The sequence below is a fragment of the Pleurodeles waltl genome, chromosome 4_1 (assembly GCF_031143425.1).
Source record: "Pleurodeles waltl isolate 20211129_DDA chromosome 4_1, aPleWal1.hap1.20221129, whole genome shotgun sequence".
NCBI classification, from domain to species: domain Eukaryota; kingdom Metazoa; phylum Chordata; class Amphibia; order Caudata; family Salamandridae; genus Pleurodeles; species Pleurodeles waltl.
Window position 1 is genome coordinate 563,348,437 of NC_090442.1, and position 72,089 is coordinate 563,420,525.

A 72,089-nucleotide genomic window follows, 5' to 3' on the forward strand; every position below is an offset into this window, starting at 1 on the left:
GTCACACTGTGGGACACACATCTGTGAAATCGTAAGGGAAAGTGACAACTCAGTGACTATACACTGGGTGAAAAGGACAGACAGTAGAGAGGTAGTAGTTTTACAGTACATGTAGCAGGCAGGTTTGTCTTCTTACCTGTGTCTCACTGGAAGTATTGCAGGATCACCAAGTTCCTGTTGTCGATGTCCTCTTCTTCTGCTTCCACATCTTCACTGTCCACAGGCTCCACAGCTGGCACAACACCTCCATCTGGACCATCTGCCTGCAGAAAAGGCACCTGTGGTCGCAAAGCCAAGTTGTGAAGCATACAGCAGGCCATGATGATCTGGCACACCTTCTTTGGTGAGTAGAATAGGGATCCACCTGTCATATGGAGGCACCGGAACCTGGCCTTCAGGAGGCCGAAGGTCCGCTCTATAATCTTCCTAGTTTGCCCATGGGCCTCATTGTAACGTTCCTCTGCCCTTGTCCTGGAATTCCTCACTGGGGTCAGTAGCCATGACAGGTTGGAGTAACCAGGGTCACCTGGAAATGGCGAGGGACAACTGTTAGACACACACTAACTCTTAGGGACATCCCCAGAACCAGACAACTATTCCCATTGATTTGGGTCCAGGTGCTCCCCTAATAGCCACACCTGGTGCCTCTGGAGTTGCCCCATCACATAAGGGATGCTGCTATTCTGCAAGATGTAAGTGTCATACACTGAGCCAGGGAATTTTGCATTAACATGGGAGATGTACTGGTCTGCCAAACACACCATCTGCACATTTATTGAATGGTAAGTCTTCTGGTTTCTGTACACCTGTTCACTCCTGTGGGGGGACCAAGGACACATGTGTCCCATCAATGGCACCTATGATGTTAGGAATATGTCAGAGGGCTTAGAAGTCACCTTTCACTGTAGGCAAATCTTCCACCTGAGGGAAAATGATGTAGCTCTGCATGTGTTTCAGCAGGGAAGACAACACTCTGGACAACACGTTGGAAAACATAGGCTGGGACATCCATGATGCTATGGCCACTGTTGTTTGAAAAGACCAACTTGCTAGGAAATGGAGTACTGACAGCACCTGCACTTGAGGGGGGATTCCTGTGGGATGTTGGATAGCTGACATCAGGTCTGGCTTCAACTGGGCACACAGTTCCTGGATTGTGGCATGATCAAGCCTGTAGGTGATGACAGGTCCACCAGCGGTCTGTACACCGGAGGATGCCGCCATCTCCTCACATACCCCAGCGGACGGTGCCTATGGAGGAGAACAGCGAGCACAGAGTCAACCAACTCTGAGGTACGTAAACACAGCTTACTCCGAAAACTATTCATAAACCGAATTTTGCATGTATGAGTGTTTAGCCAAGGCCTAGGTATGTGTGATACAGTTACAAATAAAGCCATGTCCGCTCCTGAAATGGCGGCTGCCTGACCTGTAAAGTGGGACAATGGGATATGAGGTAACTGCGCTGGTGGTGTACACCGTCGCGGTAGGCGGTTGAAGACCGCGGCGCAATTCTGCATTGGTTAATATTGGACCCTATGGGTCCCAGGAGCCAATGACAATGTACGCAGGTGGTGACGGTACACACCGCCGCGGACGTGACTGCGATTTTCTCACTGTTCAATCACTCGATACCTGATCTTCGACAGGAGAGGACCTACACTGCAAGTGCTGCTGTGACCTCAGTCTGGAAGAGACAATGGCTCGTGCGTCTGGGGAAAGGGCCCTTGCCTTCAGCACGTAGGAGTTGGAGAAACTCATGGATGGGGTCCTCCCCCAGTACACGCTACTCTACTGTCCTCCAGACAAACAGGTAAGTACACCGTTACCATGCTGTATGGGCAATGCCTGTGTGGAATGGGGTGGATGAAAGATGGGAGGGGAGAATGAGGCGTGCATGAAACGACGGAGAGTGCATGTGCCACATGGCAAGGGTAGGGATGCGGACCAATGACTGTGATTGTGCAGTTGGTAATTACTTCTCTTTTTCCCCTGTACAATTCCTGTAGGTCAGCGCCCACCAGAAGAAGGATATTTGGTGTGCCATCGCCAAGGAAGTCCAGACCTTGGGGGTCTACCACAGACGGAGCACACACTGCCGGAAAAGCTGGGAGGACATTCGCCGCTGGAGCAAGAAGACGGCGTAGGCCCAGCTGGGGATGGCCTCCTAAAGTGGGAGGGGTGCCTGTCGCACCATGACCCCCCTAATGTTCAGGATCCTGGTGGTAGCGTACCCGGAGTTGGATGGGCGCTTGAGGGCATCACAGCAGCAACAAGGGGGTGAGTACACTCTCATTCAGCTGATTCAGCGCGCATTGGAGGTGTCTGGGTGGGGGAGGTGGGCTGTGGGTTCCCCTTGGCCAGGGCGAGTTTGCTAGTTAAGTCCCCTTTTTCAGGCAGTCCCTGTGGCACCCCAACCCACCTGGGTACATTGCCAACTACATCTAGTTAGGCTCCTGTGACATCCATGTGTGCAGAAATCGGCCATAGTCTTGTAAGCCATGTCCCAGGGATTGAATAGTGGACCCCAAGTGCGCGGCGTAGTGCAGGTGGCTTCTGTGTCTGTTGTGTCCCCAACGGTAGCGCTATTGCATGCACTCAACATGTCTTTCTTCTGTCTCCCCCCCCTTTTTGTGGTCTCCCTGTACTTGTGTGCATTAGCATCATCAGGCGGAGGAGCAGTGGCACCGGCGCAGGAGGGAGCTGCATCCCACACAGGGCGACACTACGGACTCTGAATTCACTAGTGGGACGGAGGGAGAGGGGAGCTCCATGGCTGGGACAGGAGCTGACACCAGCGATACGGACTCCTCCTTGATGGGAGCTCTCTTCCGGTGGCGGCCCCATCTGTGCCCCCCGCATCTACAGGTACAGCCGCCACCCCCCTACCAGCACTGCCCTCCCAGCAGCCCCTCAGCCTTTGCCCCGTGCCCGCTCACCCAGGAGGGTGGGCATCACCTTCACCCCAGGCACCTCAGCCCCTGCCCCAGTCACCCCTGCTGCCCTCAGTGAGGAGGCCATTGACCTCCTCAGATCCCTCACTGTTGGGCAGTCTACCATTTTGAATGTCATCCAGTGTGTAGAGAGGCAGTTGCAACAAACCAATGCATTCCTGGAGGGCATTCATTCTGGTCAGGCAGCCCTTCAGCGAGCTTTTCAGACTCTGGCCTCAGCACCGATGGCAGCCATTGTCCCTGTCTCTAGGATGAAGCACTCTGGGCACAAGGCCCCCTTCAGAACCAGTGGAGATTGTAATCCACCACTTCAGTCCTTGGCAGGATGAAGCACTCTGGGCACAAGGCCCCCTCCAGAACCAGTGGAGATTGACATCCACTAGCTCAGTCCTTGGCAGGATGAAACACTCTGGGCACAAGGCCCCCTCCAGAACCAGTGGAGATTGACATCCACTTGAGAGACTGGCTTTGCACTCCCCAGGATTGAACAGTGGGCAACCCACTCATTGTAGAGACTTGAGAGACTGTGGCTTTGCACTCCCCAGGATTAAACAGTGGGCAACCCATCCACTGTAGAGACTTGAGAGACTGTGGCTTTGCACTCCCCAGGACTGAACTGTGGGCATGGGGCCCCATCGTGGATTTGGCGTTGTGCACTCAACCGGCTGAGGTGCCCCCCTTTCCCTTCCCCCTGAGGTGCCTGTTTTACTTCTAGCTGATGCCCCTGCAGTGTTCTCTCCGTCTTGTTCGGGTATCTTGTGTTGGCCTCGCCCATGCCTTTTGGGCCCAGTGAGCCACGGACTATGATGGTGGACTCCCTTGGACTTGTGTTCTTGGTGTATATAATTGTATATAGTATAAATGTATATATTTGTAAATATTTTTGATGTATGTAATTGAATATATCACAATTTTTTTACTCTTTTCCTTTTGGCCTTGCATTCTTCCAGGGGGGGATGAGGGGTGTAACTGTGATGTATTAATATGTATTAGTGTGTGTGTTGTAGTGGGTGAGGGTGTTGCGTGTTGCGTGTGTGTGTGTCACTCTCTTTTCCCTCCCCCCTCCCCTGTGTCGTAGGTGCAGTACTCACCATTGTCTTCACCGCCAGCGTTCGTGCTCCTGGTAGAGGAGCAGGAAGCTAAAGGCTGGCAGAATCAGGAGCTCGGGTTCCATGGCGTCCTGGTTCCTCGTGGGGTGTGTAGAGGTGAGCGTTTTCCCTTCGAAGTCCTGTTTCCGCCGTGTTTTTGTTTGCGGTGATTGGCGGATTGGTGGGTTGTAATTCTGTGGGCGGTACATTGTCTCCCGCCTGTCTTTTGGCGGTTACCGCCGTGTTGTTTGTTTATACCGCCGTGGTGGTCGGAGTATTAAAGTGGGTGTCTATGTTGGCGGTTTCCGCCACAGTCATAATTCAATTTTTTTTACCGCCGGCCTGTTGGCGATCTTACCGCCGCTTTCACACCAACCGCCAGGGTTGTAATGACTACCTATGTCTCTTGCAGGTACCAGAAAGAGTCCACCATGGTGCGGAATCTGTGAAAAAACTCTAACAATCATGGATGTCATAGTAGGACTCAGTAGGAGTATAGAGAACATACCTGACCTTACCTGCACCGTACTGAGGGACCCATGGGAAAAATAGCTGTGCCCCCTCTCAAAGCCTGTACTGTGCATGTGTAGAAAGTGTCTGTCAGAAATCATGTATGGAAGCTCAGAGATACTACTGCACCAAATGACATAATCCTACTAATGTGTGATACACACTCTCATACACTTGGTTACTGGCAAAACCATCATCTGTCACTAAGGGTCACAAAGTGTCACACTGCACGCACAGTGCCACATGGTAACATGGATGGCACAGTCTGGTTTTATAAGGCAAGAATGGTGTTTCAACATCCAATCTAACAATAGAACACTGCTTCAAATATGGACTACACAACACATTTACCTAAATCATAACCATCACTATACCACAATCAAGTCTGTGTCACCAGTCCAACTAAAAAGTACACTGCAATTATATGTTCCAAACCACTTTCAACACTTACCAACACATGTACTCTTCATCCTTTGCAGTCGATCAACGGTACAGCAAACAGCTGTGGGTGATGACTCCATTTGCCAATCTCACAACAGTGGAAGAGCAGGCCTACAATGAGGGACACAGAAAAACTCGCAATGTGGTGGAGAGGACTTTGTGCTTCTGAAATCCAGGTTCAGGTGCCTGGCCCTGACAGGAGGAAGCCTTCTTATATGCTCCACCACTTGTTTGCAAGATAATTCTGGCAAGTACATTCCTGCACAACATGTGTGTCAGAACAAATATCCTCTGGGATGAACAGGTTGATGTCCCTAACGAGGAGGATGATGATAGAGTAGATAATGTGGAGGAGGAACAACAGAACACTGCTGGAGGAGTTCGACAGAGACTCCACATTGTTGAGAACCTCTACACATAGTCACTATACTATAAACATCACTTTGTTAATAGCACAAATAAGTAACTTTGCACCTGATTCTCCTTGGTCTACTCATTCTTCACTACATACACCATTTGAATGTGACTCAAACCTCAGTGAGCAGGTAACACTAAGGTGACAAGTATGGTAGCAACATTGTTTGTGATGTAACAGGGTCTCCTGCCACCATCTCACATATCAGTGACACACAGTTTGCGGATATGTGACTCCTGAAGGTCTAGGTCCATGCACCACTACATACATTGTTCCATCAAGTGGGCAAGGTGCTAATACCTTGCCCATTCACCACAACAACACCATGCACAACAGGATGTATGCAAGGGGGCACACATAAGGTAGGGGATGTCAAAAAATGGATATCAAGTTATGCAGGAACAGAACACTGTCACAACTCATGGTGACAGTAGCTTTGCCTGTATTGTACATGTGCGACAAGGGTGGAACATCATTGCTAACTGTGGTCCTTCAATAAATGTCCAGGGATTGTATCCAATGTCCGATGCTGAGCCTGCACAGTGTATCCATGGGATTGTGTCCTGACACTGCCATTGGGCATAACCGTGGCACATGGTGGACTGTACCTCACATAGGGCATCCACGCGTTGGCTGTGGAGCGCGCAATGGGTTGCCTGACTAAATAATCAGCTATTGGTGCAAAATCACTATCCAAACACATTGCCCATAGTCATGATCCATGGATTTATTGAGACTATGCACCACCACATTTTTATCTGGTTCAAATGTAGACAGAGGGCCTGATTACGATTCCGGCGGGCGGCGGAGGCCGCCCGCCAGAATTCCGCCCTCCATAATACCGCTCCGCGGTCAGAAGACCGCGGAGGGTATTATGAGTTTTTCCCTGGGCTGGCGGGCGGTCTCCAAAAGACCGCCCGCCAGCCCAGGGAAAAACTCCCTTCCCACGAGGATGCCGGCTCGTAATAGAGCCGGCGGAGTGGGAAGGTGCGACGGGTGCTGTTGCACCCGTCGCGTATTTCACTGTCTGCAAGGCAGACAGTGAAATACATTTTGGGGCCCTCTTACGGGGGTCCCTGCAGTGCCCATGCCGTTGGCATGGGCACTGCAGGGGCCCCCAGGGGCCCCGCGACTCCCGCGGGAGAACCGCCAGGAACTGGATGGCGGGAGGGGGAGTCGGAATCCCCAAGTCGGCGCAGCAAGCTGCGCCGGCTTCGAGGATTCCTTGGGGGCAGCGGGAAACCGGCGGGAGACCGCCGGTTTCCCTTCTCTGACCGCGGCTAAGCCGCCGCGGTCAGAATAAGTAATCCGCCAGGGTCGTAATGACCACCAGAGTGTCTAATATTCACTATGTACATGAGGTGCACACTTGTCACACAAATTTACTGTCTTGACACATGCCTAGAGCAAATCCAAGCAAACATGTGAAGGCTGATGTATGGGTGTATGTCCTAGGTAGCAACAGGTTTGCCAGTATCAACAATTTGTGACATGTCAGCATGTATACCTAGTATGCTGTGTATAACTACAACACACAGCAAAAAACAATACACACCACGCATTGTCACTCACATGACAGAACAAGTGCATGATTGCAACGGTAACAAATTGTCCCATACATTGTGGACTCCAACATCACAATTAGGTGTGGGATGTGCTACTATGTTCAGCATTGTTGAAAAGTGTCTGACACAAAACCAAACTGAGTGGGAGTAGACCTAGCCATATATGTTGGAATTGGCAAATGAACTGTAAAGCAATAAGATACTTGCAAATACAACACAGGAGGTGAAATGGAGACAACACAAGTGATGTGGCAGGAGTAATGTCATGTGTGTGTGGAACTCATGACATCTCACAAATACCATCAATGGAACTGTAAGCATCAAGAAGCCAGTCGAAGGAGATGTGTACATCTTCCAGTTACACAAGTCACATGTTGCATCCTGTCCATGTATGACCAGACAATGTTACTGTAGAAGATGTGTTCAAAGTGGAAGCAGTCTGGAGAATGGGAGCAATGTAGGTTATAATACATGCCTTACCGGTAGTGCAGGAATAAATAGAGAAGGGGCATACATACACCACCACTAACTGTACAACACATCAATGTCTACATGTCAACATTTAACATATGTACAGAGGGAATGGCCAAGTCAGTACATAACCCAGTCATTTGCCCATTGCATTCCCCCATGACAGGAGGCTGTGATAGACAGCACCATCTGTACCCTGGCACGTTTCCAATATTGAAGTCACAAAAGATATACAAGCCAAACAAGCTGCCCATGGAAACAACTAAGGACATCAAATAATGCCACATGTCCCTCATGTGCAAGCACCCGAGCTCTGTACATGAGAGGGGAAAGCTGACATCAAGTACTGCAGAGGAAAGTGTGATATCCTGGTATGTATGACCACAATTGTGCATGTGTCTACCTGCTGGGGCGTGTGCATAGCTCTGCTGAGTAGCAATCATGAAGAGTCTAGGTCCCTGCTCAATAAACCCACACACCACTGCTCTCACTACATTTACATATGACATTCTCAGGGGCCTGATGCCTGTGCACAGGGGGCTGAGTAAACTGGAGCTCCATTAACTTGCCCCTTCATATGCAACCATGGGTTTGTTTTCCCATACAAACTCACACAGTTATGATGATGAGTAGGCTGCCATCCATGCCAGACTGCAACACTGTTACATAGTGGTATGCCATTGTTTGTGACAGTTATAACAAACATGGTGTGGGCAAAAGTGAATGCCTAGTTGATGACATGCATACATATGGCACACATCTCAGCACACATGTACCACTGTAATGACTCAGGCATGGTAACATGTATGGATTCTGAAAAAAGGCAACCTAGCACAATACTAAGGGTATAGGTATCACAAGATCAGTGGCTGTAAGAAATGACTTTCACATGTGTTCCAACATAAGGAAACATAGGTGGCACTGATGTGACAACTCATGCATTTGTCAAAGGCCAACATGTGTTGATGCAGGAAGATAGTAATTTGAGGTTTCACATCCCATGAACACACCGCTGGTGTTATATGTTACAGAAATTACATAACACATGTCTATACACACACACATGGCATATACCAATCTTCATCAACATATATGTACATAACATCTCCTGCAACTAAGATGCATGGGGGACAAAATGGTACACATGTAGCAGAGCGACATGAAGTAAAATCCAACAACACACAACAGAGTGGACACACATGCACATTCAAATTGGCAGGGTTTAGGTGATGTCAATGCAGTCCAAGTCCACTGAGTACTGTGAAAAGAGACTGTCATAGTTGTCACATGCTTTAACATGTGTTGGACATAGGCCACCATATATATTGTGTTGTAGGTATTTGCACATTTGTATCTCAGAAATAACAATGTAGCCCACCCACAAATTAGTATACATACACATGTGAACACACATAGCACACATGTTCCAGCAGGTATGTGGACACAGTGTAGCTACACATATTCCTAAGGTATGAGTAATCTCATGCAGCAGACTCATAAACAAACCTATAGGTTAAACAGACCATTGCCACCGTAATGACAATACTAGACATTCACATACATGTTGCCATACCACATATACAACATTGTTGCACAGCCCATGTTACATGTTAAGTTCATCAGGGTGCACTAAAGGCCTACAAAGCAAAAATCAACACAATTTCCTCATGTGTCAAAAAAGAATGACGTAAATGCATCCACTACACATTGCAATGTCACTAAAATGACGCCTGGGCCCTGAGCGGCAATTCCACATATATACACCTCTGAACCACCATGATGTATAATCCACGCATGACCGTCATGTGTCAACATTTTTCACGCATACTCATATACCATGCAATATCTCTAAGCTAAAAGACTCCTATCTCCTGAGCGTCTTTTGTACGTCCACAGGCCTTTTCCCGCTAATGGTGAGAAAAATGACATGTGACCCTAATGCATTAAAAAAAACGATGCATGACTGGAAACATGACGCACACACCCAGGAAATGATGAATCAGGACACCCTGCCGGCAAAAATGGTACAGTGAGTTCACTTTCACTTCACAGTCTTATTTATCTGTGACTGTGTGAAGATGTGTGGAGCTGGTGTTGTAAGTGTTTTGATGTTTTTGGAGTGTTTATAGTATTTCATGTGCTCTGTCTTGTAGGTGTTGTCCCTAGTTGTCTTTAAACTTGTCTTTTGTAGTGTCATTGTACTGTTTTTGTCACTGTATTGTGGATTATTTGTCTGGGGTAGAATAGTTGTTGGGGTAGTTGGGTTAGGTGTTAGGTTTTATTTTTGTTTTGTTTTAGGTGAACTGCATTTGCAGTATGTCTGAGAAAGGGAGGATGTGGTGGATGTCTGCTGATGAGCTGGGGGTTCATCTGGCTTGTTTAGCACTACCTCCCTTTGATGCTGCAACTGGATGGCTGTGTAATCCTTGGCTACCCCCACAGAGGCAAGGCATCTGCAGTGGGACAAGGTGCTCCACCACTTCATATGGATCTTTGGCAGCGAAAGGAATGACCACCAATTAAAACATAGATGAGCAGATCTGGTGACAAGGGAGCAGAATCTGTTGGATTGTCTGGGAATTGATATTGGTGGAGCACATTTCCATACAAAGTCCTTAGTTTTGCATGTGCATGACAGTTGCAGATACAGTGGAGTGCTGCATGTAATACTTGTGGATGAGGACATTTTTATGCTACCTATATGATGTATCCCAGCACCACCTTAGGCTTGCATGTCAGATGTACAGTAATTTTCACTGCACAACCGTTACAAAGTGTTATGATGCATGCATAGGGTAACTCAGTAATGAGCAGCACCAAATGAGGCCTGCGCCATGCATTACATATTGAAGGGGGGCCCAAAACCTGCTTAGGTGGCATATGTATAAGCCACTGAGTAAGATAAGAAATCCCTTAAATAAATTATACCTGCACTCTAAAGGACTGCTAAGAGCAGGTGTGATATGGGGGGGGGGTGAAAATGTGTGAGATGGGCCCCCATTGTACTCAGCCGAAGTTCTGAGGATCTGTTGCAACTCCTGTTGAACATTTAATTTACCTACACATAAATAGATGCATTTGGACCCTATCTGCATCATGCTGTGCCTTAACTCTCATTAGGGGCACACATGGCGGAGGTAAGAGGTACACTGAGGGCCACAAGGACTGTGTTGATGCAATTTGTGCTGCACCCTTTTTGTTCTATTGGCCCCTTTGTGTCATTGGCCAAGGCCTTGTAAGGGAGCGTGAACATGCACTGAATCCAGACTACTAGCACTTCCCTGTTCCAGTTCCTCGTGTATCACATGCACATACGCCCTATACTATGTCGATTACCACACACATGTGCAGAGTCACTGACAGTATGGGGCTGCCCTGAATATGCTCCTTCACTGGCACATCACTCAGTAACCTGCACCAACAAATGCATCCTTGGACCACAGAGCAAGTGTTGGACTTTTTTTCTAATGCAGGATCATCTCCAATCTTTTTGCCTCCTGCCTCCTATTTTTTCTGACCTGTTTTTGTTGACTTTAGAACTCTGAGCACTTTACCACTGCTAACCAGTACTAAAATGAATATGCTCTCTTTTTAAATTATAGTGTTGATTGGTTTATCCATGATTGGCATATTTGATTTACTGGTAAGTCCCTGCTACAGTGCACTAGAGGTGCCCAGGGTCTGTAAATCAAATGCTACCAGTGGGCCTGCATTACTGGTTGTGCCACGCACATTAGTAGCCCTGTAATCATGTCTCAGACTTGCCACTACAGTGTCTCTGTGTGCAGTTTTAAACTGCCAAATCGACTTGGCAAGTGTACCCACTTGCCAAGCCTAAACCTTCCCTTTTCTTACATGTAAGACACCCCTAAAGTAGGCCCTAGGTAGCCCCATGGTAATGGTGAAGTGTATGTTTAAGGTAGGACATATACTAATGTGTTTTATATGTCCTAACAGTGAAATACTGCCAAATTCGGTTTTCACTGTTGCAAGGCCTACCCCTCTCATAGGTGAACATGGGCACTGCCTCTAAATATGATTAAAGTGAAGATTCCCTTTAAGAGCGGATAGACATGTGGAGTTTGGGGTCTTTGAGCTCAGACTTCAAAAATTCATCTATTAGTAACGTTAATTTTACGATTGTGTTTTTAAAAATGCCACTTTCAGAAAGTGGGCATTTTCTTGCTTAAACCATTCAGTGACTCTGCCTGTTTGTGGATTCCCTGTCTGGGTCAGTTTGACATTTGAGTTGTTTGCACCTTTCTCTAGACAGTGACACAAAGGGAGCTGGGGTGTAGCCTGCATATCCTGATGAGCCATCTGTGCTAGGAGGGAGGTGAGAAGTGGTCACTCACATATGAAAGGGCTGTGCCTGCCCTCACACAATGCAATCTCCAACCCCCTGGTGTGTGCCTGGGGCCTGCCCTGGGCAAGGCAGGATTTCACAAACAGGAGAGACTTTTCTTTGAAGTAAGCCTACTTCAAAGGCCAAAATGGGTATAAAAAGGACACCCAAAACCACAGACTTTAGATCACTTCTGGACATCTAGAGGAACCTCTGCCTGGAGAAGAGCTGAGGAGCTGAGGAGAAGTGCTGCCCTGCCAGTGACTGTGCTTTGTGGAGCTATCCTGCAGTTGCTGCTTCTGCCTGTGCAAGGGGACAAAGACTAGACTTTGTTGTGCATTCCTGCTTGTGAACACATCTCCAAGGGTTTGTCCTGAGCTTGCCTCCTTTTATTGAAGTCTCAGGGCCATCAAAGACTTCTCCTGCCAGGACCTGGAGTCTCTGCTGAGACGCCTGCCAAGTGGTGCCCTATCCAGTACATGGGGCCTTGGAAGGTGAAGCTGGCAGACCAAGACTGAAAATCCACGCACAGACCGCCGTGTGGGGAAAATATTGACGCACCTTCTGAGATGCGGCTGAAAAATGACACTCCGCTGGCTTCCTGGCAGAAATCGACACTCCACTGGCATCGCGGCTGGAAGATCGACGCACGCAGCTGAAGAAATGACGCGCAACACTCGCTAACGGAGGGTGATAACGTCGCAACCCACATTGCGCGGTTTTGCTGATACCGTGGGGCAGGATTTTTGATGTAAACCTTGCTGGGTGCGGAAATACAGCGCAGCGCCTGCCTGGACCCAAGTGCTTGCCCGGATTGACGCATCGCTCTCCTGCGAAGAGGAAAAATTACGCACGGCGACCCAACTGGAGAAGGAGAAACGACACACGGTCTGGCTTGCAGGTAAGAAATTGGTGCTTTGATAACCTTTTTTGACTCACACTCGTCTATGTGTGTTATTTTGATGCTACCCAGGTACTTTTCAATGGTAACAGTGTTTTTACTGTTTACAAAAGGATTTAAGACTTTTTGGTTTTAAAATTATTAACTTGACTTGTATATGTTGGATTTTTGTCGTTTTGGTCCTGTTTTGTTTAGATAAATATTTCTTATTTTTCTAAACCTGTGTTGTGTCATTTTGTAGTGCTTTCACTGAATTACTCTGTGTGTTGGTACAAATACTTTACACCTAGACTCTGAAGTTAAGCCTGCCTGCTTGTGCCAAGTTACCAATGGCGGAGCGGGTTTAGCAGAGGGTGATTCTCCTTTACCCTTACTAGAGTGAGGGACCTTGCTTGGACAGGGGGTAACGTGACTGCCAACCAAAGACCCCATTTCTAACAGCAAGTGTTTCTGTGTTGAGGCATTTCTATGCCCATGTTCTTATCCCCCCCCTGGACAAATAACGGTAAACCAAGGCAACAATGCCTTGCCACACACTATTGGTAATACATCCCTGATTTCAATCAGTCAATGTGCAGGTAGATACAACTATCTTCACATTAGTATAGTCCCATAACATTATTACTCATGTGTGTGCCAAGAGATGGGACACACACACATAACTTACTTCACAGAAAGATGTATCATGTCATTCCTCAACACCATGGAATACCCACAGAACCCCAGGGCAGCAGTTTGTCAGTTTGCTGCAATAATGAGGTCGATGTTTACAAAATATGAGGCAGCCCCAAATGCTATGGGTGTCACAATGGGACAGCCACTGCAACGACCATTGCATGCCCCATCAGATGCAATACACAGTATCAAACAGTCCCATATGGCCATGGTGGTGTAGGGCTAACAGACACTTGCATGACAATGCCATGTATTAATGGTGCAGCGAGAAGCACCACAGGAGTGTCAGGGACAGTGATGGTTTGTAGGTGTGTGGGTCTACATTATATGAGAATATGTGTAATTGACTGACCACAGATGTTTGTTAGTTGCTCAGCTCTACCACTAAGATGATGTGCTCACTCAGACTAACAGGTTAATAGTATACAATGTCACCCATTAACTGAAATGTATGAATTACACTAACCAATATTTTCCATCCATGTCTTGCAGGTGGACATGCACCCTACCCCATAGGTGAGGTTGTGCGATTTGGTGCGACCCTGGTGCATCCAGTAAGTGTCATCTCGTGCATAATGAGTGCTAATCCAGGGTTTGGTGTGAGTCAGTCTGAAGTGTGGAATGTTACAAAAGATAGTTTTGACTGACCAATGATCTGATATCTGAGAATGGATGGTGACATCATGTATGTTGGATTGTTGTGCAATGAGAATGGCTTGCATGTAGTTCAAGGGGCTACATGTGTTGACATGGAATTGTGTGAATTGGGAATTGTTATGGCTGGCCAGTTATTCATTAGTGTCTACCATGATAGGTCTCAGGGCACCTAGTTATGTACATAGCATGCCTGTTTACAACCACTTTGTCACAGCACCATTGTCAGCACAGTGTGCCACACATAGCTTACACTTACTGACAAGATGGTACAGATGTGGGTGACATCTGCAGACGTCTCTATGAGTCTTCTGTAGGAGACACATACACCACAGAGGCCTCAATACCCTTCAGATATAATAGGTCTGTAGTACTGTAAGGAGGCATATTGTGCTGCACAACAATCAGTAGTGTACACATTTAGTAGACAACTAAAGTCCAGATAGTTTTGTGAAATGTCTATGATTCTTCCCACACCAGATCTCAAGCAGTTTTCACAACATTGTCCTGCCACCATGATATTTATGAGTGATGTAGGTCACATCACATATGTACTTGATGTGAATGCTGTGTGAGTACCTGGTACTTTGATTATGTCTGACATGCATGTACAGTTGTTGGACAATGTTTCTGGATACTGTTGCAGCACCCATTGCAGTGCCAAACTCACCGTGGGCCAAAGGTCACCCATACAGCCAACATGTGTGTGCCGTTTAACAGTACGTAGACCAGGATGGGGGGCTTCAGTTCTGTAACGTGTTGACAACTCTGATGTGCAGCGCAGGCATAAAGCCAAACTTTCTGGGAAGTTTTAATCAGTAGTATATGTGGGCACATCATGGGCAATGGCGTGCCCCCTTGTTAAATATGCTCAGGCCAGGTCTTACAACAAGACACATTAATGTTGATTTACCAAACCTTAGAATAGCAGGTGGGAAGTTACGTAACCCCTATCATAAGGTCCACACCTTGCCTCCATGATGACTGGGCAAACCTTGATGTTTCAGCAGATTTGTAAAGGTGATGGATTGCATTCACAGCCCCCCTTATGCACAAAGACACAGGAAATCCAGACTTGTTTGGGCATGTGATCCTCACAAGTTAGAAGACTCAAATGTTGATCATGGATAATTTTGTCCACTCTGCTCTGGGCCCTGTTGTTTCTATATAGAGTTCCATCATCCCAGTGACATGTACATGATACTGATCATGGCTGGTAGGAAATAGTCATAGATGAGGAGTAAGTCATTTTTTAGGACTGTGTGTTGGACTGTATGTGTTATCTGCAGTTGCAGTATACATTATGGCCCTCATTACAACATTGGCGGTAAGTGTCGCTTACCGCCATGCTGACTGCCGGCAACATACCCTGACCGCGGCGTTATAACACTATGGATATTATGACCCACACATAGAAATCCGCCACTATACAGATACCCACACAAGTCTGCCAGCCCAAAAGGTCAGTGATTAAATTGGCAGAACCAAAATCCACACCGTTACGCCAACAGAACTACGCCCACAGCATCATGACCCACGAATCACCGCGGCAGTCATTCAACCTCGGTAAACCATTGGCGGTACAGACCGCCGCGCTCAAAATACACAGAACCTAACAAAACAAAACCACATTGGACAATTCAAACTACACACACCTGACACACATACACACACCACACCACTATAAAACACACACCAACATTATCCACAACACTTTACGACCCAAAGATTTTGGCAAGTGAGAAAGAGACAAGCCAGGAGCACCCACTGAATCTGAGCCACAATACACCATCACCCATACACCATACACGCACCTCACAGCACGCACCCCAACACATCATCCCCACACACTCACGCATACCACTCACACTACACCCATGGCACCACAAAGACACCCCAGGTTCTCAGAGGAGGAGCTAAGGGTCATGGTGGAGGAAATTATCTGGGTAGAGCCACAGCTATTTGGATCACAGGTGTAGCAAACATCTATCGCAAGGAAGATGGAGCTATGGCGGACAGTCGTGGACAGGGTCAAAGCTGTGGGACAGCACCCAAGAACAAGGGAGGACATCAGGAACAAGTGGAACAATCTACGGGGGAAGGTACGTTCCGTGGTAGCAAGACACCAGATAGCAGTACAGAGGACTGGCGGTGGACCCCCACCCCCTCCTCCACAACTAACAACATGGGAGGAGCAAGTCTTGTCAATCATGCATCCTGAGGGCCTCGCAGGAGTAGCAGGATGACTGGACTCTGGTAAGTCAAATCTTTACTAATTTATCCCCCACCCTACCTGCATGCCATCACAAACAACAACCCCTACCCTCACCCCCATCACCTCACATATACCCCACCATCACAACCCACCCATCACAAAACCAAGCCCTGCATGCAACACCAATGCATGGACCCCCATCACAGACCTGCATTGGCACCCATCACCACAGCATGCACACTAGTGACAATCACTTAGCCAAACCAAGCACATCTCACACAACCCAAAGCTGCCTTGCTAATAACAACCATGGAGGGAAACATATCCATGCCCAAGATGGCACACGCAGATACAGTAACACTGCATTTACATCCCCACAGGACCCCCACTCAACGTCACCAGAGAGGAGGTACCAGCCACATCCAATCCCTCCCTGAAGAGGCCCACAGTGATGACAGCAGCTCTGCACGCCTGGATCACGATGACCAACCTGGCCCATCAGGGACCTCTGGACAGCCAGTGACCCAGCCACAGTCCCAACCCACCACAGAGCCTCCCCCTCAGGAAACACCACCACAGTACCTATCCAGCAGGCCCATCCTTCTGTCCCCAGGACATGTCAATCAGCAGTGTGTTCACCACTACAGGGGCCCCAGGCAACCCCACAAAAACAGGACAATCAGGGACCTGGGGTCAGTGGCAGTGGGCACACAGTTCAGGGGACAGAGGCACAGGACAACAAGGAAGCTGGGAGGACTGCTGTGCAACAGGGGGAGGACAGGCCCAGGGAACCGACTCTCCACAAGGCATACACCAACATCCTGGGAGCATATCACCATTCCCAGGAGACAATGGGCCAAATACTGGCCAAATTGCAGGAGACCCAGTGGCTGCAGGAGGGACAATACCTGGGGATCAAGGAGGACCTGAGGGACATCCACACCACTCTGGTCACCATTGCAGGTGTGCTGGCAGACATGGCCAACACCATGAGGGAGGCAGTGGCACACCAACTGGCCCCTAACACTAGCCAAACCAAAGAACAGCCCTCTACCTCCACCGACGCTAGTGGACAGGATTCCCCGCCACAGGAACAACAGGCCACCAGCACCCAACCCCCTGCAGAAGGAGAACCACCCTGCAAATTGTCCCCGCGATCCAGGGAGAAGCCAGAGAACATTGCCAAGACCCCTGCCAGAAAATAAGACTCGCCTGATTGTCACCCTTCTATTCCATTCTGTCACCCTGTCCACCTTGAACTGCCATTGCTCCCCTTCCTATGGCCCCTTGGACAATGCACCTGTGATACAAAGAGAATTGGCTCTACCCTGGACTTTCCTCCATCATTAACCCAGCTCATTGCAATACCCCCTACACTTATTATCACAGAAATAAACACCCTTGGAACAAAATCAGATATGGAGTCTGTCAATTGTTTGACAAATGTATCAGTTTCACAAACTGCAAACATTGCAATTCAAATGTACTGTAATATTCACATAGGTATGACCTTTAGTGGGCAGCAGTAAACACACCAGGAGCTAGAGTGGGGCACAGAGATCTGAAAATAGAGATGCCAAAGGATACAGTAAGTGGCCATAGAAATAGGGAAATCAGGCTGCCATGTTCAATGTTAAACAAAAAACTGCAATGGAAGGTGAAGTTACAGTGTCTTACCTGTGTGTCACTGGAAGTACTGTTGAAATAGCGTACTTCTGTCCACATCTTCTTACTCTGCCTCCTCTTCGTCACTGTCCACAGGCTCCACTGCTGCCACACAACCATCCCAAGACTCATTCTCCTACAGAAAAGGCACCTGACGTCTCAAGGCCAGGTTGTGCAACATGCAACATGCACAGATGATCTGGCACACCTTCTTGGGTGAGTAGTACAGGGATCCACCTTTCAGATGGAGGCACCAGAATCTGGCCTTCAGGAGGCCAAAGGTTCTCTCACTAATCCTCCTTGTTCGCCCATGTGCCTCATTGTAACGTTCCTCTGCCCTTGTCCTGACATTCCTCACTGGGGTCAGTAGTCATGAGAGGTTGGGTTAACCAGAGTCACCTGCAAATATTCAAGGGATACCTGTTAGCCAAACACTCACCCTTAGGGCCAAACCCACACCCATATCCCTACATCAACTGGGTTGGGACCATGGGCTCACCTATTAGCCACACCCGGTGCCTCTGGAGTTGAGACATCACATATGGATGCTGCTATTCCTCAAGATAAAGGGATCATGCAGAGGGCCATGATACTTGGCATTGACATGGAAGATGTACTGGTCCGCCAAACACACCATCTGCACATTCAGAGAGTGAAAGCTTTTCCTATTTCTGAACGCTTGTTCAGGGGACAAATGCAATATGTGTGCCATCAATGGCACCAATGATGTTGGGGTATGTCCCAGTGCATAGACGTCAGCCTTCACTGTGGCCAAATCCTCCACCTGAGGGAATACGATGTAGCTGCGCATGTGTATCAGCAGGGCAGACAACACTCGGGCAGCACGTTTGGGAACATAGGCTGTGACATCCTTGATGCCATGGCCACTGTCGCTTGGAAGGAACCACTTGCCAGGAAATGGAGCACTGACAAGACCTGCACTAGAGGTGGGATACCTGTGGGGTGGCGGATAGCTGGAATCAGGTCTGGCTCCAATTGGGCACACAGTTCTTGGATTGAGACCCTATCAAGTCTATGGGGGTCATTACAACATTGGCGGTAAAAGCCGCTTACTGCCGTGCAGAAAACCGCCAATACACCGCCGTGGCTGCGGAATTCCGCCACAGCTATTATGACCCACATCTCGGAATCCGCCGTACTTCAGACACCCACACAAGTCCGCCACACCAAAGGTCAGTGATAAACTGGCGAAAACAAAACCTCCACCGTCACGCCAACAGAAACACGCCCATGCTATTACGACCCACGAATCCACGCGGCGGTCTTTCAACCGCGGTATTCCATTGGCGGTACACACTGCGCGCTCAAAATACACACACATCTCCAAAACACCGCCACATTGGACAATTCCAAATACACACACCTGATACACATACAAACACCACTCCCACACACCCATTACAATATAAAACACCCACCCACATCACCCACAAACCCCTACTACCAAAAATTATAGACGAAGGCGAGAGAGAGAGCACAGCATAGACAACCCCACCACACAGAGGCACACAACACCATCACCCACACAACATCCACGCACAAAACACCCCACAACACTACACATCACCACACTCATCACCACATACACCACCCCACACATAACCCACACCACCCCATGGCACGGCAAAGACACCCCAGGTTTTCGGAGGAGGAGCTCAGGGTCATGGTGGAGGAAATCGTACGGGTAGAGCCACAGCTATTTGGATCCCAGGAGCAGCACACCCCCATTGCAAGGAAGAGGGAGCTATGGCGAAGAATCGGGAGGACATCAGGAAGAGGTGGAATGACCTACGGGGGAAGGTGCGTTCCGTGGTCTCCAGGCACAACATCGCGGTTCAGCGGACTGGTGGCGGACCCCCACCTCTTCCCCCACAACTAACAACATGGGAGGAGCAGGTCTTGACCATTATGCATCCAGAGGGCCTCGGAGGAGTCGGTGGAGGAATGGACACTGGTAAGTCAAATCTTAACTATCATATCCCCCACCCTACCTGCATGCTTTCATACACCCCCTCCCCTATCACTCCAACTCCTCACTAATGTACTAATAACACAAACCACCCATCCCAACACCAAGCCCTGCATGACACAACAAAGCATGGTCACCCCTCACTAAAGCATGCCACTGAACATACCCATAACACCCCCCCCACCCATCATCACACAAGCCCCCAGACAGGAATGATAGTACTGGGGTATACGTTCACCCACCCATTGCACACCATGACACACACAGATGCAATAATCATGCTTTTACACCTCTGCAGGACCACTACCTAACGTCACCAGACAGGAGGGTCCAGACATCTCTACCCCACCCACAGAAGAGGCCCACAGTGATGACAGCAGCTCTGGCCAACTGGATCCAGATGACCAGCCCGGACCATCGTGGGCCTCGGGACAGTCGGTTCCCATCGCACAGGTACAGCCCAACACTGACCTTCCAGCCTCTGGAAACACCAGTACAGCACCCACCCAGCGGGCCCATACCTCCGTCCCCAGGACACGTCAATCAGCTGTGTGTCCACCACTACAGGGAATCCAGGATAACCCACCACCCCAACAACAACAGGGACCTGGGGGCAGTGGAAGTGGGCACACGGTCCAGGGGACGGAAGCACAGAAACACAGGGGAACTGGGAGGGCTGCTGTGCGACGGGGGCGGACAGGCCAAGGGAACCTACTCTCCATGAGGCCCTCTCCTCCATCATGGGAGCATACCCCCACTCCCAGGAGATGATGGCTACGGTCCTGGCCAAGTTTCAGGAGACATAGCGCCTGCAGGAGGAACAGTATTTGGGGTTCAGGGAGGAACTCAGAACCATCAGCTCCACCCTGGGCACCATCGTAAGGGTGCTGAAGGACATACAGAACACCCTGAGGGACACCGTGGCACTCCAAGGGGCCCCTGACACTAGCCTGGACGATGAACTGCCCACCAACTCCGCCGGCGCTAGTGGACAGGACGCCCTGCCACAGGACCACCACACCAGCACCCCTGCAGATGGAGAACCACCCCGCAAGCAGTCCCTGAGATCCAGGAATAGGACAGAGCACGATGGCAAGACCCCTGCCAAGAAATGAGACCACCCTGATTGTCATCCCACTGTCCCACTTTGTAACCCTGTCCATATTGCAACTGCCCCAGCTCCACTTCCTATGCCCATAAGGGCAATGCACCTGTGAGACTAATAGACTGGACTCTGCCATGGACATTCCTCCACCATCACCCATCACCATTTGACCACCCCCTCCAATAATTAGGACCTCAATAAACACCCTTGAAGCACAAAAATATCTGGAGTCAGTCTGTGATTTTGAAAATGTGTAATTAGCTATGACAATGACAAAATCCGTTTGAAAACTGTAATGTCAACATACCTATGTCACACATCACAAGTCCATGAAGGATGCAAGCAGATGACACACGTTGGTAACCACACCTGTGAAACCGTAATGGAAATGTACAACTCAGTTACCAAATACTGCTTGAAATTGACAGACAGGATAAAGGCAGAAGTGTGAAAGTAAATGTAGTAGTCAAGAAAGTGTTCTCAACTGTGTGTCACTGGAAATATTGCTGTATGACTGGATGCCTGTTGTCAATGTCTTCTTCCTCTGCTTCCTCCTCATCACTGTCCACAGGCTCCACAGCTGCCCCAACACCGTCATCTGGATCATCCTCCTGCAGAAAAGGCACCTGGCATCGCAAAGCAAGATTGTGAAGCATAGAACAGGCGATGATGATCTGGCACACCTTCCTTGGTGAGTAGAATAGGGAACCACCTGTCATATGGAGGCACCTGAACCTAGCCTTCAGGAGGCCGAAGGTGAATTCGATCACCCTCCCAGTCCGCCCATGGGCCTCATTGTAGCGTTCCTCTGCCCTGGTCCTGGGATTCCTCACTGGGGTCAATAGCCATGACAGGTTGGGGTAACCAGAGTCCCCTAATAGCCACACCCGGTGCCTCTGGAGTTGGCCCATCACATAAGGGATGCTGCTATTCCGCAGGATGTAGGCGTCATGCACTGAGCCAGGGAACATAGCATTTACCTGCGAGATGTACTGGTCTGCCACACATACCATCTGTACATTCATAGAATGATAACTCTTCCAGTTCCTGTACACCTGTTCACTCTTGTGGGGTGGGACCAGAGCTACATGGGTCCCATAAATGGCACGTATGATGTTAGGGATATGTCCAAGGGCATAGAAGTCACCTTTAACAGTAGCCAAATCCTCCACCTGAGGGAAAACGATGTAGCTCCTCATGTGTTTCAGCAGGGCAGACAACACTCTGGACAACATGTTGGAAAACATAGGCTGGGACATCCCTGATGCCATGGCCACTGTTGTTTGAAATGACCCACTTGCTAGGAAATGGAGCACTGATAGCACCTGCACTTGAGGGGGGATTCCTGTGGGATGTCGGATTGGTGACATAAGGTCTGGCTCCAACTGGGTACACAGTTCCTGGATTGTGGCACAGTCAAACCTGTAGGTGATGATTAAATGTCGTTCCTCCATTGTCAACAGGTCCACCAGCAGTCGGTACACCGGAGGATTCCGCCATCTCCTCACATGTCCCAGCTGACGGTGCCTAGGAAGGACAACAGCGGCCACAGAGTCAAGCAAATCAGAGGTATGTACCCACAGCTACACAGAACACAAAACAAAATCCAAAAAGTTGTCTGTATGTGTGTTGAGTCCAGGCCTAGGTATGTGTGACGCAGTTGAAAATGAAGCCATGTGGGCCCATGAAATGGCGGTTGCCTGACTTCTAAAGTGGGACAATGGGATGTGAGGTAACTGCGCTGGCGTTGTACACCCTAGCGGTAGGCGGTCGAAGACCGTTGCGCAATGCTGCATTGGTTAACATTGGGCCCTATGGGTCCCAGGAACCAATGATGAAGTGCGCCGGCGGTGATGATACGCACCGCCGCGGACGTCACCGCCGCGGATGTGACTGCCATTTTCTATCTGCTGAATCACTCGATACCTGATCTTCGACGGGAGAGGACCTATACTGCAAGTGCTGCTGTGACCTCAGTCTGGAAGAGACAATGGCACGTGCGTCTGGGGAAAGGGCCCCTGCCTTCACTGCACAGGAGTTGGAGAAGCTCGTGGACGGGGTCCTCCGCCAGTACACGCTACTCTACGGTCCTCCAGACCTACAGGTGAGTACATAGGGTGCAAGTTGTATGGGCTATGCCTGGGTGGAGAGGGCTGGATGTAAGAAGGAAGGAGGCAGAGTTCTGCGAGCATGAAGGACTATGAATGCATGTGCCACATGGCAAGGGTAGGGATGTGGGCCACTCACTTAGACAGTGCAGTTGGTAATGACTTCTCTTCTTCGCCTATACATGTCATGTAGGTCAGCGCCCACCAGAAGAAGGAGATTTGGTGTGCCATCGCCAAGGACGTCCGGACCCTGGGGGTCCAACAGAGACGGAGCACCCACTGCCGTAAAAGATGGGAGGACATTCGCCGCTGGAGCAAGAAGACGGCGGAGGCTCAGCTGGGGATGGCCTCCCAACGTGGGAGGGGTGCCTGTTGCATCTTGACCCCCCTGATGTTCCAGATCCTGGCGGTGGCCTACCCTGAGTTGGATGGGCGCTTGAGGGCATCACAGCAGACACAAGGGGGTGAGTACACTATCATTCAGCAGACTTTGTGCGCAGTGAAGGTGTCTGGGTGGGGGAGGAGGGCTGTGGGTTTCCCTAGGCCAGGGCGAGTTCCGTAGGCTAGGCCCCTCCATAATGCAGACCATGTGCCACTCCACCCCACCTCTGTAGAGTACCAAGTATAGGTATACATGCCCCTGTGTCATATATGTATGCAGATGTCCACCATAGCCATGTAGGCCATATCCCAGGAAATGCATTTGTAGAGCACAACAGCGCGGCGTAGTGCAGGGGGCTGCTGTGTCTGTATTGTCCGCCAACGGTAGCGGTAAACCATGCACTCAACCTGTCTTTCTTCTGTCGCCCCCCCCCTTTTTGTACTCGCCCTGTTCTTTTGTGCATCAGCATCATCAGGCGGAGGTACAGTGGCACCAGAGCACAAGGGGGCTGCATCCCACATGGCCATGGAGGGCCACACCACGGACTCAGAATACAACAGTGGGACGAAGGGTGAGGGGAGCTTCACGGCGGTCACCGGATCAGCAACCAGCAACACGGACTCATCCTCCGATGGGAGCTCCCTTGTGGTGGTGGCAACATCTGTGCCCCCGCATCTAAAGCTACATCCGCCACCCCCCCTACCAGCACCGCCCTCCCAGCAGCCCCTCAGCCTTCGCCCCGTGCCAACTCACCCAGGAGGGTGAGCATCACCTTCGCCCCAGGCACCTCAGCCCCTGCCCCTGTCACCTCTGCTGCCCTCAGTGAGGAGGCCATTGACCTCCTCAGGTCACTCACTGTTGGGCAGTCTACCATTGTGAATGCCATCCAGGGTGTAGAAAGGGAGTTGCACCACACTAATGCATTCCTTGAGGGCATTCATTCTGGTCAGGCTGCCCATCATCAAACCCTGCAATCTCTGGCCTCAGCACTGATGGCAGCCATTGTCCCTGTGTTTAGCCTCCCCCTCCAACTTCCTCCACCCAGACCCAATCCCCTGTACCTCTGCCTATCCCAAGCACACCATCAGACCAGCCTGCACACACCTCAACACACAAGGGCAGCTCAGGCAAACATATGCACCACACATCCCACAGGCACTCACATAAGCATCACCCACATACAGACACAGCAACATCCACTGCCTCCACTGTGTCCCCCTCCTCGTCGTCTCCCTCCTCCCTCCCAGTGTCGTCTACACTCTCACCGGCATGCACTACCACTACAGCCACCAGGACTCGCACCAGCATACCCACCATCACACCCCGCTCACCTGCACTCACCCCCCCACTACCATTTACACGTCCCCTGTGTCCTCTCCCAGTGTGTCTGTGATGCCCCCTCCCAAAGTGCACCAATGCGGGCACACACACACCCAACATCCATTCAACTCACGACAGCCTCCAGAACATGCACCTGCACCCAAATCATCAAAAGTTACACCTCCTAAAACCACCTCCTCTCCCTCCACTCCCAGACCCCCTCCAGCTACCCATCCCAGTGTTCGTCAGAAACTTTTCCTGAGCAAGTTGACCTCTTTCCCACCACCCCCCCCTCAAATTCATAGGTCCCGTACTAGCACCTCAGTCAAAAAATCTCCGGTACCAGTGGTGCCTGTTAGAGGTATGTGGAGTGCACTGGGCACCAGGGCAGCCAGTGTGACATGGAGCCAAAGCACAGCCAGTCCCCCCCGTGAAGCACCAGAAGTTGGAAAGTGCCCGACGGGAGAGGGGGAAGACTCCTGCCGGCAAAGCCGCTCACAAGGGTCCCGGGGGGAGTGTCAAGTAAGCTGTGACTCCTCCCAAGGTGGGGAAGGGGCAGAAGAAAGCGTCAAAGTCTGGGAAGAGCAGCACGGCGGAGAAGGCCGCCATCATCCCTGCTGCCCAGGACGCCACCACCAGCCCGATCGTCACTGGTCAGGAGACCACCGCCAGAGTCAGTGCCCAGGAGGGCAGCCCGATCGTCACTGGTCAGGAGACCACCGCCAGAGTCAGTGCCCAGGAGGGCAGTCCAATCATCAGTGGTCAGGAGACCACTGCCGGACTCAGTGCCCAGGAGGTCAGTCCAATCGTCACTGGTCAGGAGACCACCGCCAGAGTTAGTGCCCATGAGGGCCCCGGCAGCCACAGCCCCACTGGGCAATGAGGGATGGCCATGGCAAACACCGCTGCACAGGTCAGAGACAGCAAAGTCAAGCACCGCTGAACAGGGCAAAGACCGCTGAACAGGGCAAAGACCGCCGTGGCAAGCACCGCTGAACAGGTCAGAAACTACAAAGTAAAGCACCGCTGAACAGGGCAAAGACCACTGAACAGGGCAAAGACCGCCATGGCAAGCACCACTGAACAGGTCAGAAACTGCAAAGTCAAGCACCACTGAACAGGGCAAAGACCGCCATGGCAAACACCGCTGCACAGGTCAGAGACAGCAAAGTCAAGCACCGCTGAACAGGGCAAAGACCGCCATGGCAAGCACCGCTGGACAGGGCAAAGACCGCCATGGCAAGCACCGCTGAACAGGGCAAAGACCGCCATGGCACGCACCGCTGTACAGGTCAGAGACAGCAAAGTCAAGCACCGCTGAACAGGGCAAAGACTGCTGAACAGGGCAAAGACCGCCATGGCAAGCACCGCTGAACAGGTCAGAAACTGCAAAGTCAAGCACCGCTGAACAGGGCAAAGACCGCCATGGCAAGCACCGCTGAACAGGGCAAGCACCGCAAAATCAAGCCCCGGTAGCCCAATGTGCGGCAGGGGCAGTGACGGAACTGGGACCGTCACGGGGAGAGTGATGCACTCTGTGCCCCAGACCCCTCCAGAACTAGTGGAGAACAGCATCTACTACCTCAGTAAATGCCAGGATGAAGCACTCTGGGCACCAGTCCCCCTCCAGAACCAGTGGAGATCAGCATCCACTACCTCAGTCCTTGGCAGGATGAAGCACCCTGGGCACCAGTCCCCCTCCAGAACCAGTGGAGAACAGCATCCACTACCTCAGTCCTTGGCAGGATGAAGCACTCTGGGCACCAGTCCCCCTCCAGAACCAGTGGAGAACAGCATCCACTACCTCAGTCCTTAACAGGATGAAGCACTCTGGGCACCATTCCCCCTCCAGAACCAGTGGAGAACAGCATCCAATACCTCAGTCCTTAACAGGATGAAGCACTCTGGGCACCAGTGCCCCTCCAGAACCAGTGGAGAACAGCATCCACTACCTCTGTCCTTAACAGGAAGAAGCACTCTGGGCACCAGTGCCCCTCCAGAACCAGTGGAGACTGTTATCCACTTGTGAGACTGTGGCTTTGCACTCCCCAGGATGGTACAGTGGGCAAACCACCCACTGAAAAGACTTGTGAGACTGTGGCTTTGCACTCCCCAGGATGGTACAGTGGGCAAACCACCCACTGAAAAGACTTGTGGGACTGTGGCTCTGCACTCCCCAGGATAAAGCAGTGGGCAAACCACCCACTGAAAAGACTTGTGAGACTGTGGCTTTGCACTCCCCAGGATGGTACAGTGGGCAAACCACCCACTGAAAAGACTTGTGAGACTGTGGCTTTGCACTCCCCATGATAAAGCTGTGGGCAAACCACCCACTGAATAGACTTGTGAGACTGTGGCTTTGCACTCCCCAGGATAAAGCAGTGGGCAAACCACCCACTGAAACGACTTGTGAGACTGTGGCTTTGCACTCCCCAGGATACATCAATGGGCATGGAGCCCCGTCGTCGATCTGGTGTGGTGCTGTCATCCGGCTGAGGTGCCCCCCCTTCCCTTCCCCCTGAGGTGCCTGTTGTATTTCGATCTGATGCCCAAGCAGTGTTCTCTCCGTTTCTGGTCAGGTATCTGATGTGGGCCTCGCCCATGCATTTAGGGCCCAGTGGTCCACGGACATTGAATGGTGCATACCTGCACTACTAATTGTGATGTATAAATTTTGGAATGTGTATATATATCTGTATATATTAGCTTACTGTATTTTGTAACATTACAATGGTTGAACTAATTTCCTTTTGTCTTTGCATTCTTCCGGGGGGGTCGTTACTGTGATGTTTGGAAATGCATTGGTGTGTGTGTTGTAGTGTGCGAGGGTCGGGGTGGGGGTGGGGGTGTTGCATGTGTGTGTCCCTGACTTTTGCCTCCCCCCTCCCCTATGTCGTAGGCGCAGTACTCACCGTTGTCTTCGGCGCCAGCGTTGCTGATGATCGTAGAGGAGCAGGAAGACTATCCCAGGCAGTATTTGGAGTTCCGGCTCCATGGTGCCCTCCTTCCTCGTGGAGTGTGTTAAGGTGAGCATTTTCCCATTGAAATGGCTGTTTCCGCCGTGTTTTTATCCACGGTGAATCCGCCCCGGAAAAGGTGGCGGATTGGCCTGTTGTAATACTGTGGGCGATACTTTGTCTCCCGCCTGTCTGTTGGCGGTGACCGCCACGCTGCTTGTCTGTACCACCATGGCAGTCGGAGTGTTAAAGTGGCTGACTTTGTTGGCGGTTTGCGCCACGGTCATAATTCCCTTTTTTATTCTGCAGGCCTGTTTGCGCTCTTACCGCCCCTTTAGCACCGTCCGCCAGGGTTGTAATGACCCCCTATAAGTGAGGATAATGTGCCTGTCCTCTATTGTCACCAGGTCCACCAGGGGTCTGTGCATGGGGGATGTCTCCATCTCCTATTCATGCTCAGCGTTTGAACTCTAGGGTGAAAAACGGTGAGCAGAAGGTCATATTCAGACATATGTCAAAATTAATATGCTATTTTTCCTTTACAGAAACAGTATGTGAACTTATTTGTCAGTTGATGTGCCAATGTCTCCTGTGACGTAGTTAGGTGCCATGTCCCATGCCCCCCTGAAATGGTGGCTGCCTGACCTGTGAGTAGAGAAAAGTGGAAATGAGGTAATTCCACTGCCGTTGTGCGCCATTGCGGTCGGAGCCAATGGCGATGTACGCCGACGGTCACGGGTCCTGGACAGAGTGCTGCATATATGGTGGGCAATGTATGTGCGTAAGTGGATGGGGGGATGTGGTGGGCCATGAGTATAACAGTCCGGACGGTATGACTAATACCTTTTCTGCTGTATTTTTTCTGCAGGTCAGTGCCCATCAGAAAAAAGGTATTTGGCGTGCCATCGCCAAGGAGGTGCGGAACCTGGTGGACTTTGTCAGGCGGCGCACCCACTGCCGCAAATGGTGGGAGGGCCTGCGCCGCTGGGCAAGGAAGACGGTGGAGGCGCAGCTGAGGCTGGCCTCCCAAAGAGGAAGGGGTACCTGTCGTACCCTGACTCCCCTGATGTTCCGCATCCTGGCGGTGGACTATCTGGAGTTGGATGGGTGCTTGAAGGTATCACAGCAGCCACAAGGGGGTGAGAACAGATTCCGAATCATGACTTTGCGAGCGTTACGGTATTACCTGGGTGGAGGGTGTGGGCTGTGGGTGCCCCTAGCCTAGGGCGAACATGGCAGGGTATGTTCAATGATGGGAAAGATCAGATGCACTCCAACCCCAATATTGTTAGTTGGCAGGGTCCTGTGGGTTTCAGGTGTGCAGCTAATGGCATTAGGCATTGTACCCCATGGATTGGTGACTAGCAATGTAACTGGTAGTGCATGGCCTAGTGCATAGGGCTGTTGCCAACGGTAGTGTTGTTTCTGGCATTGACCAAGTGTATCCTCTGTCTCTCCCCCACCTTTATGTTTTGCAACCTTATCCTTTTGTGCATTAGCATCATCTGGCAGAGGAGCAGAGGCACCGGTGACAGAGGGAGCTGCATCCCACATGGGCCTGGAGGCTGAATCCACCAACGGTGAGGGCACCAGTGGGATGGAGGACAAGGGGAGCACCACGACGGAGACAGGAGAGGACACTACCAACAGCGACTCCTTCTCCGATAGAAGCTCCCTGGCGGTGGCGGACACCTCTACTACAGGTACAGCTGCCACCTCTGTACCAGCACTGGTCTCCCAGCAGCCGCTCAGTGTGTTTCCAGTGCCCGCTCACCCAGGAGGCTGGGCATCTCCTTCGTCCCAGGCACCTCAGGCCCTGCACAAGTCAGCCCTGCTGCCCTCAGTGAGGAGGCTTTTGACCACCTGAGATCCCTCTCTGTTGGGCAGTCAACCATACTGAATGCCATCCAGGGTGTATCAGGGCATTTGCAACAAACAAATGCATACCTGGAGGACATTCACTCTGGCGTTGCGGCCCAACAGAGAGCATTCCAGGCTCTGGCCAATGCACTGAAGGCAGCCATTGTTCCTGTCTCCAGCCTCCCCCCCTCCAACTTCCTCTAATCAGTCCCAGTCCCCTCAACCCCAGCCTATCCCAAACACACCTTCAGACTGGCAATCACCCAAATCAACACACAGAAGTGGCTCAGGCAAACACAAGCACCACACTTCATCTCACAGGCACTCACACAAGCATCAGCCACATGCAGACACATCAACATCCACTGCCTCCACTGTGTCCCCCTCCTCCTCGTCGTCCACCTTCCTCCCAGTAGCATCTCTACTTACACCTGCCTGCACTACATCCTCATCCACTTCCTCCATCACCATCACGGCTATCACTACACGCCCCTCACTGGCAGTCACCACCCCCACATCCATGCACACGTCCCCTGTGACCTCTCCCACTGTGTCTGTGTCCCCTCCTCCCAAAGTACACAAACACAATCACACTGACACCCAACAGCCATCCACATCACAACAGCATCCAGCCCATGAACCTGCACCCAAACACAGCAGACTGACACCTCCTACAACCAATCCCTCTTCCTCCACTCCCAAACCTTTACCCTCTTCCTGCCCCAGTGTCCCTAAGAAGCTTTTCCTCGCCAACCTTGACCTATTCCCTCCCCCCGTACTTCACCTCGGGCCAGGGTGGTTAGAACCCAGCCCTGCACCTCAGCCACCCACTCCACAGCCACTGTGGTTTCTGCAACACTACAGGTGAGAGAGGCTCCAAGGAGACACCCGTCAGCCCAGCCAGTGTGCCAGCACCACCTGCCAAGGCCAAGAAGGGTCCGCCACCGAGCAAGGGCAAGAAGGGGACACCAGCCAGCAAGGGGAACGAGGCACAACCAGCCAGCAAGGGCAAGACAAAGACACCAGCTGGCAGAAGCAAGGAGGCACCACCATCTGCAAGGGCAGGAAGGGGCACACAACACCAGCCATGGCACTTCAGCCATCCGAGGCTGCAGGTGAAGGCCTGGAGGCTACCACCACCACTGCCAGCAACGTCACCTGCACCACGGTCAGCACCGCCACCTGCACCGCAGCCAGCACTGCCACTTGCTCCGCGGCCAACACCGCCACATGCCCAACCGCCAGCAGCATCACGGCCAGCAGCAGCTGCCCCAGAGGGCAGCCTTCCGAGGCTGCAGGTGAAGGCCTGGAGGCTACCACCACCACTGCCAGCACCGCCACCTGCACCATGGCCAGCACCGCCACATGCTCCGCGGCCAGCACCGCCACATGCCCCGCCGCCAGCAGCATCACTGCCAGCAGCAACAGCCCCAGTGGGCAGCTGTCCGAGACTGCAGGTGAAGGCCTGGAGGCTACCACCACCACTGTCAGCACTGCCACCTGCACTGCCCCCAGCACTGCCACCTGCTCTGCGGCCAGCAGCACCACTGCCAGCAGCAGCCCCAATGGACAGCCATCCGAGGCTTCAGTTGAAGGCCTGGAGGCTACCACCACCACTGCCAGCACCTCCACCTGCAGTGCAACTGGCATCCACTGAGCAGCCATCACCGCCGGCGTGCAGTGTGTAGTGGTGACTACATGGGCTGCAGTGTCCTGGTCCCTACAACACCTGTCGGTATGACATACAGGTGAGAGACTGTGACCTTGCCTCATCCAGGATGAAGAACACTAGGTTCAAGGCCCCCTTCAGAGCCAGTGGAAGAAGCCATCCACTCAGCCCCTCCTTGCCACGATGAAGCACACTGGGCACAATGCCCCCCTCCAGAACTAGTGGAAGTAGCCATCCACTCACCCCCTCCTTGCCAGGATGAAGCACACTGGGCACAAGTCCCCCTCCAGAACCAGTGGAGAAGTCATCTACTTGAGAGGCTGTGGCTTTGCACTCCCCAGAACCAAGCAGTGGGCAAACCACCCACTTGAGAGACTGTGGCATTGCATTCCCCAGGACCAAGCAGTGGGCAAAAAACCCACTTGAGAGACTGTGGCTTTGCACTCCCCAGGACCAAGCAGTGGGCAAACCACCCACTTGAGAGACTGTGGCCTTGCACTCCCCAGGACCAAGCAGTGGGCAAACCACCCACTTGAGAGACTGTGACTTTGCACTCGCCAAGACCAAGCAGTTGGCATGGAGCCCCCTCCAGGCCAGTGGCATTGTACCATCTTCCGGCTGAGGTGCCCCCCATTCCCCATCCCTCCAGAAATAACGTTGTAGCCCACCCACAAATTAGTATACATACACATGTGAACGCACATAGCACACATGTTCCAGCATGTATGTGGACACAGTGTAGCTACACATATGCACAAGGTATGAGTAAGCTCATGCAGCAGACTCATAAACAAACCTATAGGTTTAACAGACCATTGCCACCGTAATGACAATACTAGACATTCACATACATGTTGCCATACCACATATACAACATTGTTGCACAGCCGATGTTACATGTTAAGTTCTTCAGGGTGCACTAAAGGCCTACAAAGCAAAAATCAACACAATTTCATAATATGTAAAAAAAGAATGACGTAAATGCATCAACTACACATTGCAATGTCACTAAAATGACGCCTGGGCCCTGAGCGGCAATTACACATATATGCACCTCTGAACCACCATGATGTATAATCCACGCATGACCATCATGCGTCAACATTTTTCACGCATACTCATATACCATGCAATATCCCTAAGCTAAAAGACGCCTATCCCCTGAGCGTCTATTGTACGTCCACAGGCCTTTTCCCGCTAATGGTGAGAAAAGTGACATGTGACCCTAATGCATTAAAAAACCGATGAATGACTGGAAACATGACGCACACACCCAGGAAGTGATGAAACAGGACACCCTGTCGGCAAAAACGGTACAGTGAGTTCACTTTCACTTCACAGTCTTATTTATCTGTGACTGTGTGAAGATGTGTGGAGCTGGTGTTGTAAGTGTTTTGGTGTTTTTGGAGTGTTTATAGTATTTCATGTGCTCTGTCTTGTAGGTGTTGTCCCTAGTTGTCTTTAAACTTGTCTTTTGTAGTGTCATTGTACTGTTTTTGTCACTGTATTGTGGATTATTTGTCTGGGGTAGAATAGTTGTTGGGGTAGTTGGGTTAAGTGTTAGGTTTTTTGTTTTTTGTTTTTTGTTTTAAGTGAACTGCATTTGCAGTATGTGTGGGAAAGGGAGGATGCAGTGGATGTCTGCTGGGGGTTCATCTGACTTGTTCAGCACTATCTCCCTTTGATGCTGCAGCTGGATGGCTGTGTAATCCTTGGCTACCCCACAGAGGCAAGGCAGCTGCAGTGGGACAAGGTGCTCCACCACCTCATATGGATCTTTGGCAGTGAAAGGAATGACCACCAATTAAAACATAGATGATCAGATCTGGTGACAAGGGAGCAGAATGTTTTGGATTGTCTGGGAATTGATATTGGTGGAGCACATTTCCATACAAAGTCCTTAGTTTTGCATGTGCATGACAGTTGCAGATACAGTTGAGTGCTGCATGTAATACTTGTGGATGAGGACATGTCGTATGCTACCTATATGATGTATCCCAGCACCACCTTAGGCTTGCATGCCAGATGTACAATAATGAAGCTGATGCTGCGCAGATGTATCATTTTCCCTGCACAACCATTACAAAGTGTTATGATGCATGCATAGGGTAACTCGGTAATGAGCAGCACCAAATGAGGCCTGCGCCATGCATTACATATGGAAGGGGGCCCAAAACCTGCTTGGGTGGCATATGTATAAGCCACTGAGTAAGATAAGAAATCCCTTAATTAAATTATACCTGCACTCTAAATGACTGCTAAGAGCAGGTGTGATATGGGGGTGTGTGTGAAAATGTATGAGATGTGTCCCCCATGAACTCAGCAGAAGTTCTGAGGATCGGTTGCAACTCCTGCTGAACATTTAATTTACCTACACATAAATAGATGCATTTGGACCCTATCTGAATCATGCTGTGCCTTAACTCTCATTAGGGGCACACATGGCGGAGGTAAGAGGTACACTGAGGGCCACAAGGACTGTATTGATGCAATTTGTGCTGCACCCTTTTTGTTCTATTGGCCCCTTTGTGTTGTTGGCCAAGGCCTTGTAAGGGAGCGTAAACATGCACTGAATCCAGACTACTAGCACTTCCCTGTTCCAGTTCCTCGTGTATCACATACACATACACCCTATACTATGTCTATTACCACACACATGTGCAGAGTCACTGACAGTATGGGGCTGCCCTGAATGTGCTCCTTCACTGGCACATCACTCAGTAACCTGCACCAACAAATGCAACCTTGGACGACAGAGCAAGTGTTGGACTTTTTTTCTAATGCAGGATCATCCCCAATCTTTTTGCCTCCTGCCTCCTATTTTTTCTGACCTGTTTTTGTTGACTTTAGAACTCTGAGCGCTTTACCACTGCTAACCAGTACTAAAATGCATATGCTCTCTCTGTAAATTATACTGTTGATTGGTTTATCCATGATTGGCATATTTGATTTACTGGTAAGTCCCTGCTACAGTGTACTAGAGGTGCCCAGGGTCTGTAAATCAAATGCTACCAGTGGGCCTGCATTACTGGTTGTGCCACGCACATTAGTAGCCCTGTAATCATGTATCAGACTTGCCACTGCAGTGTCTGGGTGTGCAATTTTAAACTGCCAATTCGACTTGGCAAGTGTACCCACTTGCCAAGCCTAAACCTTCCCTTTTCTTAAATTTAAGACACCCCTAAAGTAGGCCCTAGGTAGCCCCATGGTAATGGTGAAGTGTATGTTTAAGGTAGGACATATACTAATGTGTTTTATATGTCCTAACAGTGAAATACTGCCAACTTCGGTTTTCACTGTTGCAAGGCCTATCCCTCTCATAGGCGAACATGGGGGCTGCCTCTAAATATGATTAAAGCGTAAATTCCCTTTAGGAGCGGTTAGACATGTGGAGTTTGGGGTCTTTGAGCTCACAATTAAAAAAAACATCTATTAGTAACGTTGCTTTTACGATTGTGTTTTTAAACATGCCACTTTCAGAAAGTGGGCATTTTCTTGCTTAAACCATTCTGTGACTCTGCCTGTTTGTGGATTCCCTGTCTGGGTCAGTTTGACATTTGGGCTGTTTGCACCTCTCTCTAGACAGTGACACAATGGGAGCTGGGGTGTAGCCTGCATATCCTGATGAGCCATCTGTGCTAGGAGGGAGGTGAGGAGTGGTTACTCACATACGAAAGGGCTGTGCCTGCCCTCACACAATGCAATCTCCAACCCCCTGTTGTGTGTCTGGGGCCTGCCCTGGGCAAGGCAGGATTTCACAAACAGGATAGTAAGCCTACTTCAAAGACCAAAATGGGTATAAAAAGGACACCCAAAACCACAGACTTTAGATCACTTCTGGACATCAAGAGGAACCTCTGCCTGGAGAAGAGCTGAAGAGCTGAGGAGAAGTGCTGCCCTGCCTGTGACTGTGCTTTGTGGAGCTATCCTGCAGTTGCTGCTTCTGCCTGTGCAAGGCGACAAAGACTAGACTTTGTTGTGCATTCCTGCTTGTGATGAAATCTCCAAGGGTTTTTCCTGAGCTTGCCTCCTTTTATTGAAGTCTCAGGGCCATCAAAGACTTCTCCTGCCAGGACCTGGACTCTCTTCTGAGACGCCTGCCCTGCCAAGTGGTGCCCTATCCAGTACATGGGGCCTTGGAAGGTGCAGCTGGCAGACCAATACTGAAAATCCACGCACAGACTGCCGTGTGGGGAAAATATTGACACATATTCTGAGATGCAGCTGAAAAATGACACTCCACTGGCTTCCTGGCAGAAATCAACACTCCACTGCCATCGCGGCTGGAAGATCGACGCACGCAGCTGGAGAAATGACGCGCAACACCCGCTAACGGAGGGTGATAACGTCGCAACCCACATTGCGCGGTTTTGCTGATTCCGTGGAGCAGGATTTTTGATGTAAACCTTGCTGGGTGCGGAAATACAGCACAGCGCCTGCCTGGACCCAAGTGCTTGCCCGGATTGACGCATCGCTCTCATGTGAAGAGGAAAAATGACGCACAGTGACCCGACCGGAGAAGGAGAAACGACACACGGTCTGGCTTGCAGGTAAGAAATTGACGCATGCTAACCTTTTTTGACACACACTCGTCTATGTGTGTTATTTTGATGCTACCCAGGTACTTTTCAATTTTAACAGTGTTTTTATTGTTTACAAAAGGATTTAAGACTTTTTGGTTTTAAAATTAATAACTTGACTTGTATATGTTGGATTTTTGTTGTTTTGGTCCTGTTTTGTTTAGATAAATATTTATTATTTTTCTAAACCTGTGTTGAGTCATTTTGTAGTGCTTTCACTGAATTACTCTGTGTGTTGGTACAAATACTTTACACCTAGACTCTGAAGTTAAGCCTGCCTGCTTGTGCCAAGTTACCAATGGCGGAGCGGGTTTAGCAGAGGGTGATTCTCCTTTAACCTTACTAGAGTGAGGGACCTTGCTTGGACAGGGGGTAACGTAACTGCCAACCAAAGACCCCATTTCTAACAGCAAGTGTTTCTGTGTTGAGGGATTTCTATGCCCAAGTTCTTATCCTCCCCTGGACAAATAATGGTAAACCAAGGCAACAATGCCTGGCCACACACTATTGGTAATACATCCCTGATTTCAATCAGTCAATGTGCAGATAGGTACAACTATCTTCACATTAGTATAGTCCCATAACATTATTGCTCATCTGTGTGCCTTGTGATGGCGCACACACACACATAACTTACTTCACAGAAAGATGTATCATGTCATTCCTCAACACCATGGAATACCCACAGAACCCATGGGCAGCAGTTCGTCAGTTTGCTGCGATAATGAGGTAGATGTTTACAAAATATGAGGCAGCCCCAAATGCTATGGGTGTCACGATGGGACAGTATCAATCAGTCCCATATGGCCATGGTGGTGTAGGGCTAACAGACACCTACATGACAATGCCATGTATTAGTGATGTAGCGAGAAGCACCACAGGAGTGTCAGGAGTGATGGTTTGCAGGTGTGTGTGTCTACATTATCTGAGACTATGTGTAATTGACTGACCACAGATGTTTGTTAGTTGCTCAGCCCTACCACTAAGATGATGTGCTCACTCAGCCTAACAGGTTAACAGTATACAATGTCACCCATTAACTGAAATGTATGAATTACACTAACCAATATTTTCCATCCATGTCTTGCAGGTGGACATGCACCCTACCCCGCAGGTGAGGTTGTGCGATTTGGTGCGACCCTGGTGCATCCAGTAAGTGTCATCTCGTGCGTAATGAGTGCTAATCCAGGGTTTGGTGTGAGTCAGTCTGAAGTGTGGAATGTTACAAAAGATAGTTTTGACTGACCAATGATCTGATATCTGAGAATGGATGATGACATCATGTATGTTGGATTGTTGTGCAATGATAATGGCGTGCATGTAGTTCAAGGGGCTACGTGTGTTCACATGGAATTGTGTGAAATGGGAATTGTTATGGCTGGCCAGTTATTCATTAGTGTCTACCATGATAGGTCTCAGGGCACCTATTTATGTACATAGCATGCCTGTTTACAACCACTTTGTCACAGCACCATTGGCAGCACAGTGTGCCACACATAGCTTACACTTACTGACAAGACGGTACATATGTGGGTGACATCTGCAGACGTCTCTATGAGGCTTCTGTAGGAGACACATACACCACAGGGGCCTCAATACCCTTCAGATATAATAGGTCTGTAGTACTGCAAGGAGGCATATTGTGCTGCACAACAATCAATAGTGTACACATTTAGTAGACAACTAAAGTCCAGATAGTTTTGTGAAATGTCTATGATTCTTCCCACACCAGATCTCAAGCAGTTTTCACAACATTGTACTGCCACCATGATATTTATGAGTAATGTAGGTCACATCACATATGTACATGATGTGAATGCTGTGTGAGTACCCGGTAATTTGATTATGTCTGACATGCATGTACAGTTGATGGACAATGTTTCTGGATATTGTTGCAGCACCCACTGCAGTGCCAAACTCACCTTGGGCCTAAGGGCACCCATACAGCCAACACGTGTGTGCCGTTTAACAGTACGTACCGCAGGATAGGGTCTTCAGTTCTGTAATGTGTTTACAACTATGATGTGCAGCGCAGGCGTAAAGCCTAACTTTCTGGGATGTTTTAATCAGTTGTACATGTGGGCACATCATGGGCAAGGGCGTGCCCCCTTGTTAAATATGTCAGGCCAGGTATTACAACAGGACACATTAATGTTGATTTACCAAACCTTAGAATAGCAGGTGGGAAGTTACCTAACCCCTATAATAAGATATCAGGTATGTAAAGGTGATGGATTGCATTCACAGCCCCCCTTATGCACAAAGACACAGGAAATCCAGACTTGTTTGGGCACGTGATCCTCACAAGCTAGAAGACTCAAATGTTGATCATGGATAATTTTGTCCACTCTGCTCTGGGCCCTGTTGTTTCTATATAGAGTTCCATCATCCCAGTGACATGTACATGATACTGATGATGGCTGGTAGGAAACAGTCATAGATGAGGAGTAAGTCATTTTTGAGGACTGTATGTTGGACTGTATGTGTTATCTGCAGTATACATTATGGCCCTCATTACAACATTGGCGGTAAGTGAAGCTTACCGCCATGCTGACTGCCGCCAACATACTGTGACCGCGGCGTTATAACACTATGGATATTCTGACCCACACATAACAATCCGCCACTATACAGATACCCACACAAGTCTGTCAGCCCAAAAGGTCAGTGATAAAATGGTAGTACCAAAACCCACACCGTTACGCCAACAGAACTACGCCCACAGCATCATGACCCACGAATCACTGCGGCAGTCATTGAACCGCGGTAAACCATTGGCGGTACAGACCGCCGCGCTCAAAATACACACAACCTAACAAAACAAAACCACATTGGACAATTCAAACTACACACACCTGACACACATACACACACCACACCCACACCACTATAAAACACACACCAACATTACCCACAACACTTTACGACCCAAAGATTTTGGCAAGTGAGAGAGAGACACGCCAGGAGCACCCACTGAATCTGAGCCACAATACACCATCACCCATACACCATACACGCACCTCACAGCACACACCCCAACACATCATCCCACACACACTCACACATACCACTCACACTACACCCATGGCACCACAAAGGCACCCCAGGTTCTCAGAGGAGGAGCTAAGGGTCATGGTGGAGGAAATTATCTGGGTAGAGCCACAGCTATTTGGATCACAGGTGTAGCAGACATCTATTGCAAGGAAGATGGAGCTATGGCGGACAGTCGTGGACAGGTTTAATGCTGTGGGACAGCACCCAAGAACAAGGGATGACATCAGGAAGAGGTGGAACAATCTACGGGGGAAGGTAGGTTCCGTGGTAGCAAGACACCAGATAGCAGTACAGAGGACTAGCGGTGGACCCCCACCCACTCCCCCACAACTAACAACATGGGAGGAGCAAGTCTTGTCAATCACGCATCCTGAGGGCCTCGCAGGAGTAGCAGGATGACTGGACTCTGGTAAGTCAAATCTTTACTAATTTATCCCCCACCTTACCTGCATTCCATCACAAACAACAACCCCTACCCTCACCCCCATCACCTCACATATAACCCACCATCATAACCCACCCATCCCAAAACCAAGCCCTGCATGGAACACCAATGCATGGACCCCCATCACAGACCTGCATTGGCACCCATCACCACAGCATGCACACTAGTGACAATCACTTAGCCAAACCAAGCACATCTCACACAACCCAAAGCTGCCTTGCTAATAACAACCATAACGGGAAACATATCCATGCCCAAGATGGCACACGCAGATACAGTAACACTGCATTTACATCCCCACAGGACCCCCACTCAACGTCACCAGAGAGGAGGTGCCATCCACATCCAGTCCCTCCCTGAAGAGGCCCACAGTGATGACAGCAGCTCTGCACGCCTGGATCACGATGACCACCCTGGCCCATCAGGGACCTCTGGACAGTCAGTGACCCAGCCACAGTGCCACCCCACCACAGAGCCTCCCCCTCAGGAAACACCACCACAGTACCCATCCAGCAGGCCCATCCTTCTGTCCCCAGGACACGTCAATCAGCAGTGTGTTCACCACTGCAGGGACCCCAGGCAACCCCACAAACTAAGTGTATCCTCTGTCTCTCCCCCACCTTTTTGTTTTGCAACCTTATCCTTGTGTGCATTAGCATCATCTGGCAGAGGAGCGGATGCACCGGCGACAGAGGGAACTGCATCCCACATGGGCCTGGAGGCCGAATCCACCGACGGTGAGGGCACCAGTGGGATGGAGGACAAGGGGAGCACCACGACGGAGACAGGAGGGGCCACTACCAACAGTGACTCCTTCTCCGATGGAAGCTCCCTGGCGGTGGTGGCGGACACCTCTACTACAGGTACAGCTGCCACCCCTGTACCAGCACCGGTCTCCCAGCAGCTCCTCAGTGTGTTCCCCGTGCCCGCTCACCCAGGAGGGTGGGCATCTCCTTCATCCCAGGCACCTCAGGCCCTACACAAGTCAGCCCTGCTGCCCTCAGTGAGGAGGCTTTTGACCTCCTGAGATCCCTCTCTGTTGGGCAGTCAACCATACTGAATGCCATCCAGGGTGTAGCAGGGCATTTGCAACAAACAAATGCATAACTGCAGGGCATTCACTCTGGCGTTGCGGCCCAACAGAGAGCATTCCAGGCTCTGGCCAATGCACTGAAGGCAGCCATTGTCCCTGTCTCCAGCCTCCCCCCTCCAACTTCCTCTACTCAGTCCCAATCCCCTCAACCCCAGCCTATCCCAAACACACCTTCAGACCAGCGATCACCCAAATTAACACACAGAAGTGGCTCAGGCAAACACAAGCACCACACTTCATCTCACAGGCACTCACACAAGCATCAGCCACATGCAGACACATCAACATCCACTGCCTCCACTGTGTCCCCCTCCTCCTCGTCGTCCACCTTCCTCCCAGTAGCATCTCTACTTACACCTGCCTGCACTACAGCTTCATCCACTTCCTCCATCACCATCACGCCTATCACTACACGCCCCTCACTGGCAGTCACCACCCCCCACATCCATGCACATGTCCCCTGTGACCTCTCCCACTGTGTCTGTGACCCCTCCTCCCAAAGTACACAAACACAAGCACACTGACACCCAACAGCCATCCACATCACAACAGCATCCAGCCCATGAACCTGCACCCAAACACAGCAGACTGACACGTCCTACAACCAATCCCTCTTCCTCCACTCCCAAACCTTTACCCTCTTCCTGCCCCAGTGTCCCTAAGAAGCTTTTCCTCGCCAACATTGACCTATTCCCTCGCCCCATCCTTCACCTCGGGCCAGGGTGGTCAGAACCCAGGCCTGCACCTCAGCCACCCACTCCACAGCCACTGTGGTTTCTGCATCACTACAGATGTGGGAGGCTCCAAGGAGGCACCCGTCAGCCCAGCCAGTGTGCCAGCACCACCTGCCAAGGCCAAGAAGGGTCCGCCACCTAGCAAGGGCAAGAAGGGGACACCAGCCAGCAAGGGGAATGAGGCACAACCAGCCAGCAAGGGCAAGACAAAGACACCAGCTGGCAGAAGCAAGGAGGCACCACCATCTGCCAAGAGCAGGAAGGGGCACCCAACACCAGCCATGGCACTTCAGCCATCCAAGGCTGCAGGTGAAGGCCTGGAGGCTACCACCACCACTGCCAGCAACGCCACCTGCACCACAGCCAGCACCGCCACCTGCTCCGCGGCCAGCACCGCCACATGCCCAACTGCCAGCAGCATCACTGCCAGCAGCAGCTGCCCCACTGGGCAGCCTTCCGAGGCTGCAGGTGAAGGCCTGGAGGCTACCACCACCACTGCCAGCACCGCCACCTGCACCACGGCCAGCACCGCCACATGCTCCGTGGCTAGCACCGCCACATGCCCTGCCACCAGCAGCATCACTGCCAGCAGCACCAGCCCCAGTGGGCAGCTGTCGAGGCTGCAGGTGAAGGCCTGGAGGCTACCACCACCACTGCCAGCACTGCCACCTGCACTGCCGCCAGCACTGCCACCTGCTCTGCGGCCAGTAGCACCACTGCCAGCAGCAGCCCCAATGGACAGCCAACCGAGGCTGCAGGTGAAGGCTTGGAAGCTACCACCACCACTGCCAGCACCGCTACCTACAGTGCAACTGGCATCCACTGAGCAGCCGTCAGCGCTGGCGTGCAGTGTGTAGTGGTGACTACATGGGCTGCAGTATCCTGGCCCCTACAACACCTGTTGGTATGACATACAGGTGAGAGACTGTGACCTTGCCCCATCTAGGATGAAGAACACTGGGCACAAGGCCCCCTTCAGAACCAGTGGAAGAAGCCATCCATTCAGCCCCTTCTTGCCGCGATGAAGCACACTGGCACAAGGCCCCCTTCAGAACAGGGCACATATGTTACCCAAATTTCATGAATATGAGAGACACGAAAGAAGAGTAATCATCAGACAAAATTTCAGATGTTCACCATATGTTCCTCCAACCAAACTTTAAAAGGTGACCAAAATGTCCTTGACTTGGTAATCTCCATTACCGTGTCCATTTTAAATACATATCTCACTTGATCCAACCACTCTCCATAGGAGGGAGTGACCTTACCTAACCATCTTCTACAAATTTCTCATCTGGCTGATAATATAGCATAAAATAACCACTTCTGCGAATCACCCCTTAGATTTCCTATCTGATCTAATCTACCAAAAATGACTAATAGTAAGGTAATCTTAACCTCAACCCCCAATACCTTGGATATCGTATGCCTCACTGCCTCCCAAAAAGATTGAATCGCCGAACATTCCATAAACATGTGCACATCCATAGCCTTTTCCATACCACATGTTCCACATTTGGCCACCTCTCCCGTTCCCATTTTTGAAAGTCTGTAAGGTGACAAGTATGCCCTGTGTAATACAAATATATGATTTCTTCTCAACGGGGCAGGTTTGACCACTTGGTATAAGGTACGCATAGACGCCTGCCAAACCTCACCGAGCTGCGTTTCTGGGAAAAAGTTACCCCATAGATCTTTGGCTAATTCAAATTCCCCATCTCCTACTTCCACCATCTCCCAATACCAAGTTGCCACTACTTTTTTTGGGAGGGGATCTTCCATAATCTTTTCTTCTATCTGATACTGCCCACCACATTTCTTATTACCCTTCCGAATCCACCCTTTCAGTTGGAGGTACTTTAGCCTTGACAGAACCCCACCTATTTTCAGCCAAATTTCCTCCCAAGATAATAGACCCCCTTCCCTAACTAACTCGCCCCAGTATTTAAACCATGCCTTCTTGATTGGAATAGCCAAGACATCCTTAAGGCACTCTGGTGTGCCAGGGTGAATCCCAAATGGGTGACTGACTACTGTAATAATCCATCTTGAACAAAGACCTTACGTTATACCATAGTTTTGCAGCATCCCTCAAAACTCTTAGCTTGATTTTTCTGAAAAATGTGTGATCTCCAAATTTAAACAAATAATGGTTTAAGCCCTCCTTTACATCCGCTAGCATAGCCTTAAACATACACCCCACCTCTGTGGTATCTAGGGAGGAGGCAAGGATCCTAACATTTTTAAGTTGAAACACCAAACCATATAACTGCAGATCAGGCAATGCTAATCCACTTTTTTCCCTTTTTCTCCACAGCTTTTTCCAAGAGGTTCTTACTCCCTTCTGTGCCTATATAAATGAATTTATATCTTGCTGAAATTTGGCTATCAAAGTTATATCAAATTGCAAAGGGATTGAGTTAAATAGAAAACTAACCTTGGACAAGACTATCATCTTCACTAAATGTATTCTACCCAAGATTGACAAAGGTAAATACATCCAGCTTTTCATCAAATTGCAACAATCCCTGCGCACTGTTCTAAGATTGGTGTCTGCAATTTGCTCAATATCTTGTACTGTCTTGATACCGTGGCACCTCATTTCACTTTGTATTGATACATTTTTCGGGCTCTGATTCCATATCAAAATAACTGTCTAATCTGCATTTATCTGATAACCCGAAAATTCTCAACGATATCCAAGGCAGCTGGTAGTGCTACATGTATATCAGATGTACACACTAACAGATCATCAGCATAAAGGGAGACTTTTTTCTCCCATTCACCATATGCAAAAGATGGAATTTTCCGCTCTTGCCTAATTCTTCTGGCCAGAGGTTCAATATATAAATTAAACAGTAACGGTGAAAGTGGGCATTCCCTGTCTCGTACCCCTAACAATTTGGATAGAAGAAATCAAACTCCCATTTACTAAGACCCTAGCTGTCAGTTTCGAATAACTTTGGCGCATCACCCGACAGAATTTATCCCAAAAACCATATTCTTTTAAAATAGTAGATAGGAAGACCCAATTCACCCTGTCAAAAGCCTTGGGGGCATCCAACATTACTGCTGCTAAGGGGAGACTCAATGTTGTAGCAATATCGATGGCCCCTTTTAAACTAACTGTCAATCCATGCAGATGCCTACCCTTCATAAACCCTTTCTGATCTTTGTGAAGAAGACCACCCACCACTTTATTCAATCTTTCTGCCAGTACCTTAACAGAAACCTTATAATCAGCATTTAGTAGTGAAATTGGTCTGTAAGACTCACATCTAAATGGGCTTTTGCCTGACTTCAGAACCACTGTGATTGTAGTGTTATTCCAAGATTCAGGGAGTTCCTCCCCTTTATCATAAATCTCTTCAAACAGAACCAACATTATTGGGACAATCGCATCCCCCAATATTTTATATAGTTCAATTGGAATACCATCCAGCCCTGCCGCTTTCCCTCCACTGCTTGACATGATAGCAGACTTAGGGCCAGATGTAGCAACGTTTTTTCCCCATTCTGTGTCTATGGGAAAAAGTGTTTGTACATATGGCCCTTAATCTCTTCCATCGTAATTTTCTGATTCATTGTCTCCTTCTCTATAGCTGTAATTTTAGGGAGTGTATCCGCATCCAACCATCTTCGTACCTCTTCATTCGTTACCACAGTGTCCTCCTTATATAAGTCTGAAAAAAACAATTGAAAAGCCTCCCTTATTTCATGAGAGCTGGTTCGTCTCTGCCCCATTTGATTAAAAATCTCTCTAATTTCATTTTTTGTCATGTCTGTCTTGGCTTTCCAAGCCAAAAATTTACTTGGGTTCTTTCCATATTCAAAATGGGCCAATTTACTGGCCTCCCATCTTTTTTTTAAAGTAGTCTGTAATAACGCCTCCAACTGCAATTTCAGATGGGACCTCACGACTTCCAGCTTTTCTAAAGATTCTGAGCCACCCATCTCTAGACGATCACACTTGTTCAGTTTATTTTCCAATACACTCATTTCCATCCTAGACTTCTTGTTCCTGGCAATGGTGAGACTTGTTATTTTGCCTCTTAAAAATGCCTTAAGCATGTCCCACACCATACTTATCGAGGCTGATCCGATATTAAGCTTAAAGAACTCTTCTGTCTCTATAAACAATTGAGACATAACTTTGTTCTCCAACAATAAAGTTCAATCTAATGTCCAACTTCTCACCTCTCTTTTGGTGATGAGATTTATTGTTAAAATCACCGCCGAATGATCTGACAGATGGGCATCCTTATATTCTAAATTGTCGACCATTTCCACTAATCCCTGATCTATCAAAAAGTAATCTATCCTGGATGCGTGGCTCTATTTCTTATTCTTAAAAGAGAGAACCTGTTGACAACCAGCTCTTACTCTCCAAATACCACGCAAACCCAGTTCTCTCATCCTAGACCTCAAGAAACTCTGGGATTTTGACATAACTGTGGACCTAGCACTTTGTGATCTATCCAAGTCATTATCCAACAACGCATTAAATTCTCCCACTATAATTACTGGATTAGGAAAGTCCAAGAGGTGGAAAAACATCTTCCTCATTGGTTCTACATCATCAGAGTTTGGGCCATAAAACCTAACCACTGTTATCACTATGGGGGTCATTCTGACCCTGGCGGTCACCGACCGCCAGGGCCAACGACCGCGGAAGCACCGCCAACAGGCTGGCGGTGCTTCCATGGGCATTCTGACCGCGGCGGTACAGCTGCGGTCAGAAACGGGAAACCGGCGGTGTCCCGCCGGTTTCCCGCTGCCCCAGGGAATCCTCCACGGCGGCGCTGCTTGCAGCGCCGCCATGGGGATTCCGACCCCCTTACCGCCATCCTGTTCCTGGTGGTTTTCACCGCCAGGAACAGAATGGCGGTAACGGGTGTCATGGGGCCCTTGGGGGCCCCTGCAGTGCCCATGTGTTAGACCTGACAGCCTTAGGGTAGTCACCCCTAACTTTTTGCCTGCCTCCCTCCACTTTGTGGACACTGTTTTTGCTGGTTTTTAGACTCTGCGCACTTTACCACTGCTAACCAGTGCTAAAGTGCATATGCTCTCTCCCTTAAAACATGGTAACCTTGAATCATACCTGATTGGACTATTAATTTACTTATAAGTCCCTAGTAAGGTGCACTTTATGTGCATAGGGCGGGTAAATTAAATGCTACTAGTGGGCCAGCAGCACTGGTTGTGCCACCCACTTAAGCAGCCCCTTTTCCTTGTCTCAGGCCTACCATTGCAAGGCCTGTGTGGGCAGTTTCACTGCCACCTTGACTTGGCATTTAAAAGTACTTGCCAAGCCTAGAACTCCCCTTTTTCTACATATAAGTCACCCTTAATGTGTGCCCTAGGTAACCCCTAGAGCAGGGTGCTGTGTGGGTAAAAGGCAGGACATGTACCTGTGTAGTTATATGTCCTGATAGTGTAAAACTCCTAAATTCGTTTTTACACTACTGTGAGGCCTGCTCCCTTCATAGGCTAACATTGGGGCTGCCCTCATACACTGTTGAAGTGGCAGCTGCTGATCTGAAAGGAGCAGGAAAGTCATATTTAGTATGGCCAGAATGGTAATACAAAATCCTGCTGACTGGTGAAGTCGGATTTAATATTACTATTCTAGAAATGCCACTTTTAGAAAGTGAGCATTTCTTTGCACTTAAATCCTTCTGTGCCTTACAATCCACGTCTGGCTGGGCTTGGTTGACAGCTCCTTGTGCATTCACTCAGACACACCCCAAACACAGGGTACTCAGCCTCACTTGCATACATCTGCATTTTGAATGGGTCTTCCTGGGCTGGGAGGGTGGAGGGCCTGCTCTCACACAAAGGACTGCCACACCCCCTACTGGGACCCTGGCAGACAGGATTGAACTGAAAGGGGACCTGGTGCACTTCTTAGCCACCCTTTGAAGTCTCCCCCACTTCAAAGGCACATTTGGGTATGAAACAGGGCCTCTGCCCTACCTCAGCAGACACTTGCTGGAGAAGAAACCTGAACCAGAAACGACATCCTGCCAAGAAGAACTGCCTTGCTGCTCAAAGGACTCACCTGTCTGCTTTCTACAAAGGACTGCTGCCTTGCTGTTGGCCTGCTGCCTTGCTGAACTCTTGTCTGGCTGTGAAAGTGCTCTCCAAGGGCTTGGATAGAGCTTGCCTCCTGTTCCCTGAAGTCTCAGTACCAAAAAGACTTCCCTCTTTCGCTTGGACGCTCCGTGCGCCGAAAATTTCGACGCACAGCTTGTGCCGCGGCGAGAAAAGCGCCGCACACTGACGCTTATCGACGCAACGCTCTTGGGACGACCGAAAATCCGACGCACGGCTTCGCAAGGACAACGCCGCCCGACCTCTAGAGGAGAAATCGACGCGACGCCTGCCGTGAGATCGTAATTTCGACGCGCAGCCCCGCAGAATGACGCGCAGCCGTAAAACAAGCAGGAAAATCCACGCACAGACCCGGGACATCTGGTAATCCCCGCGATCCACGAAAAGAGACTGTCCGCGCGCCGGAAAACGACGCACGACTTCCCTGCGTGGAAAATAACGACGCAAGTCTGTGTGTGCTGAGGAGAAATCGACGCACACACCCTTTTTCCACGCACCTCTTCTTTTGTGGCCCTCTGAGGAGATTTTTCCACTCTAAACCAGGTACTTGTGCTTGAAAGAGACTTTGTTTATATTCTAAAGACTTAAGACACTTTATATCACTTTTCAGTGATATCTCTACAATTTCCCATTGCAACTTTATTCTTTTTGACCTACAATTACCCTGTTAAATATTATATATTTTTCTAAACACTGTGTGGTGTATTTTTGTGGTGCTATATGGTGGTATTGTATGATTTATTGCACAAATACTTTACACATTGCCTTCTAAGTTAAGCCTGACTGCTCGTGCCAAGCTACCAGAGGGTGGGCACAGGCTAATTTTGGATTGTGTGTGACTTACCCTGACTAGAATGAGGGTTCTTTATTGGACAGAGGGTAACCTGACTGCCAACCAAAAACCCCATTTCTAACACCATGCCAATGGCATGGGCACTGCAGGGGCCCCCTAACAGGGCCCCACATTGATTGTCAGTGTCTGCCAAGCAGACACTGAAAATCGTGACGGGTGCCACTGCACCCATCGCACGCCTTCAACTCCGCCGGCTCCATTCGGAGCCGGCTTCCTCGTTGAAGGTGCTTTCCCGCTGGGCTGGTGGGCGGCCTTCTGGAGGTCGCCCGCCAGCCCAGCGGGAAAGCCAGAATGGCTGCCGCGGTCATTTGACCGCGGTGCGGTCATTCGGTGGCTCCCGCCGGGCGTGCGGTTACCGCCGCCGGCGGGATTCGGAATGACCCCCTATGTCATAAATCTGAAGTTTAACAATAGCCCAGCGACCCATATTATCTGCTACGGCTTTTAACACTACTACATTGCGTTGCTGATTTATAATTATTGCCTAATATTAGAAGTATTCTCCGTGGCCACAACATGCCTAACCCACTGCTGGGCTTTTAATAACTTGGAGCATTCACTCACCGTCAGATGTGTCTCCTGCAGAATAAAGATGTGCGCTGGATTATCCCTCAAATATTGCAGAATTCTATTTCTCCTACCACTTATTCTTAACCCATTTACATTCCATGTCATAACTTGCAGGAGGCTACTATCTCTACTCGGAATCTCATCACCTTCACCCATCGTTTCTTCTCCTTATTTCCAACTGTAGTGTATCTGGGTGTTTCTGGGGTTAAAGAGGATTTTCTTTTATTATTTTTTGCTTCTTTTCCTCCCTAATGCTCCCCACCCTGTGCTCCCCCCTACCTTGCCATGTGCCCCCAACCCTCCGCCGAGAAACATATCCCTGACTCAAACTGGGCTGGATGATAAACCCCAGATTAGGAGCGCTTCAAGAAAGCCTGACCAGAGGGTCGTGGAGAGGAGGACCCAACCCCCATATCTTAAGATGGTCCATTTCAGATCATGTCTAGCAAATCATCTGCTGTTTTTGTATCTCTTAGATTGTACATCTTATTGTTATGCATCACTCGCAAGGTGGTTCAGAATTTGAGTTGCTCTGAAACACCCAACTTCTTGAAATCCTCGAGGCGATTTCCCAGTTCCCACTGCTTATTGAGGGTACTTCTCGCAAGATCCGATCATACTTCAAAGGAGAAATCATTCCCCCTTAAGGTTTTCTGTTTTAATGTTTTTAACAGCATCTTCTCCTTTAAAGCATAGGTCAAAAAATTAATCAAAGACCTTCCGAGGTTTTTTCCTGCCAGGATCTCTCCTAAACGGGTCCCTATGTATCCTCTGGATAGCCGCAGCAATATCCTGTTCCGTTTCTTCCAACTGGAGGGTATTCTTGATAAGTGAGGCAAAATATGACTTAATATCATTCCCTTCCACCCCCTCCGGTATATTGAGACTTCTCAAATTATTACTCCTTGCTGCATTCTCCAACCGTTCCAACTTATCCTGTAGGTCTTGTTCGCAAGCTCTTGATTCCTGCAAATCATGCTTAATCTGTACTACATCTTCTTTCAGGGACTCCACTGTCTCTTCCAAGAACTGTGTTCTTTTAGCCAATAAATCGAATTTAGTTTCTAGTATTTCACCCGCCTCTTTTATACTTGCCTGATTTGCCTCGGACACCGAGAAACCCTTTTTAATCTCCTCTGCTAACTTTGTTATCATCTCTTCCATAGGAGAGAACCTGGCAGTCCCCTCCCCGTCCTCCATCCTTAATAACTGTGATATACCTGGCACATGATTATTATTTACCATCGTTACTGGGGGAGTCTCGCCAGACTGTTCTTCTTGTGATTCAGAGTTTACCGCTAAAACAGGGCACTGGTCTTTTATTTTCTTGCCCTTATTCAGTACTACCATCTCTTCCACTCTCACTTCCCCCCACCTTCTCCATCGCCATAATTACAGAGGGATGGGCCCCTTCCTCTGCTTCCTTAAGCCTGCTGAAATCATCTGACGACACTAAGGGGAGGATTTTGAAATGAGAGCGCAATGAGGGAGTTATTTTTGGCCTTGCAATCACAGGGGAGTCTACCTTCCCCTTTTTAACCAAATTAGCACCAAAAAACTTTTTCCACTGCGAGCTCACTGATGGAACCTCCTTTGGGTACTCTCCAGTTACTACCACAAAGCCCCTGCTCTTACCTTTAGTGTTCACCTCCCCAATGGGACCAGTTTCTTTACTACTGCCGAGGCTTTTCTCCCCACGTTTCCTCCTGCCTCTGCCTCTGCCTCTGACCAAACCAAATGTCTCCTCCGTGGTTTGGGCTGTAGAGTTTCCTCCCTTTGCTCCGGCCGCATATGCACCATATGCACCATTATCCACTCTCTGTTCCAGGGTCAGCAAGGTGCTTGTGCTGACTCTGCCACTGCTGCTGTTGCTGCCACTGCTTCGCCCTTGGAGAGGGAAACGTGCCACAGCTGAACGAGTCTTCTGCAGCTCCAGCGTGCACACGACCAAAGCACCGCACCGGCGGCACCGACTGTGCCCTCCACCACACCCCCGGTAAGCCGGCACATGAGAGCGTTAGCCCTCCTTCCCTCTCCTTGAGTCAGGCTCCTATATTCCGACGCTCCATGGCCCGAGTCTCTTCCTGGCCGCCATGTTCCCCGATTTCCAAGTGGCTGTTTGTATTGGTGATTTCCACTGTGGTCATGATTCCAATTTTTTTACCGCCTGCCTGTTGGTGGTATTACCGCAGCTTTATCAACAACTGCCAGGGTTGTAATGAGGGCCTATATGTCTGTAGAAACCTCCACCCAATGCTGATACTGATGCTTGCTTCTCCTCATATTTCAACTGCCAACATGACTGAAGTGCAGAGGCGGAACTTTCATCAGAGGGCCAAATGATACTGCCACATAATGGAGGTTGATGATGCACACCGCCGAATGGCCAGGAGATTCAGAAGAGAAAAAGCATCAGGAGAAGGCCATGCCTTTCACCAGGGGGACCTCTAAGACAGCCACGAAAGGACACTGGAGACAAGCAATCAGTGGTGCAGGGGGCCACAGCTGCAGCACGGTCCTCAACTTAAGCTGCACCAGTGATCACACAGCAACCAGTGCAGCCACCTTCAGCAGTAGTTCCAAGTCTGTTTGAGCAGGACATGAGAAGGAACATTGGGCAGATTTTAGCCAGACTGACTAAATTGGAGGAGGATGCAGCAGAGGAACACAAGTTGTTGCGATACATTAAGAAAAAGTTGAAGAAAAGTAGGAAGTGAATGTTTATTGTATTGTACAACCTCCCAGTTCATTCGCCTCTGTTTTACTTTTTTGTATAGTTTTATATGGGATTTTAGATGTGTATTCTTAGGTTAGTGTAGGGTAGGCAAGGGTTAGGTTAACTATAGTGGGGTGGGTTTTTTCTACTTTACTTCAATGTTGGGGGGTCTGGTGGGGGGGTCAAATTGGGGTATTTGTGTATAAAAAATATTTTAAAAAATACATTTGAAAAAATACCCCCAAAAATATTTGTTTAGGCCATAGGTTAGGTTATTACATGTGTAGTCATAGTTTATGTTGTCCTACTTGTAGTTTGTCTCTTAAGGGGGTGGGGGAGCAATGTTTAGAGTGTGGTGTTACAAGTGTAAGATAACTTTAGAATAGGTTAGAGAAGTGTAGTTTTAATTTAGGATAGTTAGTATAGATTGGTTTAGAAGAGGGTAGGTTTTAGATTTTCATTTGCTTCATGGTTTTAAAATAAATAGTGTTCATCTTAACCTAATTAGTATTATAATGAATTGTGTCTGGGGCTTGTTATGAGCGCACCGACTAAGTTGGGGGAATGGCCTAGGGTATGCTCTCTGTCTTGATTTCCCAGGTTTCCCATATGCATCCCCATGACCAAGGAGCTGCCAGAATGGCTGCTACATACTGTCTATCAGTGAATACATTTGCCATCCTGTGTTCCAGCCATTCACAATCTGTTTGTAATCTTTATCTTGGACAGGTAAATATGGGACTTCACCTGTCATTGGTGGAGTCCTGTTAATTCGTTGTAATTGATTGGGTAATTCATTGTTGGTAAGTGTGGTACATATGACAATTCCCAAATTTGGAAATGTATTCTGCAACACTGACAGGTGGCCATCACTGGTAAGGTTAGATGTTCCTGTTCCACACAAATCAGTCATTCTGGTACTCCCATCTGGGTACATTGTAATTGATTGGGTAATGAGCCATACTACTTCAAAGGATAATGGTCCCAAAGCATTTCATATACACAATAAGTTGGTTGTAGCCCACAACACCATCATTCAGCTTCCTCTTGTTTGGATCCTAGTGTGTGGCTTAGTGTCTGACAGTCATGTACTCATGTACTGATATTCTGTACACATTGACATGGATTGACACAGTGCTAACTTTTAGCTGAGTAGATGGATCACTGTAAACGTAGAAATGGTACATGCGTACATGGTGCTTTCTTTACGCGTGCAATCGTTATTGTGATTTCTATACAATATCCATTTCACAGATCCCATTAATGAACATTTACCATATGTAGCAGAATTGGAGTCGAGGGTTGAGGAACATGTCATGAGACATGGTTAGGAGTAGTGTGCATTAGTGAGGAGTGCATCACATTGGTATGGTAGAGAGAATGACAGCACATAGCAGACATTTCTACAGTGGTTAGGTGAAGAAGGCAAATTACATGCTGTCACAACACTGGCATGATATTAAGCCCAGAACTAAGGAGAGACTGTCCATGTGGCGCAGACTGGTGCTACCAGGTGCTTTTCCTTGTGAATGTTATTCCTTCCACATCTTCATCCTCTGATGTGTGTGGTACCTCCTGTGCCACGGCTGATGTAGAGGTCAAGGGGCCCACACACACTTCAGGGGAGAGAGATGAGGAGTCAAAATACCCAGCAGCTGCCATTTGTGGTAACATATAAGGCATCACTGCTGCAAAGAGGAACTGCTGATTCTTCAAGACGGCAACAACATCACAGTGGTAGGTAGCCAGGTTTTCCCTGAGGGAGGCCACTTCCTGCTGAATGAACTCCAGGGTATTCTGTATGCTGCTGGCATTTTGGGAGGGCATTTGTTGTAGACTCTTCTTCATGACAGCAGCTATGTCTGCCAGAGACTCCTGGACTCCATGTAGCGGGAAGTGGGTGCCTCTGATGGCAGCTGAGTTGTACTTATATGGAGTGAGGCACACCACACTCCCACAAGGCTGCCTGCCATGGTCTCCATCCCCACCTAAACCTGCTTTGCCAGCTCCTGGTAGACTCCTACCACTGTCCTCTGAAACCTGTTCTATGAATCTTGGGAGCACAGGGCTATGTGAGTACTGGCTGGTGGCAAGTGTTGGTGGCTGGGTGGTTCATGTGTGTTCCTCCCTGCAACTGGAGGTGGTCTATGGAGTGCTCCTAGGACATCCTGGAGGGTTTGCTCATTTAGGGTTAGCAGCTGGTCATCCATGTCATCAGGGAAAGCCAGGACAGGCAGGTTGGCAGGAGGTAAGCCATCATCCTCTGCAATGAGATAGTGGAAAATCAATATTGGATTGCATTGGCTGTTGACATGAGATATCATGAATTTGCCTCTGGAGCTCACTGACATGTCAGTGACCCAAGGTTGTGGTTGTATTATATGTAGCATTGTGCATCACACATGGGTCAAGCTCAATTAGGGAGGTATATGAGGGAGCGCATCACTGCGCTAAGAGTGGCAGCGTCCCGCTGCATCAATTGCACAAAGCAGGGATGCGCCATATTAGTTTGCATACTGTGCACCTCTGTATTGTCCCCTGCGCTGTCATAACATAGAGCTGCCTTGCGCGACCGCAGGCATCCTTGAACAGGATGTCTGCATTGAAAGGTTTGATTGTTCATGTGTGGGAAGGTGTCTGTCCCTGCACATACACAATCACTCATGGCAATTTGGCTCCTCTGGGTGTCAGGCAGAATGCAGGACACTTAGAAACAAATCAACAAGGGGGAATACATGTATACCTCCTCGTTGGGCCTTGCTGACACCACCCCTGGGAAGGCCTTAGATTTTTGTGCTGCCTCAGGTGTACTGATACTTGCGAATCTGAGGCAGTGTCAAAATGCAGTGGGTGTTGGTGTGGAACACCCAGAGCAACGTCCATTGCACGCCCCTTCCACACAAAGTGATAATTGTGAAGGGGCAGTATTTACAGGGTGAAAATAATGTAATTATTAGTATTATTATTATTTTTGGGCATATGTAGGTACCCCAAATGCCACCTGAGTGTAACTTTTGGTGAGGGTCAGGTGGCACAATGCCCTGCCTCGTATGTACCATGTTGCATGAAGCCACTTTATGTGCCTTGATGCCATCTTATATATATGGCCCCTTCACACCTGACACTTTGGGGGTCATTCTGACCCTGGCGGCCGGTGACCGCCAGGGTCACCGACCACGGGAGCACCGCCAACAGGCTGGCGGTGCTCCCAAGGGCATTCTGACCGCGGCGGTTCAGCCGCGGTCAGAAAGGGTAAACCGGCGGTCTCCCTCCGGTTTACCGCTGCCCCATTGAATCCTCCATGGCGGCGGAGCGCGCTCCACTGCCATGGGGATTCAGACACCCCCTACCGCCATCCTGTTCATGGCGGGAAACCCGCCATGAACAGGATGGCGGTAGGGGGTGCCGCGGGGCCCCCGTAAGAGGGCCCACAAAGTATTTCAGTGTCTGCTTTGCAGACACTGAAATACGTAACGGGTGCAACTGCATCCGTCGCACCCCTGCAACTACGCCGGCTCAATTCTGAGCCGGCGTCCTCGTTGCAGGGGCATTTCCGCTGGGCCGGCGGGCGCTCTTTTGGAGAGCGCCCGCCGGCCCAGCGGAAATGTAAGAATGGCCGCCGCGGTCTTTTGACCGCGGTGCGGTCATTTGTCGGCGGTACCTTGGCGGACGGCCTCCGCCGTCCGCCAAGGTCAGAATCAGGGCCTTTGTGTGGGATAGGTGTGTGCAATGGGTGTTGTAGTGGGCGTACAATGGCAGCACTCATTGTGTTTTGACACTGCCTCAGGTTTTTGACTATTTTTGACTATTTGTATTCCAGACCCTGCGCCAATACCTGACACCAGACCAGTGGTGGGTTTAGCATGTCAAAATCTAGGAATTAAGCCTACATTTGTACTGCATTTCTTGCTTTTACTATGTGTGCTGTATTATACAGCACATAGAGTAAGAGCAAATCACACTTTCTGGTTGTTTTTGTACAGGACGGTATTCCTTTCTGCACAGAAACATTCTCCCCTCAACGCAGCTATCATTGCACTATGGTGCAATGGTGGCTGCACTGGAGCACAGCACCTGATTACGACTTGCGTAGGGAGGCATACAGGGTAGCGGTGTATTCTAATGTATATGGTGCATCCCTGCCTTTTTTAATACAAGGGTGCGTGATGCTGCCTAATTTTGCACAGCAGCACACACCATCATTTTCTGTTTGATCTAGTCTTCTAACTTGTCAAATGGTGAGATTGCAGCCACTTGTTTAGCATCACACATGATGTTCACATACATGCACAATGTGTTGTATGCATTTTATTTTGTGACCATTCCCATATGATGCATATGGTTGTGTGTGAGCTGTTGTGGGTTCAGCCTGTATGGGTTGTATTCCACAGGTTGAAGATTGAGGGCTGATATTTTCTCATTTGGCATGGCTCAGGGCAGCTGCAAGATGTGTTGCAGTACACTGCAGCAGTTTTGATACACAGTGATGTGCCATATTTACCTGTACACAGTACAGCACTGTAATTCCCCCTGTGCATGCACAGATTAGTGCTTCCTGCACCAACACAGGCATTGTTGCAGCATGATGACGGGGTGGCTGCCTTGAAGTGATGATTTGTTCATGTGCAAGGAGGTGTATTTTTCTGTACAAGTACAAGCAATTTTTGAGGAGATGGCATTTCAATGTTTGCTGCAAGATGCAGCACACGAGTAAAGCCAATGCGACATTGAGGTATTAAAGCATTTTGGCCTGATATACCCCATCTGGGTGGTATTGACTTCTGTCCTAGTCTCTGGTGTCTATGTTGTGTTGGTACGGGGGCTTTGACTATATGTATTGGGTGTTGAAATGTCACAGCCACAGCCACTCTATGTGCACATGCCTACCAGGCAATGTGGTGCATATTTACATGGTGGATTAAAGCCATAGTGACTACCCTATGTTGATGTTGTGTGTATGTTGGTGTGCATAGCACAACCAAAGCATCAGCACATATGTGGCTTGGGTGAGGTTGGTGCATCTTGATTCAGGGCCTATGTGTCTGGATGCAACCGTTTACCATGCATTGAGTGTGTCCTGTGTGCCTCCCCCTTCTGCCATTAGTGGCGTTCCAGATATCACCCCCTACAATTTACTCTGCATTTTGGATGGTTCCTAGTAGTCTGTGCTGTCCTGCGATTCTAGTGACCAGATTCTCCGGGATGACCGCTGCAACCATCTTCCCCAGCTCATCCAGGTCCTCATGTGGTACTTGACTTCCACCTCCAGTTTGCAGTGCTGCCTTATGGTTCCTGGCAAGTTTCTCCTTAGTCCTGCACTTGCAATCATGCCAGCGCTTCTTGACCTCAGCGACAGTTTTCTTCACCTCAGCGACACTGCTTATTTTATCCAATATTTGCTGTCATATTGTGTCTCTCCTACCAACTGGCAGTTTTGAGGTAATGAATAGCTGATGTTGGTACTCCATCACCTCTCTGACCAGGATGTCATGCTCCTCCTCACTAAGGTGACACTTGTATTTTCTCTTCTTCTCCTGTGATTTTTCTGTTCCCTCCAGGCTGGTACTTGGGTGTTTGGGATCTCCCTGGGGTCTCTCCTGGCCTGTTGACTCCATCTTTTGCAATTGCACTCTTTCCTGCTTTCGCGTTTTATTTTGAAGTTAATGCACTGTTAAAATGGCGCTCACCCCTTTGTGACATGTTCACGTGCTGCAAAATGGTGTTGCACCATTTTTGCAGCGTTAACATCATTGCGCAGCTGTTAGCTCCTTTTTTTTACGCTAACCATTCCTTCATACCATCCTACTCCTACTTAATTTCATAAGTACGTTTTCATAAATATGACTCCAAGTGCTGCAGAAAGGAGACGCAAGAAGCTGATTGCACTATAGACAGTCTAATAGGTAGCACGTTTCCCAGAGCTACACCCACCACCAAGTAGTGCACTCCTCAACCCACACGCCACACCCCCATGGGTGTCAATTCTTACATAATGCTCTCCTGGGGACCGGGTCAAACAATAAAGGTCAATATTTATTTGCAAAGCTCAGGATAGGCACCAAAATAGTGAGCGTAAGATCCAATTATGCCCCCACCGGAAACAAAGCCAGATTCTTCCTGTGCTTAAAACAGGTACTGACCAAACTAAATACATCACACATAAGTGTAAGTGGCGACTAGAAGTTGGCTCACTTATGTGGTGCTGGATTGCATGTGGCCCAGGTGACCGAACATTCCTGAAGGATATTGCCAATGACCAACGGCTCCTGATATTTAAGACCTCTCTCAGTTGGAAAAGAAATATACTTTTTTTACAACACATGACATGCAATCACACCTAAACAACTTCGTTATCTCCCAACCTTCCACTACACTGACATTAGCCTACACTATTTTAGAGAATCAGCGCTGGGACACTCTTTTTGAGTAGTAGCACCCGCTACAGTACCATTCATTAATCCATTCAAGACTTCATCTCTGATCATGCCACTGTCAGACTTGCCATGGAATAGAATATCAGCAGTTCAATGAGAAAACCATGCACCCTTCAAACATTGCACTCCACAAAACGCTTCATGAAAGTATGCAGGCAAGGGCACCTATTAACACTTTCAGCCCGAATTCTGTAAGGAGTAGCCAAGGCCACTTTATGGGGTTAATTAATGTGAGATGGTACCTTGGCAAATAAACAGTGGGTGCAACAATTGACTTCCCTAGAACAGGAGATTTAGAAGCACACTGGAACATCCGCCATACTGCCTACAACTAAACACCATAGGCTCTTTGAAATGGACAAAATAGAGCATAACAACTTATACACATCTAAGGCAGAATACAATGCTCTATAAACTCAAGGGCTAGAGTCATTAGCATGAACATGGCAACAAGACAGGAAGGCTCCTGGCTGCTCAGCTTCGGCAACGGAAGTGGGTGACAGTCATCCTTGCTGTTGGACCTGGCCCTTTTACAGGGTCATTCCCCAGACTTTTTGCTTTTTGTCTCCTTATTTTTCTGACCTTTGTTGGCTGACCTTTTGACTCTGAGCACTTTTTCACTGCTAACCAGTGCTAAAGTTCATGTGCTCTCTCTTACAAATTTGGCATGATTGGATTATGCCTGATTGGCATATTTAATTTACCTATAAGGCCCTTGTAAAGTGGTATCCCTATACCCAGGGCCTGTAAATTAAATGTTACTAGTGGGCCTGCAGCGCTGCTTGCGCCACCCACTGAAGTAGCCTTTCAAACCTATCTAAGGCCTGCTAGCGCAGAGCCTGTGTACGCAGTTTCCTGCCACAGGGACCTGGCATCTAAATTTACTTGCCAGGCCAAGAACTCCCCTTTTACTACATGTAAGTTACCTCTAAGGTACGCCCTAGCTAGCCCTTTGGGCAGGGTGCCTTGTATGTAGAAGGCAGGCCATGTGCCATGTTGCGTGGCCTGTCCTGGTAGTGACAAACAGCCTAACTTGGTGTCTCACTGCTGTGAGTGCTGCCTCCTCATAAGATTGCATTGGAAATGCCCTGCCTTATGTGTAAGGGGTATTGTCTGATTTATGAGGGGTAGTGTAGGCATGTTTGGTATGGTTGTGATAGTGGTGAGAAATGCTGCTTACTGGTGTAGGTGTATTTTTTATTACTATCACAGAAATGCCACTTCTAGAAAGTGCACATTTATCTGTGCTTATGACTTTGGGGTTTTGCAGCTTGTCCCCAATCCACGTCTGGGCAGACTGACAGTTGGGGCTTTGTGCATACTTGTCAGACAGCCTAAACACAGGGAGGGTGGAGGTGTCACAGAGGTGCATCTACATATTGTAAAGCCTTCCTGGGCTGAGAGAAGGGAGAGGCGGGGCACACCTGCATTTGTAAAGACTGTGCCCTGGCCTCACACAATAATGTTGTTAACCCCCCACTGATGTTTGGAGCCTGTGCTGAAAGGAGAGAGGGGGCACTCCCAGAACCAGTTGTAACTGGCTGGAACCTCCTTTCCCTACCATTGTAAAACACTCTGTAACCCTAGTATAAGTACAGGGGAATTTCCCCCACAATTTGAACATTCTTGGAACTTGAAACTGGACACAGAACGCTGATGAATGGACTCACCAGGAAACCACCATGGACTGATGCTGCTGTGCTAACCTGTGACCTTCCTGGTCACTAGGAGGAACTGCCACCATCTGCAACCCCTTGTGCTGGCCTGTAGCTGGGCCCACCAGCCCTGTGCTCCTTCTTGTTCTGGTTGCTCCCAGGGGCAGGGTGCTGTGGCCCCTCACCCCTGCAAACCCTTCTACAACCTTTTGCCCACAGCACCTTCCCAAGCTACCAAGGGGGTGAGCAGGGGTTATCTTCGATGTGTAACTCCCTAACCCTGACTATATTGGGTAAGTTCTGCCTGGCTGAGGTGCATACCCTAGCCAACCAGAAACCCCATTTCTAACACTTGCAATTAAGGATGAGATGGGCCACATGATCAGGGATACGTAAGTCATTTCAAACACCTTTGGTAGATACTACACACATTATACTTCTGAAACGGTTACTAATGAGGCACATGTGGATTTGTTCTTGGCCCCTGGACAATTGCTCTGCATCAATGATGATGGAAGATAGAGCCCAGCAGGAAGGTGATATCATGAAAGAGACAAATGCACCTTGGCTATCTCTCAACTCCCTTACCATAAAGCACCAGGGTAGGGGACAATTCCTGGGAGAGTTCCAAGGATGGATCAAGCCTGACACAACTGACCAGCTGTATAAGATTTACCATGAGACAGGCCTCTTTCTAACAAGGCTATGATCACTATCCTACCAAAACTGGGAAGAGACTGCTTGTTATGTGGCAGTTACCATCCGATTTCACTTCTGAATACAGACATAACTATCCAGGCAAGTATCTTAGCTTCACACCTCAAACAGGTTATACCTGATTTAAACCATCACTCACTAGTGGGGTTTGGGCCAGGCAGAACTTCTTGAAACCACTTTTGCACACTTTCTCACCTCTGGTTGACAAAGGATTCTGATGAGACTCTCTGCTATGTAGCAGTTGCCAACTGTCACTATCAAAGCGGCAATTAGGGAGTACCTGTTTCAATAGAAAAACAAACGCCACAAATATCTGGAGATACTGATTAACTGTGGGCTAGAGAGAATGGTGGCCGACAACCTGAAGCACCTCATCACCCAAACTAGTCTGGACTATTCAAAGTGAGACCAGCTCAATCAATCCTTGAGGATGAAAGTAGCCAGACAGTGAGTCAAATAACTTTATTTAACTTACAAAGAGCCATAACAGCACAAGTTAAATAACAATACAAATTAGTAACTTGTAGGGATCAGAAAACAAAGACTTATAAGGGTTAAAAACAGAGGCTTAAAAAACACAAACCCATACAAGAGCAGCCAAATACATTCAACAAAGTGCACTATACAGACTCATATCTGTTTCTAATTCTCAGCTCACAGCAAACAAAACTGACCACTGAAAAACAACGTTCCCGATTACACAGTTTTTGCACAAAGACAAAGGGGGTTATTCTAACTTTGGAGGAGGTGTTAATCCATCCCAAAAGTGACGGAAAAGTGACGGATTTACCACCAGCTGTATTACGAGTCCATTATATCCTATGGAACTCGTAATACGGCTGGTGGTATATCCGTCACTTTACCGTCACTTTTGGGATGGATTAACACTCCTCCAAAGTTAGAATAACCCCCATATAGTCTTCTCTGTGACTCAGAATCTTGGACCTGCGTAGAATCAGGGCCAAAAAGCGCTTCAGATGAAGGGATTATAAATGGCAAAAAAGAATAAGGTCCATAATGCTTTATTTAGATGTATTATCCCAAGGGCAACTTGGCATAATTTTGTTCCAGTCGAAATTTCTTGGAAAAGCCACTAGTAAATGGAACTTGTTAAAATGAAGCCTGGTCATATAAAATCTACATTTCAAATTATTAACTGAGGCAAAAATAAATCATACCCTGGCGATGTTTTAATCAGGTTATAGTTAGAACTGCTACAGAGTTAGTCAAAATTTGCCTGATGAAGTGTGCCCGGCCTTTCTGTCATTGCCACTTTCACCTGGGCCACTACATCCCTCGTAATGTTTGACGGATTAAGAAATAGTTCAGTAAACCTTAAGTCCCTAAAACCCTCCTTTCTATAATTAACCAATGGGATAGCCTGGGAGAGACAATCTTTCAGTATATCTTTTGAAAGTGCGGGTCCTACTTTACCCTAAATTTTAATCGAGAGTAGCAGGGACTCCAAATTAATGTTATCCTTCATAGAAGGCACACCAACTTCGGAGTGGCACATAAATTAAGGAGGAGATTGCAGAAGCCATTAAAATGTATTCTCAACTCTCTGCAAGGGACCCGCACCCATGTACCCTGCAAACTCCTGCATCGTAGTTTGCCAGAGTATGCCAACTCAAATTCTGATCCATGGGGATACCCTGGTAGTTAGAGATTTCACCCCACAAATTTCAGACCCTCCCCAAAAATTATCTGGTTTTAGGGGTTTTTGGGTCGCTGCACTTAACAAAAGATTTGCTTTTATTGATTTTGAGCTCAAGCCTAGCCATTCAATCATAAAAAGCATCTGAAAGGCATTGTAACCCATTAGCGGTTCTAGAGATTAAAACTGCATCATTGGCAGACAGTAAAACAGGAAGGGTGCTGGACTTCACCATAGGCAAAACTTTCCCTGCTTTACTTAAACATCTCTCTAAATCATTAATAGAGTTTAAAAATAATAAGGGCTCCATCACACACCTCTGCCTAACCCCCAGCGAGGATTTGATACCAGATGAGAGTTCGCCCTCAGAACCATGCCTCACCCTAATCAGAAAAGCCCAATGCATCCACTGCAGTAAACTTATTACAGCCTGATCGATACCCATCGTAGCCATAATGTCGCACAAAATGGATCTATTGACCAAGTCAAAGGCAGAGGAGAGATCCATAAATGCTTGATTAAGAGAACCCCTCCTCGACTTGACATACTAGTCTGTGACCAGCTGAAGGTTCAGGCATGGTTCTTCTGTGCCCACCCTGGGGTGAAATCCAAACTGTACTTTGGAAAGAACCTGATTTTCGTCCAGCCAACGCTCAGCCGTAGTGGCAATAATTTGAACCAGAATGTTGAGAAAGCTATCGAAACTGGAAATTGGGCAGCAGCAGCAGGGTGTCTGCCCCCTTTTTAAAAAAAGGGAACAACCACCACCTCCTTCCAAGACAAAATAAGAGGCCCTTTATTAAAAGTTTTAAAAACATTGGCTAAAATGTGTGCCCAAAGTGTAGGGCTGTTTTTTCAAAAGTCTAAACGGACTTCTGGAGCTAGGGTTTTTTCGGTGGGACTATGGTAAGGGCTGACTATTACGTCCTTAACCGGGATGGAATCTCTAAGTATAGAAATTACCAAAAGCTGACTGATCATTCTCTAAAATAAACTCAAGAATTCCTGAATTAAAAATATTTCTGTAGTAATCCACCAAAACCTGAACTGGGTAAAAGTATCCACTGGAGGTTTTTCATACCATGAGAAAAATGAGCAATTAACAACCTTCTGGAATAAAGAAGAATCCTTTGATTAAGACCCTCTTTCTCGCACTCAGAACATCACCTCTAGCGTGTGGTATGGAGAAGATGGCTAGTTTCACTTTCCTATGAGCCAAAGTGCAGTCCTAGTTTAAACCAGCCAATATGTTACTTTTTTAAGAGATTTATTCTGCCTTAACCCGTTATCTACAGATATACATAAGGTCTTAAAACCATTAGAGATGTTTTCTGGTAGCTCATCCTCCAGGCTCACTACTAATATGGCTTCCCTATTCTCCATCACAATCTTGTGCAAGAAAGCCTCCCTCTCCGCCCTTGCCCCCTTCTTACATGAGCAGCAGTGAAAATGGTAGCGATCTCAAGCTTCAAGTATGTCCTTGGCATGCTGCCCTTGTTGACAGGAACCTCAGTGCTCCGTTCCATTGACAAAGACATTAAGAACATTTTCTGGAGAAACATGAAGCCAGGATTGAAAATCTCGATGTTGTTAGCCCATAGGCACAGCAGGGGTCTCAGTTTACAGAGCATCAAACACTATTACTCCTGTCAGAACTGTCGTAAGTGTAGCCCTGGACTCATAATACAATCCTGGGTTCACTTAAAAAGGTCATTGATGCACAGTGGTAAAGGCCTGAAAATAATGTGGTTTTTTTTCATCACCAACATTTTCCGTGACGAAACCCATCATTCAAAACAATGCCTCTGTACCTGGAACTCTGCTTTTAAGTTACTAGGCTGCAACACAAGAATACACCCAACTGCCCTCATATCGGGGGAATTGAGCTATACGAATAGTTGGGGCTCCTATACATCGGGAAATATTGATAACAACTGGGATGCTTTTTGGTAAAAAAAATAAATAAATAAAAATTATTGCAGGTAAATAAACAAACAATGCACTGTAGGAGCCAGATCGGACAGGTTCAAATCATGATTGCCCCATCCCGGACATTGAACCACACAGGTACATGAGGGCAAGAAAACAGCTGGGATTCTTACGATTATTCATTTTATCTCTGCAGGGGGGGCTCAAACATTTTCTGCTGTCAGGGACGAATTACTCCTGCCTGTGACACAAAAGTGTGTCTGTGCAGTATCCTAGAGAGTAAACTAGGGGACATCCGGGCCTCTCCAAGCAGGCAATCCCTGCATCACTGGGGGTCACAAAGATGAGTCATGCCTGCCTTTTCCATTCTGTTAGTGGATCACATACACTCCAAATCTCTTTCCTCCCAGCTACCGGTCAAATGGCAGCAACGAGTATGGAAGGAATATATACTACAGGGATGGGTAGCAACACTGAAGGCCCTTGATAAGGGTACACATTAGCCTAGAATGGGGGTCTGTTTTTTAAAAAAACACTGTTAGACTGGTAATGTGCTTCGCACAAGTTAGTTGGCACCGTACTCCTCCATCAGAACTGCAGGATATGCTCTAGGATGGGCTGTGACATAGTCCACATTCTGTCTGACGGCCCTGAGATACCGTCTTTCTGGGTTTGCATCCGACAAACCCTGAACACAGTGTTGGAATTAGCATCTCTTCTGCCTATGCAGTTAATTGTGTTACATGATACTGACGTCCTGTCCGACATATCTGGATTTTCACATAGACCACTGACCACAGCTGTATAAGCATCCAAACTATGCATGCTCTGGAACTTGAGGTCTCCTCAAGTACCCCCCTACTATATATGGCTTGTTGAGATGTTAAGGTTGTTTCATATGAGCAAATCATCTATAAACTTGATGACACCATGGGCGCTTCCAGGCTATATGGTCCCCTTTCCTCAATCCACGTACTCCTGCCCCTTAAGATCAGTATTTGCCCCTACCCCCCCCTCCAAAACACAGAGACCGCCTGGACATCACAGCACCCTGACACACCCTGACCTACTGGTGCAAATGCCAACTGGCCCCTAGGAATAAATTAGTACCTTCAGACAAGGCCCTTGCATGCTTGTACATCTCATTGTAACCACATGTGCAGCAGTGATGACCGTTTTTTATTGTGATTGCTACTAGCATGTTTCTCTCCTACTTCAGCTCCTACTTCTAGCTTATAGTTGGGTTTGGAATGATCATCCATGTTTACCCGGGCACACAATCTACTTATTAATTTGTAAAGGTCAACCCCCCCAATCCCTGTTTCCTCATAACCCTCCTCCCTCTGTAGTTGGCCACGCTGTCAACCCCCTCCAATACTTCTGATGAGGGTCAAAACAGGTTTCGATGTAATCTCTTTCCTCCTTTTGCATTCGATTGTTAGCTTAGTGGCACTGCAGTGTCTCTATCTTTTTTTTTTACCCATTTACTATTGTTTTCGTGCACATGCCTATGATTCCGCACCCACTGCAGTCATGTATGCAACCGTTTGGACTAGTCTTGTGTCTAATGGTTCGACAATGACACGTTATTGTTTTTGAAGTTTTATTCCAGTTTAGGACCATGAGTGCCACAATCACAGCGTAAATGAGGACAGCAGACAACAACTCCCTGTCCTCTCTCCTCAGTGTCCTCCTCCCTTAATCAAATGTTCCCCATTACATTCTATTCTTAATAAACGTTCTAAGGCTTGTGATATAACATTCCAAAGCTCATGAGGCATTCCTATAACCAACGTACATTTTACTTATACTACGTACCTACACTTAGACATAACACCATCCTCTGCCTTAAATGATAACAAATATTGATTACAGAAATGGAAAATACAATAATCACTTGTAAACCAAATAACGAATCTATACACATTAATTAGAAAGATATGGAATACAATAGTAAATGGTACGGGAAAATATATTATCCATATCTAATAAGCATTCGTCAAATGATCATGCTATCATATAACTTACAAAACCATCATAGTTTAGATTTTTTGCTTATTCTTCCTGACTTTGTCATCTTTATTTTATTCAAAGGTTCTTTGTTATCTTGTTTCCCAGGGACGCTGTTCAAATCCTGGTAGTCCGCGGATGTAAAATTGTCTATGTTATTTACAGGGATACTATTCAAATCTTGGCTCTGAACCGGCAAAGAACTATGACTGTGACTATTAATTGGCATCTCATACTCTTGATCTTCTTCCAACTAATCATACGATTTAGGACTCTGATCACTTAGATTAATTTCCATGCTTTTACCCAAACTCTTTCCTCTAAATAATGCTAACCTTTTACAGTGCCACACCTTCCCATCACTTAATTAAGCCGAATTACACAGTACTTTAGCTACTTTCAATGGTGCTGAGTATTTACTTTCTCCTTTATGCACCTGTCTCCCTTTCCTAACCTTTATGAGATCTTGTACATTGTAGTCAAAAACGTTCACTCAATGTAAATAATCGTATCTCTGTTTATACTTAATGTGTCTTTCTTCTGTGTGCTTCTTCACTTTCTCAGATGACCAAGTTACCTTCCTAGTGTTCTCCAGCCACCCCATGTTATCTTTGGTGAGTGGGAATCTACCTCTCATTAGTTCAAAAGGACTGTGATGTGTCATCTCACACTTAGCAACCCTGTGTGCTCCTACTGTCTTCCCAAACCATCCCAATGCTGTTAGATAATTCAATAATGCTCTTAATTACTCTATTGAACCTTTCAACAGTGCCATTTCATCCCGGATGGTATAACAATGTAGTTTTATGCACAATTCATGTCTTTTCTATTAAGGTACTGAATGTATTTGACACAAATTGCTTCCCGTTATCTGAAACTATCATCATCAGAAGTCCTTCTTGGCTAAACACCTCTTTTAAAAAATCTACAACAGTTTCAGAATCTGCATCATTTACCACTTTGCACTCAGGCCATTTAGAGAAATGGTCTACTAGAACCAAAATCAAATTTGTAACTCCATCGTTATCTTGTAGTGGGCCAAAAATATCTACCCCTATCCTTTCCCATGGCATTTTTGGGATTCCAATAGTTTGCAATGGTGATTTGAAGGTAACCATGGTTTCATCAGAATTATTTTTTACTACTTTTTCTACAGCTTTATCTACTCTGGGCCACCAGTATGCTTGCTTAACTCTGCTTTTGGTTTTTGCAATGCCTAAGTGACCATCAAGGCATAAATTGATTACTTTTTTCCTCAACTCTTCAGGAGGAACAAGGCTTCATCCCCGTAACAAAAAATATTTTTCCACCAATAGTTCGATTTGTACTTCCCAAAAAGGAACCAATTCCTTTTGTAAGAAACTCTTCACTGACCACCCATCCTTTACATAACTTTTGACCATGTTCAAAATGATTTCATGCTCAAGAGATTTAGCCCATTCTTGATATCCAATGTAATGTAATTCCTCTGTATTACTGTAGCCACTAGATACTCATCCCATTATTTTTTTCTCCGCATCTTTAATGGATAAAGTTAATCTGCTTTAAAAATCTGCAATTTTGTTACATGCCCCCAGGACTTACTTCACTTCATAAACAAAGTCTAGTAACTGCATGGACAGATTGCTTATTCTTGTCGAAACGTTGCTTAGGCCACTTGACATGAGAATTTCGGTTAGGGGTTTGTGGTTGCTTCTGACAATTAATTTGGTGCCCCATATAAATTGTCTGAAATGTTTAAGTTCCCATACACACTCCAAGGTCTCTTGCTTGATAACAGAATATTTTTCCTCAGCTGGTGTGAGTGCCCGAGATGCAAAAGCAACCACCCATTCAATACCATTCTCTTGTATTTTCGGATAGTACAGCTTCCAAATGCTTTCAACTCGCATCTGTGGTGATGACACTCCTACACTTATGATTGAAACCTTGAAGCGCTGGTCGTTTCAAATATCTTTCTTAATATTTTCAAAACTTCTTTGTCATTCATCTGTCCATGCAAACTTATATTCTTTTAACAAATATCTGGTGTGATTTATCTGCTCTGAAACATTATACACAAATTTGGAGTATTATTCGGGCAAACCCTAAAAAGATCGTACTTCATCCTTGTTCTAAGGTATGGGGGCTTCCTTTATGGCATCAACTAACACTGTTTTGGGTCTAATACCTCCTGAACTGATCTCATGCCCTAAATAGGTGACAGTGTTTTCTGCAAACCTGCACTCTGATTCTTCAGCTGTTAATCCATACTGTTCTAATGTCCTTAGTATACCATGCAGTTCAGTGTTGTGCTCCTTCCTATCTTCTATCAATATGTCATCTTGGAAAAAGATGACATTCTTCCTATTTCGAAACAGCTTGTACCTAAGACGTTAAAACATTGCCACAGCAGAGGCTAACCCAAATGGGACTGTTTTAATTTGAAAACAATCAATTTGGGTTATGAACGCTGTTAGGTGTCTGTTATTCTAGTGTAACTGTACTTGGTGGTATGCCACAGTTAAGTTAATTGTGGAGAACCACTTCACGTTTTTTGTTGCTGATAACGGTTCATCTATTCTGGGTAAAGAAAATATGTCCACATATACATTCTTATTGAGTTCCCTTAAATCTACACATACACGTATGTGGCCACTCGATTCCCTTGCTACAACTAAGGGAGCAATTCAATCTGAAGATTCAACACCACAGTCTGCCAATTCATTAATATAACAAATCACCTCTTCCCTTACGTTCAAGGGCATGTTCCTTAACTTATGTATGCAAGGTTGGGCATTCTCCTTAAGAATTACCTTTTGGAAAAATCCCACTAATTCACCTACATTATCTGTAATAACTTTGGAAAATTTGTTGACAACCTCATCATATCTCTTCTTCTTGTCATTGTTTACAATCAATACTAGATCAGGACTGTTCCGATCAAGAATTATGTCCAGTTCTCCCTGATCCCACCAACCTACCACACATGGACCAGATACAGCAACATACAGTTTACACTCTGATTTTCTCCTCCTGAATTCGAACAATAGTTTGTGGAAACCGAACAGGTGAATAGGCTCCCCGGTAAAACTTTGCGGATGTATATCTGGCTTTTCAAGCATGGTACCTATTTTGTCATGAAATACGACTGACCATGGTGTCTTATTAATAATGCTAAATGGTCATCCAGAGTCAGCTACAAGAGCCCCTCGATCCCCTCCTATAACTATTTTGCACATAGGTTTCTTCCTGCCATAGTAGTCCATCTTCATGTACACACAAAATTTGCAGAGCTTCTACATCAGAAAAAGAACACTCTTCTTCTTCACACTCTTCAACAAAACGTTTTTACAGATTTGTATTTGTGACAAACTCACGCAAAATGGCCTTTGATGTTATACTTAGCACATTTTTGGCCTGAGGCAGGACACTTTTTATCATGAGATGAATGGGAAGATCCCCCTCACCTGTAACATTTGCCTCTCAAATTTTCCGTATTAGAGATATATTTTAATTTCCCTGCATTATTTCTATCCTTACTTTGCTTTTCTTGACTACTTTTAATTTGAGTGTTTTTCTTGACCAATTTCACAATTGATTCTTCACTATTATGTTTGCTTGGGGTCACTACTGCTCTAGCCCACCTGGTTGTTAATCCTGATTTGCTAATGATAGCAGTGACCTCCAGCAAACCGCAATCCCAAATGACCCACGATCTGTCTTGCAGCTTGGATTGTTGCAGTGCATAATCAATTGGTCATGAATCAATTCCTCCTCCAACACCCGAATCTGCAAGACAATGCTATTTTCTTTAATGCAGCAACATAGTCCTCAATTTTCTCTTTAGGACCTTGTTTTCTGTGATAAAAGTTATATCGGTCAAGCTATGCACACAGTAGATGCAAAATATACATCTAAATCTGCTAGCGTGTTTGTGAATACGTCTCCTTCATCCCCTGAATGGGATTTTTTTCCATGCGGTTATAAATCTTCAACCCCTCTTCCCCCGGGGCAAGGCAATGCAGCAATACCTTTTTCTTTTTCTCTGGTAACATGTCCTTGAATGTTTCCTCCAACTTCAGATTGTTGATTTAATCTTCCTTTATCATGAAAGGCTGTGGCTATATTAAATTCATAGCAGAAGTTTTGCAAATGTCTTTTCTTTTTTTTTAAAACTGAAATATAGTGCCACAACAATAAATGCGTGAGGAATAACTGCTGTTCCACCAGTGTGCGCAACAATATTTGATTGTTACAGTATAACATGCAGATGAATCTGCACCTCACCATACTATATGCAATTGTCAGTTGTGCCTGTTAATGATAACAAGGTTCTTAATAAATTGGTGTGCCCATCATGGATTTTATTTGTATTAATTGATAGGTAAGTTTCATGTTCTTTCAGGGGTGCCTGCTACTGATACTAAAAATGGGTTTGATATTTCCACTATGCATAACACATAAAGTTATGTGTGTCAATCACTGTAAATTTAAATAGCTGTGTTGCAATTTTCCCAGGTGTGCCTATCACCATAACTAAAGATAGGTGTAGTACTTCTACTGGCTCTGGTATACGAAACATGAAAACGTGTATAGTTGAAAAAGTCCCAATCCAAAATTGCCGCTGTTTTACGTGGGCATATTTGCTTATGTTTCTACGTTGAAGGAAACAAAGCACAGCGGAAAGCATGTCTGAGAGCACCTGCTCTTAAGTTTTCCCTACTGCTTTTCCACTGTGACGATATTTGCAGGTGCATAAGGAGTTGATGTTACTAAATTGTGCTGGTTGACTATTAGCAAAGGTAGCTTTGTACAGAGGTATGGAGGAAGTTCCAGCATATAATGTGGCACAAAAATACTTAGAAAAGTCCTACTTGATAGCCAAATGGGTTCCTGTCAGGTCCTGAGCATTCGTCGCCAATATTCTTGTGTCTAATGGCACAACAATGAAACATGAATGTGTTTGAAGTTTTATTCCCGCTCTGGACCATGAGTATCACAATCACATCATAAATGAGGACAGTGCACAAAAACTCCCCGTCCTCTCTCCTCAAAGTTGTCGTCCCATCACCCAATGTTCTCCATTACATTCTATTGTTAATAAACGTTCTAAGGCTAATGAGATAACATTCTAAAGCTCAAGAGACATTCATATTGCCTACATACATTTTACTTATACTACATACTTATACTTAGACATAACAACTAGTTACCCAGGGTACACATCGCTGTCATTTAAACCAAGTCAAAGAAGAAACAACAGCATATACTTCTACCATACTTATTTCTTTTTTATGCTTTGTTTTGCAATTATGCCATTGAAGAATGCATCCCAGCTGAAACTATAGTAGGATATGTTTCTTAGCAGTTTCTTACTTGTTTGTGCTGTTTCATACTGGCTACCAGTATCAAAGATGATCACCTTCAAACTCCTCATCCACGCACACAAAGCCATCCACGACACAGGTCCAGCCTACCTCAATGACAGACTCACCTTCCACACCCCCACCCGCAATCTTCGCTCCGCCAGCCTCGCCCTTGCCTCCGTCCCCCGCATCCGCCGCACCACCACCGGAGGAAGATCCTTCTCTCACCTAGCCGCCAAGACCTGGAACTCCCTACCGCTCCATCTTTACCTTCACCAGAACGAAGACCTCTTGACGTTCAGGAAACAGCTCAAGACATGGCTTTACGATCAGTAGCTCTCCCCCCAGCGCCTTGAGACCCTAACGGGTGAGTAGTGCGCTTTATAAATCCTTTGATTGATTGATTGATATTGCCATATGTGGCTGATGCTTTTCAGCATTGAACTGAAGTATGCCCTCAATAAAAAATCTTTAAAAAAGGAGTGCATTGTACATACAGAACCCTATTAAAATCCACATCGTTTCCATAGAGACTACTTTTGGCGCCTGTTTGTTGTCCTGTGTGAAAAACATGTTTAACTTTACATGGTAGCTCTAGTACCTCGTCTGACGGATCAGCTTAGTGAGAGCATAAGCAGCACAAACTTGGCATGAGCTAACTTGTAACCATGCACCAAGGAAGGTCTGCAGGACAAGGTATGGATGATGTGACTAATGCTTAACTGATTGCTGATACAATGTTCAATATCCATTGCTGTGCTAATGTACCTATTGGATGCCATACAATTAGCAAATTTGCAATATTCTTGTGAGCAAAGCTGTTTGATTTGTGAGTGTGTATCATGTACTCTGCATGTAGCAGAATCATAACTTTAATACTGGTTATGTTA